Below are 72,089 nucleotides of genomic sequence, written 5' to 3' on the forward strand. Positions count from 1 at the left end.
ACGCCACTGCTATCAAGCTGACACTGATTGATGTTTCACCAGGATGGCTGCATCTAGTTTTAAAGACTGAAAAATAAAAGAAATGTAAACAATTGCATATACTCAAATAAAAAAATATTTTATGATTCAAGAGATGCACAGAGCTTCTGCCTGTATTATATTTGTTACTTCCATCAGCATAAAGACTGAAAAAATTGCATCACAGTTTTTCTAGAATGCCAACAATACTCACATGACCTGCTGCAAGGCATAACTGTGTAAACTATTTCCTACTGAGAAAAACTCAAAAATCGCAGTTAACATAGTTTTGCAATTAAAAATATGTACATTCTGAGTGCAGGGACAGAGATAGTACAATCCAACATATCTTTGCTTACTTCAATAATATTCTTGCTGTGCCGCTTCAACTCTCAACAGCCATTTTGAATTGGCACCGGGACCGTCAGCATTGCAAGGAGAACAGGATGCAGGGCAGCGCTCCAGGCAGGAAAGAGGGGGCTCTTTCCTGCCCCAAAGAGGTCACTAGACCATCAGGGCAGTAGAGTAAGTAAGGGGAGGGGAGGCTAGGATAGGACACCATTAGGCCCGCCCGGTAGCCTGCCCGTTTGCCCGGAAATCCGGACAAACGGGCTGGCTGGCAAAACCCGCCCTGTTGCCCAGCCATGTCCTCAAAAAGAGGACGTGTCTGGGTAAAACCAGACATATGGTAACCCTACCCCCCCCCCCCCCCCCCCCGGCTAACCTTGTTGAGTCTTAGTGGCCTAATGGGATCTTAAGGGCAGGAGCAATGCCCACTCATTCCTGCCTGTTGTGGTTTCTGTAACAAAATGGCTACCGCAACCTCTAGTGGCAGTCTCATGGTACGTACTAGTACCTCAAGGCTGGCTGCTAAAGTCTGTGGCAGCCATTTTGTTAAGGGAGCCACAATGGGCAAGAGCAAGTGGTCATCACTCCTTAGATCATCAAGACTCAACAACGGAGGCTTAGGGGGCCTATGGGAGTTGGAGGGGGTACTCAGTCGGTCCTTCCTGACATTGGAGGTGGAAGGGAGAGGGGATCAGCATTGTGAGGAAAGGAGGAATTGAAGGAACAGAGAGCACCTGCATCCCTTATGTGGGTCCCGGCAGATATTCAGCAGGGGCTTGTGTAAGTGTCTTATGCGGGTCCCAGTGAATATCAGCTATCTGTCCCCCGGCTGGAAGGTTCTCAGTACTGCTTTTTGGCTATAGGCTTGGCTTGATACGCTTGAGTTTTTTCCAAGCAGAGCTTGGCTGCCTCACTGGCTTTCTTCAGCCTCTCCTGCATGGTGAGTACATATTCGACCAAGTTCCTTCCTGAGCTGGGTTCCTTTTCCAAGTTTCCCGAACCCCATCCAGGATTCCCCTAGGTCTCTGTCCATATAACAGTTCAAATGGAGAGAATCCTGTTGAACTCTCGGGCACATCCCGGATAGTAAATAACACATACAGGAGCTTCCTATCTTTGGCCACAAACTTCTTCAACATTTGTTTGAGAGTCTTATTGAAGCATTCCACCAGGCCATCTGATGTTGGATGATAAATAGATAACCTTAAGCAGGGCACACATTTGCTTCATGACCCTGGACACAAAGATAGTGCCTGCTTGGTCAGTTAGTATTTCAGTAAGAATCCCCATCCGGGAAAAGACTTCCCACAGAGCATTGGCCACCTTAGTAATTTTCATATTACTCATGGCAATGACCTCTGGGCGGTGAGTGGCAAAGTCCAAAATAACCAGGATATACTTGTTGCCACGGTTGGTACATTCTAGGGGTCCCATGAAGTCCATCACCACTCTTTCAAATGGGGTATTGACAATGGGAATGGGCACAAGAGGGGTAGGTGGCACCCTCGCAGGACTACTCAGCTGGAAAGTCAGGCAGGACTGACAAAAGAGCTCAACTTGTTGAATACACCTGGCCAGAAAAAAACAAGTCAAAATCCGTTCCTGGGTTTTCTCCTCCTCCAAGTGAATTTCTAACAGGTGAGTGACTGTGGACTAATTGCATGACCTCATATGGTAAGATTGAGGGACTAACAGTTGCTCTACCTCTTCCTCTTGCAGGGTTCCCCTGGCCATCCTTTACAAGTCATTCTTTATTATGAAATATGGGACCTTAGAAATATGCCCACAGGGTTCCCATCTACTGTAACAACCTTAACCTGTGCTGCTCGAAGGGACTCATCCTCTGACTGTGCCCTTTTAAAATTCCCTGTAGTTCCTTTACTACTCCATTCAGGTAGACTGTCTAAAGGGTCTGGGATGCCTGGGCTATCATCTTCCCCCAGCTCTAGTTTTTCATCTACTGCTCCTAAATTCAGAGAGCAATACAGTCTCTCTAATTGCCACTGAGGGTGGGGCTTAGGCAGTTTTGGGGTTTTGATATACAAGTTAGGGTCTTCTAGCAGGAAGATCTCAGGGAAAGACTCCTCCTTCTTCTTTGGGCCAGCAGCCAGCTGGGCCCAGATTGCTCTATAATTTGGAAAATCCTGGCCCAGGACTACTGGGTAAGGTAGCCAAGGCAAGACAGCAACTTCTAGGTGAACTTGCCCCACAGGTGTTTTAAAGGATATTTGAGCTGTAGGATATTGCCTCTGGTCACCATGTATGCATGCCAAGATCACAGTCTGTTCACAATTCAACTGCAGTCTGGTGAGTATTTCTCTCCGGACAAGGGTCTTCACACTGCCAGAGTCCACCAGTGCCTGATATGGGCGTCCTTCCAACTCAACTTGTAACACACATTTCTGGCTCTCAGGATGGAAGACCTCCACATCCATGGCATCTTCAGCTAGATCCTGGCTATATGACCTCTTCCTCCACACTGGAAACAAGTAGGGGAGTAAGGATCCCACAACCAGGCTAAAGGGCCATGGTGCATTCATGGGTATGAGGGCTTCTATCACTTTGGCCCCTTTGTTGGAGACCCTGGACTGGAGGGTGGTTTCTGATCCCTTGGGTTATCCATTTCAGCCTTTTCTTTTTTCCTCCCAGGCCTCCCAACCAGCTTCCTCTCTTTGTAGATTTACAACTCTGGTTGTGCTTGATAGAAGGCTCCAGCTGCCTCTAGAGCACTCTCTAGGGTCAATTTAGGGTGCTGCCTGACCCATTGTTTCATAAGCGAGGGTAATCCTTTGAGGAACTGTTCCAGGAGGATAACTCTCGTGATATCCGGGCCCGTCTTGCCTTTCAGTTGCAGCCATCTCCTTGCTACTTCCTTGAGTTGGTACAAGAAACTCTGGGGTTCTTTAACTTGCAGAGACCCCTTCCAGAAATGTTGCCGTTATACCTCTTGAATGCAGCCTGCCCTCTCCAAAACAGCAGACTTTACTTCTGCATAGGTGACTGTTGTACTGGAATTGATATCTTGAAATGCAGTTTGACTGCTACCGGTCAGTAACGGTCCATGACACCTCTGGCCAATCAGCAAGGCAGGTGGTCCTTTCAAAGTTGATCAAGAAATAGTCCGAGTCATCCTCCGGTATCATCCTTGGTAAAACTGGCACCTGAATGTGTAACCTAGAAGTCTGTAAAACTTGTGTCACTTGGCTCAAGGAGCTCTGCTGGGTGGCTTGCAAGTGCTCTCATTGCCTTTATACTACTTGTTGCAGCTGCTTTTGGCCCTCCACTAAGGCCTGGCGTAGCCTGTCCATGCTTTTGCTGTAGTTTTAGTGCTCAGAAGCGCATAGTGCACAAGTAAACAAAAATAAAACCTGCCTGTCCGGCATTAGCTATGCTTCCCCCCCCCCCCTCCCCCAACTAGAGCAGGGCTAACCCCTTTTGCCAAATATTCTAGCATGGTATCTGTAATAGGCCCAGAGACCTGGAGTTCCAGAGTCCTGTCTTCCTCTGGCAGGATAAGCTCCAGATCCCACCACTGCTACAATATGAGATACTGTGAGCGAGCTGAGCTCAGGGCCCGGATAAAGTGACCACGCAGCAGATTAGAGTGAGCAAAATTAACATTTATTAAAGGTGTTGGGAATGGGCTCCTGTTGAGTTCACAGGGGAAGGAGAAATCCAATGTAAAACTTAGTCTTTGAACAGAAGAATGTTCTCTGTGGCCTGCCCCTGCAGGACCACTGCATGCACTACAGTCTTTTGTTAAAGATATACTTCCTCTTAGCTCTGAGCTGGCTTCCCAGAGTTATCAGTACAGTTCTTAACATTTCACCAGCCAGCCTGCCTCAGGCTGGATCCAACATGCAAAGCTACAAGGTCCAAGTTAAATTTGGCCTACCTGGCTGTTGTGGTTCCACTTCATAGGTATGTAGTGAAAGTGTATGCAGTAGCAGGGGCGTATCTGCGTGGGGCCTCAGGGGCCTGGGCCCCCGCAGATTTCGCCCTGGACCCCCCTACCGCTGCCAACCCTCCCCCTCCGTTGCTCGCCTACCTTCGCTGGCGGGGGACCCCAACCCCCGCCAGCCGAGGTCCGCGTCCTCCTGCCGCTGCCGGCTGCCTTTGGTCCTTTCATTTGTCCATTGAAGCTAGCGCCGACGAAAGTTTCTTTTGAGTCTGACGTCGCTGCACGTTGTACGTGCAGGACGTCAGGCTCAGAAAATGTTTCTGAGTCTGACGTCCTGCACGTACAACGTGCAGCGACGTCAGAGTCAAAAGAAACTTTCGTCGGCGCCAGCTTCAATGGACAAATGAATGGACCAAAGGCAGCCGGCAGCGGCAGGAGGACGCGGACCTCGGCTGGCGGGGGTTGGGGTCCCCCGCCAGCGAAGGTAGGCAAGCAACGGAGGGGGAGGGTTGGAAATGGTAGCAGCTGGGGGGAGGGGGATCGGCAATGGCAGCGGCGGCGGCGGCGGCGGCGGCGGCGGCGGGGGGGGGGGGGCTATAATGTGCCCCCTCACTCTGGCCCTGGCCCCCCCTACCGCCGCAGTTCAGATACGCCCCTGTGCAGTAGTCTTCACTCCTTCCCTCTGGGTCTTCTTAACCCCACTCTGGTCCTGCATTTTATAGTTCTTGGTTTTGGTTCCACCCCTCCCATCTTACCTCTTCCCTGAGTGGGACTAAGGGTTTTAAGATGGTTTGCAGTACCTGAGAAATCCTTCTGAAGGGCAAGGAGCAGTGTTCTGTATACCACCTCACACAGTATTTGAAAAGGTTCAAAGAAAAGCAACCAAAATGATAAAGGGGGATGGAATTCCTTTCATTTAAGGAAAGGCTAAAGAGGTTAGGGCTCTTCAGCTTGGAAATGAGATGACTGAGGGGGGGATTTGATTGAGCTCTACAAAATCCTGAGTGGTATAGAATGGGTAAAAGTGAATCGATTTTTTACTCTTTCAAAAAGTAGAAAGACCAGGGGACACTCAATGAAATTACATGGAAATACTTTAAAAGCAAATAGGAGGAAATATTTTGTCATTCAAAGAATAGTTAAGCTCTGGAATTCATTGCTGGAGGATGTGGTAACAGCGGTTAGCGTATCTGGGTTTAGAAAAGGTTTGGACAAGTTCTTGGAGGAAAGGTCCATAGTCTGTTATTGAGATGGACATGGGGGAAGCCACTGCTTGCTCTGAGATTGGTAGCATGGAATATTGCTACTAATTGGGTTTCTGACAGGTACTTGTGACCTGGATTGGCCACTGTTGGAAGCCACTGTTGGTCTAAACCAGTAAGGCTTTTCATATGTTCTTATGGCTTTTAAAAACTTACATGGGATGACCCCACTCTAAATGAACCACTTCATCTCCCTCTATGTCCCAAAAAGAAACTTATGTTCTCAGAATCCGAACTACCTCAAACAACCTTACATACACAACTATCATCTAAGTAAAACTACAAAAGAAAAAACCTAGGGAAGCAATCCCCAGTATTATTGAGTTCCCTCCCAATATAAATATTACATTTAAAACCTGGCTGTTCAACTAAGCATTCCGACAGGGCTAAAATATCTACAAAAGAATTATATTCTCCAACTAAGATGAACCAAACACTCTAATTGGAAAAAAAAGCAATGTTAGTAGCTATGGGTAGATTATTTTACTGTATGTAATTCTCGACTAAATATTTATCTGTGAAGATTGATTTTTGTAATCCTCTTTGAGCTTCAAGGTGTAGGCAGAATATAAGTACTGAATAAAATGAAATTTAAATTAAATTAAGCTTACTCTCTTCTTTAAAATCAGACAATTCACAACCATTCCTCTTGAGTCGTAAAAACCGGGAAATAGGCAAATGATCTTTTAAATGCCTATAATGAGAATTCATGTAGTTTAACACTCAGTAATTTTTCTACAAATAGTAATAATAAGCTTAGGGAACTGTAACAAAACCAAACTACATGGAAAAATGTATTGCTAAATGACAAGAATTCATTCAACCCAAAGACTTTTTTCAGAGCTGTCCTACAATATAAAAGCATCATTGATGAAATGTACTGACACTTTCATTTGAGTGGATAAAGGAGAATGTTTGAACCAGGGGCGTATCTGCGTGGGGCCTCAGGGGCCTGGGCCCCCGCAGATTTTGCCCTGGCCCCCCCTACCGCCATCAACCCTCCCCCGCTGCCGTTCTTACTTTTGCTGGCGGGGGACCCCAACCCCCGCCAGCCGAGGTCTGCTTCCACCTGCCGCTGCCTTCAAAACTTCTTCTTCAGCCGGCGGGGGACCCCAAACCCCCGCCAGCCGCCCCGCGCTGTTTAAAATTCATCTTCGGCCTCCGTGGCCGTGCTGCTGGGATAGGCGGCGCTGTTGAAATCCACTTCGGAGTCTGACGTCGTTGTACGTTGTACGTGCTGCGACGTCAGACTCCGAAGTGGATTTCAACAGCGCCGCCTATCCCAGCAGCACGGCCACGGAGGCCGAAGATGAATTTTAAACAGCGCGGGGCGGCTGGCGGGGGTTTGGGGTCCCCCGCCGGCTGAAGAAGAAGTTTTGAAGGCAGCGGCAGGTGGAAGCAGACCTCGGCTGGCGGGGGTTGGGGTCCCCCGCCAGCAAAAGTAAGAACGGCAGCGGGGGAGGGTTGGCGGCGGGAGGGGGGTGGAGAGACTAAGTTATTGGTGGCGGTGGGGGCTCGGCGGCGGCGGCGGCGGCGGCGGGGGGGGGGCGGGGGGGGCGCTAAAATGTGCCCCCTCCCTCTGGCTCTGGCCCCCCCTACCGCCGGAGTCCAGATACGCCCCTGGTATAAGCTGGTGTATTTATGTAAAAGAGTAGTTCTTGGAAGGGGAATGTGAATCCCTGATCTAAATGTGTTAAAGGTGTGAATGGACAAGTGAGAAAATTGTATTTAATGCTTGGGTGGGTTTAGACAGGAGACACCTAATTATGAATGTTATTTCTGGGAAAGCTAGATAGGGAAGATAAACTCACATTCAAGGAGAGGGTGTTATCTACTTATGTGTAGCTAGGCTTAGGGTCTCTTTTTGAGTTTTAAAAGTTAGGGAGTAGTAAGAAGAAAGAAGTTGTCCATACCTACCTGTGAAAAGTCTTCACTGAAGATCTGTCACTACAAGGTGTCCATCGTTCAAGAGAGCCCTAGGAAGAGTGAAAAACAGCTAAATGACTGAGATATTTCCTGAAAGATGTAAGGGAAAGAATGTAAAGAAAGGTGGAAAGATAGATGAGAGAGAAATATAAAGAGACAGTAAGAGAAAACTTACTTGATGCGGAATTCTTAGGTGTCCTGTTATGTGGATGATTGTGTTCAATTCTGGTCGCCGCATCTCAAGAAAGATATAGTAGAATTGGAAAAGGTGCAGCGAAGGGCGACTAAAATGATAGCGGGGATGGGACGACTTCCCTATGAAGAAAGACTAAGGAGGCTAGGGCTATTCAGCTTGGAGAAGAGACGGCTGAGGGGAGACATGATAGAGGTATATAAAATAATGAGTGGAGTGGAACAGGTGGATGTGAAGTGTCTGTTCACGCTTTCCAAAAATACTAGGACTAGGGGGCATGCGATTAAACTACAGTGTAGTAAATTTAAAACAAATCGGAGAAAATTTTTCTTCACCCAACGTGTAATTAAACTCTGGAATTCATTGCCGGAAAATGTGGTGAAGGCGGTTAGCTTAGCAGAGTTTAAAAAGGGGTTGGACGGTTTCCTGAAGGACAAGTCCATAAACCGCTACTAAACGGACTTGGAAAAATCCAAAATTCCAGGAATAACATGTATAGAATGTTTGTACGTTTGGGAAGCTTGCCAGGTGCCCTTGGCCTGGATTGGCCGCTGTCGTAGACAAGATGCTGGGCTCGATGGACCCTTGGTCTTTTCCCAGTATGGCATTACTTATGTACTTATGTACTGATCTTTCCCATTTTGCCTATTTCTCCTAACCTTTTGCTTTTGCAATCATATTTGTCTGCTCAGAAACATGTCCTAAATCCAGAAAAAACTGTAACTTGTTGGATAGCTTGTTATCATCGTAAACCATCTTTGATTCCTTCTTTATTTGATATGCCCATTTGACCTGCTGACTCCTGTCGTTATTTAGGTGTGGTTTTTTTTGTTTTATTTTTTTTTTTACTCAGAACTATCATTTCATAAACAATTTCTCAGCTGTTGAAATTTGGCTTTCTTTCCCTGCCTTGCCTTCTTCTCTCCGTTGCTTTCTAGGTTCATCAACCCTTCATATGCTTGTTCAGGCTTTTCTTGTCTCACAAATGGTTTATTGTAATTCCATTTCTCCGAGGACAAGCAGGCTGCTTGTTCTCACGACTGGGTGACGTCCGTGGCAGCCCCCACCAACCGGAAGAAGCTTCGCGGGCGGTCCGCACGCGGGGCACGCCCACCGCGCATGCGCGGCCGTCCTCCCGCTCGTGCGTGACCGTTCCTGCCAGTCTTTTCTTTTCCGCGCCTGAGGAGAGTCGTGCCGTCGCCGCTCTCCCTTCGCAGCCCCGGAAAGACCGTCGCGTTTACGCGATTTTGTTTAGTTTGTTTAGTTTTTTGGTTACCGCGTGCCCAGTTTCTTTTCCTTTAAAAAAAAAAAAAAAGAGCACGCGCTCCTTTTCCCTCGTTTCTAGCGAGGGCGTCGCGTTGCGGCCTTGTGGCCGCGCGATCGATTTATTTTTTCGAGGTGTGATTTCCGCCACCATCGACGACTTTAACTTCGCCGACGCGATTTTTCCGTCGATGTCCTCGAAGGTCCCGAGTGGATTTAAGAAGTGTGGTCGGTGCGGCCGGCCGATCTCGCAGACCGACACCCACGCTTGGTGCCTCCAGTGCCTCGGGCCGGAGCACAATATCAAGTCGTGTTCCTTGTGTCTCAGTCTCCGGAAACGGACTCAGGTTGCGAGGCAAGTTCTGCGGGACCGTCTTTTTGGAACTTGCGCCGGCCCCTCGACGTCGACTTCGACGGCATCGGTATCGACGCCCGGTCCTTCGGTATCGACGCCCGGTCCTTCGGTACCGGTATCGATGCCCGAAAAATCGGCATCGATGGCATCGACCCCAGGAGAACAGGTCCCGTCGGCCCGCCGGTCCTCCGGTGAGGGTAGAGGTGAGAGACCGCGTGGGCAGTCGGCCCCGGTCACTCCTTCAGCCCGTGGCCCTCGGGACCAAACCCTGTCTGACCCGGTTCCTCGGGACCGAGGGGGATCGACCTCCTCCTCCTCCATACCACCCGGCACCGGTGACGGGCACCGTAAGAAGTTTAAGAAGCACCGTCACCGGTCGCCCTCGACGCATCCGGCTCTCGGTACCGGAGAGGAGTCGATGCCAAAGCGTCCGCGTCGAGAGGAGAGGTCCCCCTCGATGGTGGAGGTACCGCCACGTCAGGGTCCTGGCACTTCGGTGCAGTCTCCTGGACCTGAGCAGCTTCCGGCACCGATGCCTCTACCGGCCCCCACGTCTTTCCCGACAGCGGGCCTGGACGAGTGCCTCCGAGCCATCCTTCCGGGGATCCTGGAAGGGCTGATGTGCCAGGCTGTGCCGGCGCCGATGACTGTGGCGCCGGCGAGCTCTAGCCCGGTGCCGAGGCCGTCGACGCCGCCGCCGCTTGCGGCGCCGGTCTCGACCGCCACGCAGGTGGAGTCCCCGTCGACGTCGATGGAGGGAGCTTCGTCCCCGCCGGCGCAGGAGTCCACCGCTCGACGACACCGAGGCCTTGGTGCCTCGACGTCGAGCCGGGCCCGGTTCCGGACTCAGCTACATGAGCTCATGTCCGATACCGAGGAAGAGGCCTCGTGGGGGGAAGAGGAGGACCCCAGATATTTCTCCTCAGAGGAGTCTGCGGGTCTCCCCTCGGACCCCACGCCTTCACCAGAGAGAAAGCTCTCGCCCCCTGAGAGTCTCTCTTTTGCCTCCTTTTTGCGGGATATGTCTATTTGCATTCCCTTTCCCGTGGTCTCTGTGGATAAGCCGAGGGCTGAGATGCTCGAGGTCCTCGACTATCCATCACCACCTAGAGAGTCCACCACGGTACCGCTGCACAATGTCCTCAAGGAGACACTGCTTCAGAACTGGTTGCGACCATTAACTAATCCCACCATCCCCAAGAAAGCAGAGTCCCAGTACAGGATCCACTCGGACCCAGAGTTAATGCGGCCACAATTGCCCCATGACTCGGCGGTCGTGGATTCTGCTCTCAAGAGGGCACGGAGTTCGAGGGATACCGCCTCGGCGCCCCCGGGGCGGGAGTCTCGCACTCTGGACTCGTTTGGGAGGAAGGCCTACCAATCCTCCATGCTCGTGACCCGCATCCAGTCATACCAGCTCTATACGAGCATCCACATGCGGAACAATGTGAAGCAACTGGCGGATCTGGTCGATAAGCTCCCGCCGGAGCAGTCCAGGCCTTATCAGGAGGTGGTCAGGCAGCTGAAGGCGTGCAGAAAGTTCCTATCCAGGGGTATCTATGACACCTGTGACGTGGCTTCTCGTGCTGCGGCCCAAGGTATAGTGATGCGCAGACTCTCATGGCTGCGTGCCTCTGACCTGGACAACCGCACCCAGCAGAGACTGGCCGACGTCCCTTGCCGGGGGGATAACATTTTTGGTGAGAAGGTCGAGCAGCTGGTGGACCAACTGCATCAGCGGGAAACCACCCTCGACAAGCTCTCCCACCGGGCGCCTTTAGCATCCACCTCAACAGGTGGACGTTTTTCCCGGGCCCGGCAGGCTGCGCCCTATTCCTTTGCAAGGCGTAGGTACACCCAGCTGGCCCGAAGGCCTCGCCAGGCACAGGGACAGCCCCAGCGCGCTCGTTCTCGTCAACAGCGTGCGCCTAAGCAGCCCCCTGCGCCTCCACAGCAAAAGCCGGGGACGGGCTTTTGACTGGATCCACGGGAACATAGCCACCCTCAAAGTGTCCGTACCGGACGATCTGCCGGTCGGAGGGAGGTTAAAATTTTTTCACCAAAGGTGGCCTCTCATAACCTCCGACCAGTGGGTTCTCCAAATAGTGCGGTGCGGATACGCCCTGAATTTGGCCTCCCTGCCACCAAATTGTCCTCCGGGAGCTCAATCCTTCAGCTCCCATCACAAGCAGGTACTTGCAGAGGACCTCTCCGCCCTTCTCAGCGCCAATGCGGTCGAGCCCGTACCACCCGGGCAGGAAGGGCAGGGATTCTATTCCAGGTACTTCCTTGTGGAAAAGAAAACAGGGGGGATGCGTCCCATCCTAGACCTGAGAGGCCTGAACAAATTCCTGGTCAAAGAAAAGTTCAGGATGCTTTCCTTGGGCACCCTTCTGCCAATGATTCAGAAAAACGATTGGCTATGTTCCCTGGATTTAAAGGATGCATACACTCACATCCCGATACTGCCAGCTCACAGACAGTATCTCAGATTCCACCTTGGCGCACGGCACTTTCAGTATTGTGTGCTGCCCTTTGGGCTCGCCTCTGCCCCACGAGTGTTTACAAAGTGCCTCGTGGTGGTGGCGGCGTACCTACGCAAGCTGGGAGTGCACGTGTTCCCATATCTCGACGATTGGCTGGTCAAGAGCACCTCGGAGGCAGGAGCCCTCCGGTCCATGCAGTGCACTACTCAACTCCTGGAGCTGCTGGGGTTTGTGATAAATTACCCAAAGTCCCATCTCCAGCCAACCCAGTCTCTGGAATTCATAGGAGCTCTGCTGAATACCCAGACGGCTCAGGCCTTCCTTCCCGAAGCGAGGGCCAACAACCTCTTGTCCCTGGCTTCGCAGACCAGAGCGTCTCAGCAGGTCACAGCTCGGCAGATGTTGAGACTTCTGGGTCATATGGCCTCCACAGTCCATGTGACTCCCATGGCTCGTCTTCACATGAGATCTGCTCAATGGACCCTAGCTTCCCAGTGGGTTCAAGCCACCGGGAATCTAGAAGATGTCATCCGCCTCTCCACCAGTTGCCGCACTTCACTGCTCTGGTGGACCATCCGGACCAATTTGACCCTGGGACGTCCATTCCAAATTCCGCAGCCCACGAAAGTGCTGACGACGGATGCATCTCGCCTGGGGTGGGGAGCTCATGTCGATGGGCTTCACACCCAGGGTCTGTGGTCCCTCCAGGAAAAGGATCTGCAGATCAACCTCCTGGAGCTCCGAGCGATCTGGAACGCACTGAAGGCTTTCAGAGACCGGCTGTCCTACCAAATTATCCAAATTCGGACAGACAATCAGGTTGCAATGTATTACACCAACAAGCAGGGGGGCACCGGATCTCGCCCCTTATGTCAGGAAGCCGTCGGCATGTGGCGGTGGGCTTGCCAGTCCGGCATGCTCCTCCAAGCCACATACCTGGCAGGTGTAAACAACAGTCTGGCCGACAGACTGAGCAGAGTCATGCAACCGCACGAGTGGTCGCTTCATTCCAGAGTGGTACGCAAGATCTTCCGAGAGTGGGGCACCCCCTCGGTGGACCTTTTCGCCTCTCAGACGAACCACAAGCTGCCTCTGTTCTGTTCCAGACTACAGGCCCACGGCAGACTGGCGTCGGATGCCTTTCTCCTCCATTGGGGGACCGGCCTCCTGTATGCTTATCCTCCCATACCTTTGGTGGGGAAGACCTTACTGAAGCTCAAGCAAGACCACGGCACCATGATTCTGATAGCGCCCTTTTGGCCCCGTCAGATCTGGTTCCCTCTTCTTCTGGAGTTGTCCTCAGAAGAACCGTGGAGATTGGAGTGTTTTCCGACTCTCATCTCGCAGAACGACGGAGCGTTGCTGCACCCCAACCTTCAGTCCCTGGCTCTCACGGCCTGGATGTTGAGGGCGTAGACTTCACTGCGTTGGGTCTGTCGGAGGGTGTCTCCCGTGTCTTGCTTGCCTCTAGGAAGGATTCCACTAAGAAAAGTTACTTTTTCAAGTGGAGGAGGTTTGTCGTTTGGTGTGAGAGCAAGGCCCTAGAACCTCGTTCTTGCCCTGCACAGAACCTGCTTGAATACCTTCTGCACTTATCGGAGTCTGGCCTCAAGACCAACTCAGTAAGGAATCACCTTAGTGCGATTAGTGCCTACCATTATCGTGTGGAAGGTAAAGCCATCTCTGGAGAGCCTTTAGTCGTTCGATTCATGAGAGGCTTGATTTTGTCAAAGCCCCCTATCAAGCCTCCTGCAGTGTCATGGGATCTCAACGTCGTCCTCACCCAGCTGATGAGACCTCCTTTTGAGCCACTGAATACCTGCCATCTGAAGTACTTGACCTGGAAGGTCATTTTCTTGGTGGCAGTTACTTCAGCTCGTAGGGACCAGTGAACTTCAAGCCCTAGTAGCTCATGCTTCATATACCAAATTTCATCACAACAGAGTAGTGCTCCGCACCCACCCAAAGTTCCTGCCGAAGGTGGTGTCGGAGTTCCATCTTAACCAGTCAATTGTCTTGCCAACATTCTTCCCCAGGCCGCATACCCGCCCTGCTGAACGTCAGTTGCACACATTGGACTGCAAGAGAGCATTGGCCTTCTACTTGGAGCGGACACAGCCCCACAGACAGTCCGCCCAATTGTTTGTTTCTTTCGACACTAACAGGCTAGGGGTCGCTGTCGGGAAACGCACCATCTCCAATTGGCTAGCAGATTGCATTTCCTTCACTTATGCCCAGGCTGGGCTGGCTCTTGAGGGTCATGTCACGGCTCATAGTGTTAGAGCCATGGCAGCGTCAGTGGCCCACCTGAAGTCAGCCACTATTGAAGAAATTTGCAAAGCTGCGACGTGGTCATCTGTCCACACATTCACATCACATTACTGCCTCCAGCAGGATACCCGACGCGACAGTCGGTTCGGGCAGTCGGTGCTGCAGAATCTGTTTGGGGTGTAAACCCAACTCCACCCTCCAGGACCCGAATTTATTCTGGTCAGGCTGCACTCTCAGTTAGTTGTTCTTCGTAGGTCAATTTCTGTTATACCCTCGCCGTTGCGAGGTTCAATTGACCTGGGTTCTTGTTTTGAGTGAGCCTGAGAGCTAGGGATACCCCAGTCGTGAGAACAAGCAGCCTGCTTGTCCTCGGAGAAAGTGAATGATACATACCTGTAGCAGGTGTTCTCCGAGGACAGCAGGCTGATTGTTCTCACCTACCCTCCCTCCTCCCCTTTGGAGTTGCGTTTTCATGTTGTTTCTTGCTTGTCATTCAACTGGCGGGAACGGTCACGCACGAGCGGGAGGACGGCCGCGCATGCGCGGTGGGCGTGCCCCACGTGCGGACCGCCCGCGAAGCTTCTTCCGGTTGGTGGGGGCTGCCGCGGACGTCACCCAGTCGTGAGAACAATCAGCCTGCTGTCCTCGGAGAACACCTGCTATAGGTATGTATCATTCACTTTATGCAGGCATCACTAAACATCAGCTACATCATCTTTAGTCTCTCCAAAACACTGCAGCTGGTTTCCTTTGTTGGGCTTGTAAATCTGGTTGTGTTTCTCCATTGCTCTTTAATGTTATATCTCGCATGAAAAGCTTACCATTTGGGCAAACCTTCCTATCATCTTTGGTTATCCCATATACTCTCAATCATCTGTTTCAATCACTTGATGCATAAGCAAGTATGATCAATAAACAATAAATTTCACATTTAGGTGCACAAATTTATGCCAGGCATATACTTGGCATAAGTGTGCACCTATATGTAAAAGTAGGTATACCAAAGCTGTTTTTTGCTAGCATTCCATAAGAACATTTACATGCATGTTTAGAAATACTAGCATGTGTGTATATATGTGTGCTATTGTGTAAATACATGCATATCTTGCATAGCATGTACTTGACAGGTGGGTGTATTCATGGACACATTCTGGGTGAGTCATGGGTGGGGCTTTTGCATTCATGTATACCTTATAGAATACTATAAGATACACAGGTAATTCAAGCATTTATGCTCCCGCATTTACACCAGCTCTGTGGCTGGTATAAGTGGCCAGACCTAAAAACCATGCACGTTTACACTAGTATTCTATAAAGGAAAGTAGGCACCTACTTTCCTATATAGAATAGGCTCCTACCATGTGCCCCCTGGCAGATCTGCAGACAGACAGAGCTGGGTCTGGGGAAAGGCTGCCACAGCTGCCGCCACCACCACCTCAGAACGCAGACAACAATGCCCTCCTCACTTGTTATTCAGCTATCGCTGCCACCCCTCACTCGCTCACTTGATCAAGCCACCTCTACCTCCCTTTGTCAGTGTGTCTGCTCCTCTCTGGCCTCAAAGGGGGGGGGGGGGGGGGTCTGGTGCTGGGGTCTGTCTCTCTCTCCTGTTTCTGTGTGCCAGGAGCAGGTTATTGCATTAATGCAATCACTCAGGTTGTGATAGGAGCAGTGAGAGTGTTTATTTTCTCAGAATCTGCCTTTGCTAATCCAGCAGCGGAAGCAGTGGCCCGTCTCATCTCTCTTGGCAAAGTTACATATGCCCTCCAAATATCTAGCTTTCCCAACCTTGAATCTGCTCATGACAGGCTTACACCGTCAGGCAGTATGGACTCTTGTAATTAGAAAGGAACCCAGTATGTAGTAGATATAATAAGATAGTTTATTACAATCTTACCAATGGTAATACAGGTAGGTTAAGCATTCACATAATGGAACCGCATATCATGGCACGTCCTCTCTCTCTAGCCTTCTGGAGTCTCCCTTCTCTGTTCGTCTTCTCCTCTCATCTCCTTCTTCTTCTCGTCTCGTCTCGTCTGAACTAATACTCCTCAAACTGCTGCTTATATACAATTTTGGCCCTATTCATTTCAATGGACCCCAGCTGTCTCAACTGGGCTCCTAGTCCTTATCAGTTGATCAGAATGACTTCACATATTCCCAAACCTTCCTGTAGCCCCCCCTTTGGATGGTCCCATCTGGGGTGCAGCTGACCCAGCACTATCTCTACGTAACCATAGCAACTCTTGCTTATGACGTCTTGCAGGTGCCAATCTCAGGATTGTTTATAGAGTAGATTGCCCCCACCCTTGCCAGTTCAGCACTTGCCACAGTGAAATGTAACTGTGTCAAAGGTGATCTCTGATTTTAAGAAGCCTAGCTCTTATTATGAGCCATTGGCCTGTATTTTACTGAGAGCAAGGGCTAGCATAACTCTTCAAGAGACAGACCCTGGTGCCAGGCCCCCCTTGGAAGCTGGGCCTGGGGAATTTTTCCCCCCACTGCCCCCTCTTGGCGGCTCTGTTATAGAAGTTCCCTTACATTAAACCTAGTTTTAAAAGACAACATTTGCACCTATGTGCTTTTATAAGATAGCCTACTCAAAAGCTCCCACACAAATTACATCTGCTCTGAGACAGGTGTAAATCAGTGCATAAGTGTGCCTTTAGGAACTTGCGCTTATGCATACATAAGTTCCAATCCCACTCTCAAGCTACCTATTCTCTGGTCCTGTGAGTGCTTAGGTGTGTATTGTGTAGGCACTATCCCCTCGATTCGACATATGGTACCCAAAATTGGGCATCAATACGTGGGCGTCGATCCAATTAGTGCCAATAATTGGTACCTAATTGGCACTAATTTGGATTTGCATGTGCATCTTGCATGTGCTCCCAAATCCTATCGTGCGCAACCCAAAATGGGGCGTGACCATGGGAGATACATGGGCAGGACAGGGGCACCCCTAAAATTTGCATGCAGTGTTATAGAATACTGGGGATGTGTGGCCAAATTGGGAATTACACCTGATTTCAGCAGGCATAGGATTAGGCACCAAAATTGGCACTTAATGATATTCTATAATGAGCGCTCATCTGTGAGTGTCCATTATAGAATAGCATTCAGCACCGATTTTTTGTGTCAATTTTTGAGCTTCAGTTGCTGAATTTTGCCCTATAAGGGCAATTTATTTTTTTTATTTATAAGCATTTCTATTTTTATACAAGACATTGCATTACTTGAACAGAAAAGATTGGTTATCTTAGAAAATTAAGCTAAGGAAAAAAGGGAGAAAGGAAAGAATAAACTCTATTATCTCTAACCAATCTCAAGTCCACGATAAGAGTCCAAGATTCCTAAACAGTGGAGATTTAGGAAATTTTTTAAACACATTTGTAATCAGACGTGAACCAATTCCTTATTACATTAACTAGAGCTTTTTGATGTTATGAAAGCTGCAAGCCGAGAGGGTTCGTAATAAACATATTTAAAAGATTGGTATTTAACCACACATTTGTAGGGGTATCTTAGGAAAAAAGTAGTTCCCATCTGAAGCACTTCAGTTTTCATGTGGAGGAATTGTTGCCGTCTTTTCTGGGTATCTCTTGATATGTCCGTGAATATTTGAATTTTTAGACCTTTAAAGGTCTTTCCTTTATTTTTAAAGAGCATCTTCATTATCCAGTTTTTATCAGGAGCCAACGCCACTGTAGCCAACAAAGTGGCTGCTGTGACTTGTTCTGTATCTGAAGATTCTAGAAGTGCAGATACATCTAATGACTGATTTACTTGAGTTTGTTGGTTTCTATCTTTTTTAACAGGAAGGTAATACACTTGTGTGAAGGGAGGGATACTCTCTTTCGGAACCTCCAGTATTTCTTTAATATAATTCTTTAACATTTCACAAAGGGAAACAGCAAATTGTTGAGGAAAATTCAAAAATCGCAAGTTATTACTTCTTGAGTATTTTTCAAGAAATTCTGTTTTCCTCCTCAGATTAGTTAAATCTTTCAGCATATTACTTTGAAGCAATTGCGTATGCTGGAGGTTTTTCTCTTGTGATTGAACATTTAAGGTCAAAGATTTTAAACCTTCTTCTGTTTCTTTAGTTTTTACTTCCAAAACAGTCATATCTTGACTTATTTTCTGTACCTGAGGACATAATGTTTTGCCCAGGTCAGCTATCAAGCACCATAAATTATCCAAAGTGACTTCTGAGGGTTTAACAAAAGAAACTGAAAATTGAGTGTTTGTTACCTCCGAACGCTGTGTAGGAAATTCTCCCAAAGTAGTTGTACTTGTACTTGAATTTTCTATGTCCCCCAATGCTGTAATCGCCGTTTCAGATCTCATTTGAGGAGTTTGAAATCCTAAACTCCCCTCTGCTCCACGTAGATCACATTCTGCCTCTTGTCGCGCTAGCCCTGGCGTTCCTTCCATATGCCGGGCTAGGGACACCGCCATCAGGGATAAGGGCAATTTATAAATTGTGAATTCTATATATGGTGCAAAAAAAATCAGTGTCGAAAAAGTGCTATTCTATAAACTGTGCTTAAAGTTAGGTGCTGTTTATAGAATAGCACTTATGCCAGGGAATCACAGCAAACTTTGGCGTGGCTATTTGCACCAACTGAAACATGGTACAATTGTACGCACCTAAATTATGCACGTATCTCCTTCTTTCTGCAAAAATGTGCATAAATATTAGGAACACCTCCATTCTGTCCATGACTCTCCCATTTCCACACCTAAATTTAAGCACTTATATTTCAATTAAATCTAATTAGTGGCAATAATTGGTTGTTAACAAGCCAATTATTGGCACTAATTAGCTCGCTATTCAATTAAATTACGCATGCAAATTGGGCACATGCCCAAATTTGTGCATGCAATTTTTAGGTACTTCTATAGAATTGTGTTTGTAAGATATAGAATAATAGCACTTCCACATGTGATTGGTGCCACTAATCAGCAATTATCCGCATAAGTGCTGGGCACTATGCTATAACATATGCACTAACATCACAGCATGTAAGTGTGAGAGGGGCACAAACATGGGCAGAGTAAGGGCGTGTCTCTGAGATACACATGTAACTTACAGAATACTATAAGTTACACGCATTTCAGGTCACATTTATGCCCCACAGTTACAACTGCCATTGACTTGGCATAATTGTGGACGCTTAACTTTAGGTGTGCCAATGCTGACTTATGCTAGGATTCTATAACAGAATCTTGGTGCCAAGAAGCCGTTATAGAATCGCATGTGTCACACCGTCCTACCTTAGCGACGTGGCTTGACACTGCCGGCTCCCTCTCCGTGGCACATTTTTCTCCAGCCCTTTTTTTCTTCTGCGCTAGGACATGCACACTTCCAGGTCGCAGCTCCAGATGCTGGGAGCATCAGGGCGGTGGCCCGATGTCAGACGCACTCTTCGCTTCATCATTGGCCCTCACAATTCAAGCAGGGCCTCGGCAACAGGTCTTGTTTGCAGTCTCTCTGCCAGTTTTCTCTGCCTATTCACTTGGACTCTGCCTGACCTGACCCACTGACTTTGTCTGGATAGCCTGCCTTAACTACTGTCTGGATACTGACTTCGCTTGGATATCTGCCTGCCTTGACCCTTGCCTGGATACTGACCGCCTGGATAGCTGCCTGCCTTGACCCTTGCCTGGATTTTGACTTCGCCTGATTGTTTGCCGGAGTTGACTTCTGCCCAGCTTGGGACCTCGCTCTACTCTGTCAGCCCAATGTTCGACTGCCCTTCAGAAGACCTCAAGTCCTGCTGACCACCCGAACCTGAGGGCTCAAATCTCAGGGAATGGCGCTCCAGGTGAAGACCCTAGGGCATTGTCAGCTGCCAATCACCAGTTCCTGGTGTCAGCACAAGGGCTTACTTCTATCAGAGCTATTAGAGTGCGACAGCATGGCATTGGGGCACCTAAATCTTGGTGTCAGTTTATAGTATTGCCACCTATGTTTACTGAATACTTTCTTTTATAGGTGTATATTCTGGATCAATTTTCTAAGTGCATGAATGCATCAGATACTACATGCTCAAAATAATTTATAAAATTACCTCCCTTACAGCTATTTGGTGAATTTCTGAAAACTAGGAAATAGGGTAGGTAATCCATTGTGACTGTTCTTGTTCTGTACCATGCTTTCTTACTGAGTTGTGTATGAACAGCATCTGTACATGCCAGATGGGTTGCTCCAACATGGACAGTCTTGTAGATGTAAGGATCACTGGATTCTACAAGCAATGGTAATGTGATAGCTAGCTTCAATGCTGCAAAATGCTGCTCCTTCATGAGAGAGCAGCATCCTTCCCTGTGCTAGATTCTTACATTATCTGGATATTAGAACTAAAAATATCTCACAGATAGATTGCACTAAGGTATTCTTCCCACATCCTTTACATGTACCTTCAAATGCACATGCTTCCTGTTTCTATTATGTTTGATGCATATGGTACAAGATACCCAATGAGATCTCTTTAAGATGGAAGATTAAAAATAAATAATTGGGTGACGGTACTGTGGCTAGAAAGGTTTCTTCAGTTTGGTCTGAGGTGACTTTTGATTGAAAATTAAGAACCTCTTTTCTAATATTACAGCTGAAGAAAGTGATTATTGGTGAACAAATAATCAACAAAAAGTGGAGCCTGCAAAATCCTTATCTTTCCAAAGGTAATTGAGCAGTTTTCTTTTGCTTTATATTTGCACAGGATAGCAGAATTGTGAGTCTAACTCTGTGGACATCCACAAAAACAAGTTGAATACTTTTGAGAATATCACTAACATCTCGAGATTGGAACTCCAGCCATGGTTATGGGCACTTTTGAAGAATAATTTATTTGTATATTTGGGAGTAACTTACATTGCTTGCTTTCCTACCTTTGTTTTTGTTCTGCTTCTTGATGTGGCTTTTTTCAGCTTTCTGTCCTCCTTCTTTCCTTTCCTTCTGTTGCTTGATTCTTCTGTCATCTTGCTGATTCTCTCTCTCAGCTGATTACTCTTGATACTTAGAATTGTCATTTGCCATTCTTTGGGGCAGGTTACAAACTTATATTAACCCCTATTTTTCTTTATCAGTAATTGGGTGCGTTGTAACAGTCTGATTTCTAAAAGTATAAAGGGTCATGGATTGATATACCTCCTTTCTGTGGTACAACCAAAATGGTTTCTTTATATGTTATATGCAAGTACTTTGTCCCTAAGGGGCTCACAATCCGTTTTTGTACCTGCGCAGATGTGTTCACATGCAGTTTTTGTGGTCAGACCTGTGTTGCAATTCTAGTATTGTTAGCACAGAACCAGGTATGCATACCTATGGTGTGCTTTCTCAGGTTAGCACACAAGTTTTGCGCAGGTTCTATTTGCATACAATTTGTTTACTGCATCAGCAAGCAAATATTTAGTGTTAAGCTTATTACACTTAGGAACCCATGCATACAGCTCTAATGCAAGCTTACTGCATCAACCCCTCAGACAAAAAGAATATATTTTATTTATTTAGCAAATATCCTTCTGCCCGATATTCAAAAGGGTTTAATCCCGCTAAGTGACTCGGCATCTGATATTCAGTGGCACTTAACAAATAAGAGCCGCTGAATATCGTCACTATCCAGCTATCTCCTAACTGGTAAGGTTAGAGGCGGTCTGGGAGTGGAGCATGGATGGAGTACCTACTTAGCCACTTAGTGGCAATTTTTAGTCCACTAACCAGGTAATTAACCACATAAAGTTAGGACAGCAAAAAGGCTGTCTTAATTTTATATGCTAAAGTTAGCCAGGCACCGGTCTGAATAGCTGCTGGTGCCTGGTTAACTTCCAGGTGACCGCTGATACTCAGATATTTAATACTGGTAGTCTCGCGTGCCCCGTCATTGAATATCAGATTTCACACCAGCCCACGGCTGTAAGCAGCTCACACACCGCTTCCCACTGCAAGCTGAATAACAGGCAGCTTGTGTGAAAAAGTACATGTACCTTTTATATACTGATAGCATCTCTTAGAGCTTAGATCACTCTCTCACATCGCCTTTGGGGAATTTGGGCCCATTTGTTCATAAAGAGCTATTTTTAACTCTGTGCCATTTGAAGGTTTCTTATATGAATAGCTCACTTCATGTTTTGCCACAATATTTCCATAGGGTTTAGGTGAGGACTTTATTTAATTTCAGTTATCTTCAATGAACATTTATAGCCTGCCTTTACTAAATCACCTTGGGCTCAAGGCAGATAACAATATGTAACCCAGGTTTCACCTGGTTCTAGCTCCGGACCCGGGTACACATAAACACTCATGGCTCACCCAGGCCATTCTCACCACACTCACATCTGCAATCAGTCTCCAGTCAAGCTGGGATGGGCAAATGGTCCAGAATAGCAATCCGGGGGTTTGGGAGACACTTTTATACTCTCAGTTCTACTCAGCTGTTCAGTTCAGGAACCACACTGCATTCCGGAGCTTAACTTTTATTGAACTTCTGCAATTGGCAGATAGCAACTTGCATTAATTCTCACCATAGTCATTTGAATAACTCATATAATTTAAGTTCAGACTTTTGTTTCTTTGTGGGGAACACCTTTACCACTGTATTTCCTGGGGAATATTTACAAGGCTATTTACATATAACAAGTGCTCCTGTCCATGCCTATCCCAGAGACTTCAGATCCCCAAAGGCTGTACTCCTCACTGGTTTTCAGATTCAGACCTCTTGTGGTCTGACCTCCCTGCAGAATGGTCCTTTGCTTTGGCACCACTCTAATCCTGGGATGGGCACTCTTTGGCTCCACTCCCACACTCCCAGACTGGGTTTCTCCTCTACCCACACCTGTAGAGCTCTCCTCAATACAGTTGCCACTTTGCCATTGGTCTGTCTCTCTTAAAATGGGACTCTTCTTCTCCTTCAGGTCAATGGCAGGGGACTATCAAGTAGCTTAAACCTACAGGCAACCAAAGACACCTCAGGCAACCAAAGTCCATGTGCTTTCACATGCAATTACTCTTATTAACTCCTAACTCCACAGATAATTCCTTTCATTTCTATACGGATAACATTCTACTGCTTTTCCCAACAAATCCATATAATCCTTCACTGGGTGCTTTGCAGAACTGTCTTGATTTAGTTTCCAATTGGTTAATTGAACATAAACTGGCACTTAATAAACAAAAGACTGTAGACTGTTGGTTTAGTGGCAGTGTGAATATTTCCATTTCGACTTTTGAATCTGTTCAGTACATCTGTTTCACCAGTTGAGTCATTTTACTATCTAAGGGTTATTTTAGATTCACATTTGACCTTTTCTCCTCATGTTTCCTACTTATCAAAAGGCTACTTCTTTATACTTCATCAATTACACTCTATACATCGTTATTTTGACCAGAATACCTTTCCCTCTTTAGTTCTCTCTCTTTTGGTATCAAGGCTGGACTACTGTAATATTATCCATCTTGGCTGCACACGGCTAATTTAAAGAAACTCCAATCAATTCAAAACACCGCTATTAAACTAACCTGCCATGTAAAGGAATTTGATCGTGTTACCCCTCTTTTACAAAAATTTCACTGGCTTCTCTTGGCTCAGTGAATTACCATATAAACTCCTTATATTTTTAGGGCTTTTAGACTTGGTCTTCATGATTACTTAGCCTCTCTAACTATTCCCTATTCTCTAGCTCGTCTGTTGTGCTCTGTTTTTGGACAGAAAACAGAGGATAGGGTTAAATGGTCATTTCTCTCAATGGAGGAGGGTGAACAGTGAAGTGCCACAGGGATCAGTACTGGGACCAGTGCTATTTAACATATTTATAAATGATATGGAAATCAGAATGACAAGTAAGGTGATTAAATTTGCAGATGACATAAAACTATTCAAGGTTGTTAAAACATGTGCGGACTGTGAAATATTGCAGGAAGGCCTTAGGAAATTGGAAGACTGGGCATCCAAATGACAGATGTCATTAAATGTTAACAAATGCAAGGTGATCCACATTAGAAAGAAAAATCCGAATCATAGTTACCTGATGCTAGGGTCCACCTTGGGGGTCAGCACTCAAGAAAAGATTTAGGTATCATCTCTATATATAAAAGGCAGCACCAACATTCTAATGATGCCTCCAGCCGGAAGTGTGAAGCTGCAGAGATATCCGGTTTCCCCATGAGTGTCTGCCCCGCCCTCGCTCTCTCTGTAACACAGTGAAGGAAAACACAGCACAGCACGAAATCGCTCTCTTTGTAACAGTGAAGGACTGGAGGAGGGAGGGGAGAGAGGGCAGACACCTTCACTCTCTCTGTAACACAAACAAAGCACAGCAGGAAACCTAACACTGAAGGACTGGGGGGGGGGGGGACAGCGAGCAGAGGGGACGGAGAGCAGAGGGGAAGGGAGAACGGGCAGAAGGCAGGGACACACACACTCCCACATGCACACTCTGAAGAAAACCTTGCTAGCCCCCGTTTCATTTGCATCAGAAACGGGGCTTTTTTACTAGTTGTAGATAATACGCTAAAATCTTCTGCTCAGTTTGTGGCGGTGGCTAAAGAAGCAAACAGGATGCTAGAAATTATTAGGAAAGGGATGGTGAATAAGACCAAAAATACTATAATGCCTCTGTATCGCTCCATGGTGTAACCGCACCTTGAGTATTGCGTTCACTTCTGGTCACCATATCTCAAAAAAGATATAGCGGAATTAGAAAAGGTTCAAAGAAGAGCGACCAAAATGATAAAGGGGATGGAACTCCTCTTGTATGAGGAAAGGGTAAAGAAGTTAGGACTCATCAGTTTGGAAAAGAGACGGATGAAGGGAGATATGATTGAGGTCTACAAAATTCTGAGTGGTGTAGAATGAATAGAAGTAAATCATGTTTTACTCATTACAAAAGTACAAAGACTAGGGGACACTCAAGGAAGTTACATGGAAATACTTTTAAAACAAATAGGAAGAAATATTTTTTCACTCGACGAATAGTTAAGCTCTGGAACTCTTTGCCAGAGGATGTGATAACAATGGTTAGTGTATCTGGGTTTAAAAAAGGTTTGGACAAGTTCCTGGAGGAAAAGTCCATAGTCTGCTATAGAGACAGACATGGGGAAGCAACTGCTTGCCCTGGGATTTACTACTACTACTACTATTTAACATTTCTAGAGCGCTACAAAGTGTACGCAGCGCTGTACAAACACAGAAGAAAGACAGTCCCTGCTCAAAGAGCTTACAATCTAATAGACAAAAAGTAAAGCATTTAAATTTAAAATATTTAAGCAGTCAAGCACAAGAGAACAGTCACAGAAGGACAGAAGATGTTGAAGGGTGGTCAGTGTGATTAGGTGTAACTCTGGTTGGAGTAGTGGGAGAAGGTGATAGAAGAATAGAAATGGGTGAGGTAAAGTAATGAGTGGGTTGATAGGGAGGTTATATAAGACATGTCACTCTAGGGGTGGGTGGGTAGAGGGGTAGGGTGGGTGGAAGCAGGAGAAGGTATTCTCTGCAGCCTATCTGTGAGATGGAAAATGCTCTCTGAAGCTGCTGCTATAAGTTGTTAGTTTTCTCTCCCTGAAAGAGATCCAAGCCACACCCACGAAGTTCAAACTGTCAGTGGGGACGGTGAGGGGAGGAAATGGCAGTGCTTGATGAAAAAGAGAGCTCAGTTTGATAGGAGATATACTATAGGATGTCATTCTGAGGCCAGGCTAAGTCTAAAGCAGGAGAAGGTATTCTCTGCAGCCTATCTGTGAGATGGAAAATGCTCTCTGAAGCTGCTGCTATAAGTTGTTAGTTTTCTCCCCCTGAAAGAGATCCAAGCCACACCCACGAAGCATGGAATGTTGCCATGGTTTGAGTTTCTGCCAGGTACTTGTGACCTGGCTTGGCCACTGTTGGAAACAGGATGCTGGGCTAGATGAACCATTGGTCTGACCCAGTATGACTACTCTCAGGGGTGGATTGACCTTTCGGGCTCTGCCTGGATGCCCATCGCACACTACAGCCCTCCTCAGTTCTACCTTTAAAGGCGCACTGCGGGGGACATGTTCTTTCCTGCCCATTGTGCTGCCGCTATTCCCCCTGCCTGGCACCACTGTTATTTAAAAATGGCGGCCGAGACTGTTGAGACCCGCGAGACTATCATGGGAAGTCTCGGCTGCCATTTTAAAAACATGGCGGCGCTAGTAGGCAGGGGAATAGTGGTAGCACAGCGGGCAGGAAAGAACATACTCCCCCCCCCCCCCTCAGAGACCACTAGAGCACCAGGGCCCCTCAGGTAGGAAAGGGGCAGCGGAGGCATTGGCTGCTGCGGTAGGGGGGGCAGCAGTGCGGCGGTAGGAGGGTGTGAGGCAGCGGCCAGGCAGGGGGCCAGACCACTCTCTGTTCACCCCTGGCTACTCTTATGTTCTTCAAGATTGCAATAAAAACCCAGCTTTTCAATCAGGCCTATAATATGACTACTTGAGTTTTGTGAGCACTCATATGGGTTATCATTTCCTCCCTATCGTTCCTGCTTCTTCTTCCCCTCCCTACTCTTTTCCTTTTCTCCCAACTTGTTTGCCCTCTCATAGATAGAATGTTTGCTGAGCTCCCTTTGCTCATATAGAATAAATGCTTGAGTACCTTTCCTATTTTACACTGGAGTTCTTTTCTACTCTTTTGATTTTACTGTATTATTGTACACTGCTCAGGTCTGCCAGATAGTATGGGCGATATAATAATTTTTAATAAACATAAACTCTACAAAACATGGGCACTATCTTTCTGCATTTTATTCTATAAACACTCCCCCTGGGCTGGGCTTCCTCCCACCCTGGGACCTCCCAGCAGTGGCGTTCCTAGGGGGGCTGATACCCGGGGTAGATCGCCGATGTGCCCCGCCCCCCGGGTGCAGCACCCCATCCAGATGCAGTGCAAACCCCCCCGGTGAAAGGACCCCCCCCCCGCGAAGGAACCCCCCGCCTGGGTGCACGCCGCTGGGGGGGTGCTGCGCACGCCTGTCCGTCGTTCGTGCCATGCTCCCTCTGCCCCAGAACAGGAAGTAACCTGTTCCGGGGCAGAGGGAGCATGGAATGACCGACGGACAGGTGTGCGCGGCACCCCCCCCAGTGGCTTGCACCCAGGGCGGACTGCCCCCCCCCTAGGAACGCCACTGCCTCCCAGTCACTCCCTTCAGTGACTCTTTACAGGGTTTACTCTTCTAGTAATCCCCAACCTAACAGGGGATTACAAATATAATTTATTACAATAAGTAAAACATGTTATATAATACCTCAGATTAGTAAAAGCAGAAACTCAATTAAAATATACTATACATATTGGTGCTTATTTTAGAAGCTCTATTCATGTTTTTTTATGTCTGAAAACCAGCATTTAGATGCCCATATTGCATAGATATCCAAATGTCAATTTTATAAAGCCATATGTATGTCCATATGGAAAGAGGGCAAGGCCTGGGTGTGTTTGGGGATGAACTTGGGTGGACTTAAAGCATAGATGTTCATCCCTCATTGCAGAAGGGGAAGGAACATCAATGTCTAAAAAGGTAGATGTCTGGATTTAGACCTGGAACGTGCAGGAGACCCTTGTTGGAACGGTCAGCAACTGTTTGCACTTACCCTGTGTTATCTGTAAAATTTAACACAGAGTAAGTGCAAAGCCTGTGTGATACATGCAGAGAATGTGCCCAGCATCTGCCAGATTGCATTTAATGTGAACAAGTGCAAAGTGATTCATGTAGGAAAGAGGAGCCTAAACTATAGCCATACGATGCAATTAGGAGTCACCGCCCAGGAAAATGATCTAGGTGTCATATTTCATGGGAGACAGTGGGGATGGACTAAGTGGGCTCATTGTGCTGCACTGGCCCACAGAAATAGCATGGCACCAGCAAGAAGTGGTGGCAGGAGAGATAGGTAGAGTTTAGAAGGGGCAAGGTGTACACTGGCTCCAAACTATATGTTTCTTGGTTTGTTTTCCCTCTTGGCTCTGCTACTGAACCCTGGCTTTCTTTCATGTTCCTAGTACTACTTTGCTGATCAACTCCTGACCAACTCAGGACTAGCTTTTGGAATTTGCGATCTATGTGGCTGTGCAGGATACCATGATTAAGGGGGTATTGCTATAGTGGTATCCCACTCTCACATCCTTCTAAATTATGAGAGTAATTCTATAACAGGGTGCCTAAAATAAGAGGGTAAGCCTATTCTGTAAAGAAAAGTAGGCATCTACTTTTCTAAACAGAATACAAGTGCAATTGGCAGAAAATATGCCTACATTTAAGGCATTATTACTTACACCAGAACATGTGCAAATTATTGAATACTATAATTTATGTGTGTATTTGCATACTCCACCCATGCACATGCATACTGGGAAAGTACACGCCTTCAAAACACGGTTCTTACTTTTCTGCTAGTTGATGATCTAAAATGTGCGCTGAGTTGAGCACCCCCAATCATTATTTAAAAGTTGGATCCAAGGCACAAACCATTAAGAAACTCCAGACTACCCAGAACACCGCAGCTAGATTGATATTCGGAAAGGCGAAATATGAAAGTGCCAGACCCCTTAGAGAAAAATTGCATTGGCTCCCACTAAAGGATCGAGTCGCATTCAAAATTTGCACTTTGGTTCATAAAATCATTTATGGAAATGCCCCATCTTACATGTCTGACCTAATAGATTTACCAGAGAGAAACAACAAAAGTTCATCACGTACCTTCTTAAACCTCCATTATCCCAACTGCAGAGGACTTAAATACAAATCTATACATACATCTAGCTTCTCATACATCTTGACTCCATCGCCGGCTATCACCACTCGTCCAAGCTTAAACACACCACCGCCCAGGACCAGACGGCAAGCTAAGTGTTAAATTTTTTACCATAAATTGTTCCAGCCGTCCTTTCGGTCTTTCCCTGCGTGTACCGCTCAGCCCTCCTGTTCCAACCCACCTAACCCAGCTTGTTCCAGAGTGATTCAGAGTGTTTCATCCCTGCTGCCTAGCTCTTGTTCCAGTCCTGTTCCAGTCCACCTGATCCAGCAGATCCAGCTCACTCCAGCCCTGCCGCCCAGCTCGCCCAGCCGCAGTCCGTCGGATCCAGCTTCTCCCTGTTTGTTCCACCTACCTGCTCCTGCCTCTCCCTGCCTGTTCCAGCTAACTGCTCCAGTCCCTGCTTGCTCCAGCTACCTGCTCCAGTCTGAACAGCTCCAGCTCACTCCAGTCCTGCCGCCCAGCTCACCCAGCCGCAGTCCATCGGATCCAGCTTCTCCTTGTATGTTCCGGCTACCTGTTCCAGCTTACTGCAGAGGAGAGCTTGTTCTAGCTTGTTCCAGCTACCTGCTCCAGCTTACCGCAGTCCGTCGAATCCAGCTTCTCCCTGATTGTTCCAGCCGCTGTCCGCCGGATCCAGCTTCTCCCTGCTTACCAGCCATCTACTCCAGCTTGTTCCAGCTTGTTCCAGCCCGCCTACTACCTGCTCCAGCTTACTGCAGTCCGTCGGATCCAGATTCTCCCTGCTTGTTCCAGCCGTAGTCCGTCAGATCCAGCTTCTCCCTATTTGTTCCAGCCATCTGCTCCAGCATGTTCCAGCCCGCCTGACCCAGCTCATCCAGCTCGTCCCAGTCTATCTGCACCAGCCTGTTCCAGTCCGCCTGTTCCAGCCCGCCTGACCCAGCTTATCCTGCTCGTCCCAGTCCATCTGCACCAGCCTGTTCCAGTCCGCCTGATCCAGCTCCTCCCTGTTGTGCCTGACATCTACTCCAGCTTCCTCCAGCCCGCCTGATCCAGCTTATTCCATCCCGCCTGCTCAGCTTCCCCCTATTGCTCCAGTCCTCTGCTTCAGCAGTACCAGCCCGCCTGATCCAACTTGTTCCTGTCCACCTGATCCAGCCTCTCCCTGCTGTTCCAGCTGCTCCTGCTACCCGCTCCGGTTTGTTCCAGCCTGTTCCAGCTCGTTCCTGCTACCTACTCCAGCCTGTTCCAGCTACCTGCTCCGGCCTGTCCCTGCCTGTCGGATCCAGCTTATCCCTGCCTGCCCCAATCATCTGTTTCACTGACTCAAGTCGCTACCAAAATCCTACTCACTTTATTAACTGCTGCTTGACAATCTGCAATATTGCTAGCATTTAGGCTTAGCTGCATCTCAGCTGCATCTCACTGTTACCCATTTTAATCATTGATTGATCTGCTTTAATGCTAATGTTTAAAACCTCAAGCTGTTACCTCGACTTCTGATGCATATTGAATACCTATTTTAACTATTGACTGCATTCCTCTACTCTATCTCAACCGCTGACTGAATTCCTCTAGACACTCTCACTCCCTATGCCTTAGCTGTTGCCTGCTGTCCCAGTCCTAGCCTTCCTGCCTTCCTCCTCTACTCCCATCACGTTAGCCACTTCATATTTATCCGCATCCACCTTAGCCCCACATATGGCCCCTATACACATTCTCTTCATCGCCCTGTCCCTTCCTAACATCTTCCCCCCTCCCCCTCCACTGTCTACCTCAGGAACTCATTCCCCACCCTCGTCCCCTCCCGTCCTACTCATCACTCCCCTACCCTACCTCCCCCCACCACCTCCCCAGCTCTCATGCCCCCCTCATCATTCCTAGCTTTCAACCTTCTACACTTCCTCCCCATCATTAACCCATCCCCATTCCTACTTAACACATCCCGTCTTCGTCTTCTTCGTCGACCGTCCTCCCCCACCCTCCTCCGCACTCTCTTACTCCTTCTCCTTTCCGCAGGGTCCCCCTCACCTCTCCTCTCCATATCCATGCAACCGATCCCAGAATGCCTCCAATCTCATCCCTATCCCCATTCTCCCCCCCGCTTCCCTCCCCTTCTCGTGTGCCCTATGGAATGCCCACTCAGTATGCAACAAACTCCCCTTCACCCACGATTTATTCATCTCCCGTTCCCTTCAACTGCTCGCTTTAACTGAAACTTGGATAACCCCTAGCGACACTGCCACTATCGCAGCCCTATGCCATGGAGGATATCTTTTCTCCCACACTCCCCGCCCAGATGCACGCGGTGGAGGCATTGGGTTTCTTTTCTCACCCTCCTGTAGTTTCCAACCCCTCCCCCTGCCACAGTCTCACTGCTTCTCATCCTTCGAAACTCATGCCATCCGGCTATTCTACCCGACACCACTCAGAGTTGCAGTCATCTACCGCCCCCCTGATAAGCCCCTCTCTTCATTCCTTACTGACTTCGAAGCTTGGCTCTCCGTCTTTCTTGATCCCTCATCTCCATCCCTCATACTTGGTGATTTTAATATTCACGTTGACAATCCATCCAATTCCTACGCTTCTAAATTCCTCACTCTGACATCCTCCTTTAACCTCCAACTATGCTGTACCACCCCTACTCACCGTAATGGCCATTGTCTCGACCTCGTTCTCTTCTCTTCCTGCTCACTTTCCAACTTCGGCACCTCAGTCCTTCCAATCTCAGATCATCACCTAATCACCCTCACACTTCACCACCCCCCCCCCCTCAACCTCGCCCAACTGTAACCACTGCCTTCAGGAATCTCCAAGCCGTCGACCCCCCCACCCTATCTTCTCACATCTCCAATCTCTTCCCTTCCATCTTATCTTCTGAATCCGTCGACAAGGCTGTCTCTACTTACAATGAAATTCTCTCCACAGCTCTGGATACCCTAGCACCATCTGTCTCTCACCCCACTAAGCGCATTAATCCTCAGCCCTGGTTAACCCCTTGCATCCGTTACCTTCGCTCCTGCACCCGTTCCACGGAACGACTCTGGAGGAAATCTCGCACCCTGTCAGACTTCACCCATTACAAATTCATGCTTTCCTCCTTCCAGTCCTCCTTATTTCTTGCCAAACAGGAATATTACTCTCAATTAACCAATTCTCTTGGCTCCAACCCTCGTCGCCTCTTTGCCACCCTCAACTCCCTACTTAAAGTGCCCTCCGCCCCCACCCCCCCTTCACTCTCTCCTCAAACACCAGCTGATTACTTCCGCGATACAGTGCAGAAGATAAACCTTGAATTCACTTCCAAGCCTTCTCCTCCCTGTGACTTCTTAACCCACTCCCTCAACCAACCTAACCTGGCCTCCTTCTCCTCCTTCCCTGAGATCACCGAAGAGGACACTGCTCACCTTCTTTCTTCCTCTAAGTGCACCACCTGTTCCTCTGATCCGATTCCCACCAATCTGCTTACCAACATCTCTCCTACAGTTATCCCCTCAATCTGTCACATCCTCAACCTCTCTCTCTCCACTGCTACTGTCCCTGACACCTTCAAGCACGCTGTAGTCACACCACTTCTCAAAAAACCTTCACTTGACCCCATCTGTCCCTCCAACTACCGCCCCATCTCTCTTCTACCCTTCCTCTCCAAAATACTTGAACGCGCTGTCCACAGCAGCTGCCTTGATTTCCTCTCCTCTCAGGCCGCCCTCGATCCGCTTCAATCCGGGTTTCGCCCACTACACTCGACAAACACCACTCTCCAAAGTCTGCAACGACCTGTTCCTTGCCAAATCCAAAGGTCACTATTCCATCCTCATCCTCCTCGACCTATCGGCCGCCTTTGACACCGTCAATCACAATTTACTTCTTGACACACTGTCCTCATTCGGGTTCCAGGGCTCCGTCCTCTCCTGGTTCTCGTCGTACCTTTCCCAACGCACCTTCAGAGTATTTTCTAACGGCACTTCTTCCACCCCCAGCCCGCTCTCTGTTGGGGTTCCTCAAGGATCTGTCCTTGGACCACTTCTTTTCTCGATCTACACCTCTTCCCTGGGCTCGCTGATCTCATCACATGGTTTCCAGTACCATCTCTATGCTGATGACACCCAGCTTTATCTCTCCACTCCCGACATCACAGTCGAAACCCAGGCCAAAGTTTCGGCCTGCCTCTCAGACATCGCTGCCTGGATGTCCAACCGGCATCTGAAACTGAACATGGCAAAGACTGAGCTCCTTGTTTTTCCTCCCTGTCTCTTCAGCCCGCAATCTCGGAGTCATCTTCGACTCCTCCCTTTCCTTTTCTGCCCATATCAAGCAGACAGCTAAGACCTGTCGCTTCTTCCTCTATAATATTAGCAAAATTCGCCCTTTCCTCTCTGAACAGACCACCCGAACCCTCGTCCACTCGCTCGTTACCTCTCGCCTTGACTACTGCAACCTTCTTCTCGCTGGCCTCCCGCTCAGCCATCTATCCCCCCTTCAATCTGTCCAAAATTCCGCCGCACGTCTTATCTACCGCGTGAACCGATACTCTCACATCACCCCTCTCCTCAAGTTGCTTCACTGGCTCCCAATCCGCTACCGTATACAGTTCAAGCTTCTCCTATTGACCTTCAAGTGCACTCAATCTGCAGCCCCCACTACCTCTCTGCCCTCCTCTCCCACTCGTAACCTCCGCTCTCAGGACAAATCACTCCTATCTGTACCCTTCTCTACCACCGCTAACTCCAGACTCCGCCCCTTCTGCCTCGCATCACCTTATGCCTGGAACAGACTTCCCGAGCCCATACGCCATGCGCCCTCCCTGCCCATCTTCAAGTCCTTACTCAAAGCCCATCTCTTCTCCCTTGCCTTTGGCGCCTAACCACCTTCCCCATTCATGTTACCTACACTGACTACATAGTTTGTAACCTTTAGATTGTAAGCTCTCCTGAGCAGGGACTGTCCTTCCCCCATGTGAAACTTGTACAGCGCTGCGTAACCCTGGCAGCGCTATAGAAATGCTAAGTAGTAGTAGTTGTAGCTGGGTCCCCCTTCCAGGACCCAGCCAGGCTCAACCCTGCTTAGCTTCCTTCTTCACCCGACTGTTGCCTTGCTCCACACCACCTTGGCCTGTGCTGGGAACTCAGCGCCAGACCCCCTGAGAGCTTACAGGACTTCCTCCTCTCTCTATTTTTTCCACAGAGGCTCAATCAAGGCAAAACGTTTATAGAAAAAAACTTTATTTTCTTGCTTCCATTAAGCATAGACACAAAAGAAAAACACCTTACTCCCAGGTTGTTAAGGTTTGCTGCCAAAGTCTCATTCAGGGTTTAAACAGTCCATGTAACTTCACTCCTTTTAACCAAAATTATTTCTCTTGGGAACAGAGCATATCCAGAAAGGAAACCCAGCAGCTCTGTCTTGTGTAGCCCCAGCACTTTCCAGTATCAAACAGTTTATACAGCTTTTCCTGCTTCATCTAACAGCACAGATAAACAGCACTTCTCCCACCTTGTTCATGCTGGGGTTTGAATTGTACTCAGCTCCTGTCTCTTCCTGAGGCCAGCACCTGTCCCCTCTTTAGCAGAGACCTCCCCCAGTTCCTCAGCCTCTCTCCTCCAGTCTTCCACCACTGTCTCCAAGGAGCTGCCAGCCACTCCCTCACAATACCTTTCCTCATTTGGGCCAAAGCCCCAATCTCCATCGGCTCCTCCCATAGTCCTTCAGCAACCTCCATTTTAACCTCATCCCCAGCTTCCTCCGCCCCCAACCTCCCCAGCTGGCCCTCATTACTTTCCTCAGAAACCATTTCCCAATCTGCTATCTCCTCCCCTAACTCCTGCACAGCCGGGTGGGGAAGAGAGGGATTTTGGGAATGGTAGTTCCTCCCCTTCTTCCTTAACCCTGCTAGCCTTTCAGCCTCCGGTAGTCCGGCTTTCTGAATGCCGGAGTGGTGAGTATGAAATCTGCCCTGCTGGGGTTCCCCTGCTCTCTGCACCCCCTTTCCTCGTGACTTCCGTGATCCCTTCTCACCTGCCTGCTCACATACCCCCGTTCTCAACTGATTGCTAGGGACGCTTATCTCTTCACTAGCAATCCGTGATAATACATTGGCATTAGTCAATAGCCGCCCTGCCCGGTGCTCTGCCCGGAAACGATAGGGCTGCAGGGCCAGGTACCAACGAGTGAGACGGGCATTGTTGTTCTTCATATGGCCCAACCATTTGAGAGGAGCATGGTCGGTCACCAATGTAAACGATCGGCCATCCAGGTAGAAATGACAGGCCTGTACAGCCCACTTGATGGCCAAACATTCCCTCTCAATGGTCGAATACCTCGTCTCATGTGGCAACAACTTGCGACTCAGGTACAGGAGGGGATGTTCCTGCCCCTCATGTAGCTGAGACAACACCGCCCCTAAACCAACCCCAGAGGCGTCTACCTGAAGCACAAAGGGTTTATCAAAATCTACTGCCCTAAGTACTGGCTCCTGACATAATATCAATCTCAATCTATCAAAGGCCCCTTGACTTTCCCCATCCCATTGAAGCGTGTTAGGGCTCTTACTCTTCAGCTTATCGGTCAAAGGGGCCGCTACGGAGGCAAAATGGGGAATAAACCTACGATAGTAGCCAACTATTCCCAAAAACCTCCTTAACCCTGTTTTATTCCTTGGCCGGGGAAAATCCCTAATACTCGCCACTTTGTCGCACAAGGGGTTAATCTGTCCATTCCCCACCATGTACCCCAGATACTTTACTCGCTGCTGACCAAAATGACATTTGTGGGGGTTTAAGGTTAGCCCTGCCTGTCGGAACTTGTCCAGTATCTCCCTGAGTCTTACCACATGGGTGGCCCAGTCTTCACTATGGATGACCACGTCATCCAGGTATGCTGCCGCATACTCTTGATGGGGGCGTAAGATCCTATCCAACAACTGCTGGCAGGACGCAGCCGCCGAGTGCAGCCCAAACGGCATCCTTTTAAACTGGTACAGCCCTACCGGAGTAGCAAAGGCAGTTTTCGGTCGGGCCTCCTCGGTCAGGGGTATCTGCCAATAGCCCTTGGTCAAGTCCAGGGTGGACAGATACCTGTAAGTTCCCAATCGATCCAGTAACTCCTCAATGCGAGGCATTGGATAAGCATCCGGGGTCGATATGGCATTGACCTGGCGAAAGTCAATGCAGAACCGCTAGGTACCATCCGCTTTTGGCACGAGCACCACCGGGCTAGACCAGGGACTGAATGACTCCTCAATCACCCCAAAGGCAACCATCTCTTTAACCTGCCGAACTACCTCCTGCCGTTTGGGGGGTGAGAGACGATAAGGCCGCTGCTTCACTACTTTCCCTGGCTCTTGAGTTATGAGGGAAGTCTCCCCGGGACAAGATGTCAACACATCCCGAAACTCGTATAGGAGCTTCTGAAGCTCCTGGCGCTGGGACTCATTTAGGCCAGGATCTATCTGGGGTTCACCGCTCTGCAAAAGCTCCGTGATCTGGGGTCCCAGATCCTCCTCCTCTTCCACGACCCCCTGACTCCATAACCCCTTCCTCTCCTGCCAGGGTTTTAGGACATTCACATGATATGTTTGTATTCGGCCTTGCTCATGCTTCCCGGCATAGGTGGTGGGCCCCAACTGTTTCTCTATCGTCACTGGCCCTTTCCACTGGCTTGTGAATTTGTGCGGTGAGTCGGATACCAATACCAGCACTTTTTCCCCCACCTGAAATGTTCTATTAGCACTCTTTCTATCGCAATAGGTCTTTTGGGCAGCCTGGCTTTTGGCTAGTTGCTGCTGAGCCCTGTCCTGCACCCTCCTTAATCGCTCTTTTAGCGCCACCAAATACCTATTGACATCCTTATCTTGCTCAGTTGGCAGAACCCACTGCTCTTTCAGGATATCCAGCACCCCCCTTGGTACCCTCCCATACATCAGCTCAAACGGGGACACCTTCAGAGAGGCTTGCACACTCTCCTGACACACATATAAAACAAAGGGAAGGAGCAAATCCCACTGCTCATGACAGGTCCCTAGCCCCTTTCTCAACAACATTTTCAGGGTCTTATTAAAGCGTTCTACCAACCCATTAGTCTGGGGGTGATATGCAGCTGTGCGAAGGTGCTGGATCCCAAAGGCCTCCCAGACCTGTTTCAGAGTTTGCGATAGAAAATTGGTCCCTCGGTCAGTAAGTACCTCCCTGGGGAACCCCACCTCAAAAAAGATTCGTATCAAATGAGAGGCTATGACTTTTGCTGAGGTGTTCCGGAGGGGAATTGCCCAGGGAAATCTAGTGGCCATGTCTACAATCACCAATATATATGAGAAACCCCGCTTGCTTTTGATAATGGGACCAATCATATCCATGGCCACCCGGGTCATGGGGGTGGCTATCCGGGGTAGCGGAGATAAAAGTGCCCGGGCTGGCACCTTCTCTGACACCTTCTGGCACTGCCCACAAGCAGCACAGAACCGTTCAATACCCTTGTACACCCCAGGCCAATAGAATCGGAGCAGCACCTGAGTAAGCGTCCCTTGGACCCCCTTATGCCCTCCCAATGGGTGGTCATGAGCTAGCCGCATAACCAACTCTCTGAATCCTCGGGGCACCACCAACTGCTTCCGGGTCCCCTCATCTCCCTGAGCGCGCGTTATACGAAACAATAGCCCCTGGTCTATAATAAACCGCGGGAAAACCTGATCTCCCTCCTGGCCCGCCCACTCCCAGGCATATCGTAATCTGTCATCCGTTTCCTGCTCCTTGTGGAAGTAAGGAAACCTTTCCATCACCTCAGTCGGGCTCCCAAAAATCCTGGACTGGCACAAAAACATCTTTCAGCAAAGTGAGCTGTTTTGATATAAAAGGAACTGTTTTGTTACAAGAAAATAATGAAGTTTGTATATCTGCCTGATGCAGCATTCCAGTAAAGTTTTACATTTGTTTCATAAAACTTGGAGTGGAGAATTTCTTGAAGTGCGAGTTAAGTTAATTTATTCATAGACTGGTAAAAGAAAAAAAATAGGTTAAAGTGTGACTTACAACCCTATGGCCTACCGGAATCAAGCCTGGCCCTGGCCTGCACCCAGCTCAGCGAAAATAAACTTTTGTTTGTGGCCCTGGTTTGGGTACTGACCCGAAGAGCTAGCTGGTGCCCAGAACTTTGTGGTGAGACCAGGGTTACGTAGCATGGGGCTTGTTAAGGATGTTGGGCCACATGGCTTTGACAGTTTATGTAACTCTTTTGCCACATCTTAGAATGAGGCAAACCCAATGGACCATGAGTATTCAGTAGATTCAGGCCACTCAAAACCTTCAAGACATAGTCTGTATCACCAAACATCTAAGGGAATCTCTGTCCTGGTGGATGGATCAATTCAAGCTGATTAATGGTATACTCTTCCACATTCCAGTAGTACAAATTGTCCTCACCACATATGTGTCTTCGGAAACCCATGTAGCCAGTGGCGTAGCTAGGGTAGTTTGACACCCGGGGCCGGTCATTTTTTAACCCCCCCCCCCCCCCCCCCCACCCCCAAAATCCAGTACTAGGCATACTGAGAATACAAAACACTCAGGACCTATAGAGCAATTCCACCATACCATAAGCAGTAATTTGTACGAATCACACAAGGAAAAGGAAAGCATCTTAAACACTACAGTGAGCACTAGAACATCAATTCACCTATTGTAAAATGAAAACAGACAGATTAGTACAGATCGTCGATCCTGCACAGTCAATGCCAACCGAAAGCCATGTCTTTTTCACAAATACAGATACACCCTAATCCACTATAGAATAAGTAATCATAAACTTTCTATTTAGACAAAAATTAAACTGAACCCCCGATGCCAGACTCTGCATATAATGCAACACCACAGAAACAGAAAATGTCCTCTAGTACTGTGCAAAATATAAAGACAGCAGATGTAAATTTGAAAAAACTAACAAATACCAATCACCACTTTACAAATTAACAAATAGAAATAAAACAAATAATATCATTTTATTGGACTAATACATTTAGCTTTCAGAGGCCAAAACCTCCTTCCTCAGGTCAATTCAGTATAGTACTGTTACAGTGTCCTATCCCGACCTGAGGAAGGGGGTTTTGTTCTCCGAAAGTAAAATGTATTAAAATTAGTCCAATAAAAAGATTACCTTATTTACATGTTCTATTATAAACATTTATTAACACAGCTACTATACTACTTTATCCTAAAGCAAAAAAATAAAAATATATATTTACAGTTCGTTGTCTCTGGTTTCTGCTTTCCTCATCTTTTCACTGTCTTCCTTCTATCCAGCATCTGTCTTCGCTCTCTCTCTGCCATCCAGTGTCTGCCCTCTCTCTCTGCCCCTTCCATCCACTGTCTGCCCTCTCTCCCTTCCATCCACTTCTGCCCCTTCCATGCACCATCTGCCCCAGTCTGCCATCTCTCTCTCCCCCTTCCATCAACATCTGCCCTCTATCTCTGCCCCTTCCATCCACCATTTGCCCCAGTCTGCCCTCTTTCTCTCTCCCCTTCCACCTACCATCTGCCCTTTCTCTCTGCCCCTTCATAGTAACATAGTAACACTTCAATCCGTCTGCCCTCCCTCTACCATCCATCCAGGGTCTGCCCTCCCTCACGCTCCCCCCTTCTATCCCCTCTCTCTCTGCCCCCTCTTTTCAACCCCCAGTTCCAGCCCCCTTATTCCACCTACCCCTAGTTCCAGCCCCAGCCCACATCTCCCACCTGCCCCCCTTTTCAGCCCCACTATCCCACCAGTCCCCAGCCCTTTTCTCCCATCAGTCCCGAGCTTCAGCCCCCAGCCACTTCTCCCTGTCCTCTTTTCAGCCCCTAGTTTCAACCCCAGCCCTTTTCTCTCACCAGTCCCGAGCTTCAGCCCCAGCCAGTTCTCCATGTCCCCTTTAAAGCCCCTAGTCCCCACAGTTTCAGCCCCCTTCATCCACCACATGCCTTGCATCCCCCCTTTTCAGCCCCAGATCCATTCTCCCACCTGCCCCAGGCATGGACCCATTTTCCCTCCTGCCCCCTTGTCAGACCCCAGTTCCAGCTTCAGACCCCTTCTCCCATCTGAGCACTCCCCTCCCCCTCCCCTTCTCCCCTCTCTGAGCACCCATCTGAGCTCCCCCACCCCTCCCCAATCCCCTTCTCCCCTCCTTGATGCTCTCCCACCCTCCCTAATCCCCTTCAAGCACCCCTCTGAGCTCCCCCACCCTTCCCCAATCCCCTTCTCCCCTCTCTGAGCTCCCCCACCCTCCCTAATCCCCTTTAAGCACCCCTCTGAGCTCCCCCACCCTTCCCCAATTCCCTTCTCCCCTCTCTGAGCTCCCCCACCCTCCCTAATCCCCTTTAAGCACCCCTCTGAGCTCCCCCACCCCTCCCCAATCCCCTTCTCCCCTCTAAGTCCCCCCCGACCTGGCAGCTGAGATCCGTTCTCCTGCTGCTCTTACCCTGTCCTGCCTTAAAAAAAATTTTTTCGAAGCGCCGGAGAGTGGCAGGCAGCGTGCCTCGCGTCTGCCCTGCTAGTAAAGAAGATCTCGTCGACGTCGTCGTCCTTCCCACACTGAGTCCCGCCCACCCTCACGGTAATAGGAAGTTGCCTCAGAGGGGGGCGGGACTCAATGTGGGAAGAGCGATGACGTCAGCGAGATCTTCTTTACTAGCAGGGCAGACGCGAGGCGCGCTGCCTGCCACTCTCCGGTGCTTCGAAAATTTTTTTTTAAAGGCGGAACAGCGGGAGCCGTGCACCCCCCCCCACCCGATGACACCCGGGGCGGACCGCCCCCACCGGGCCCCGCCCTTGCTACACCACTGCATGTAGCTGTTTCATACTCAGGGCTTATGGTGTCTCTAGGACAAACTTCACCAGATAAATTATCCTGAAGTTAAGGGAAATATGAAATGCTCTAAAGAGAAGGTAATTCCAGTCCTAGAGAGCCACAGGGAGGTCAGGTTTTCAGGATATCCACAATGAATATGCAAGAGATAGATCTGTATGCACTGCCTCCTTGGTATGCAAATTTATCTCATGCATATCCTGAAAACCTGACCTGGACGGGGCTCTCAAGGACTGGAATTACCTACCCCTGTTCTAAAGGCTTTCAAAGATCAGTTGGCCAACAAAATAATTCATCCATATAATCAAGTTGTTATGCATTACATCAACAAGAAGGGAGAAATGGGATCCTACTTCCTGTGTTGGGAATCTGTCAAAATGTGGAACTGGGCCATCTCTCATGGGATGGCTCTGAGTCACCTATCAGGCAGGGAATGGGATTGTCCTGGCAGACAAACTGAATTGAGTATTCCAGCTAAACAAATGGTCTATGACCTCAGAAGTAGATCAGATGATCTTTTCTGAATGGGGCACACCTACATTGGATATTTTTGCCTTCCCTCAGATCAGAAAGGTACCTCAATTCTGCTTCAGTCTTGGCTGCCTTTCACCTAGATTGGAGGGGGGGGGGGGGGGGGACTTTCTTTTGTACACGTATCCTCCAATTCTCTTAACATTGAAGACTCTTATGAAACTTAGGCAGGATTGCAGAACCATGATTTTCATAACCCCTATTAGCCAAGGCAAGTAAGGTTCCCTCTTCTTTTGGAATTTTCCACAAGAAGATCTGTCAAACTGGGATATTTCTCAAAATTAATAATGTAGGCTTAGGAAACATGTCACGGCTCTTGCCATGACTCGCACCCCAGATCACCTTCCGACACTGTGGGGGCACTGGGCTGGGTCCTGCGCTGCTCTCCGGAGCTCCTCCGGTTGTCAGCTCTGTGTGACATCACCTCTCAAGGGCATGCACATGTTGAAGATTTTCCCATAAAGGGGCAGCATACTGCAGTTCCAGCAATGCCTGCAGAGACCCACTTTCAGCCTTGCAGGTACTTAAGGGCGATACCTGCTCTTTAGTGCTTTCGCAATGAGGAATCCAGCCCTAGCCTTGCCTCCTGCTTTGTTTGGTCCCTGCTTTGCCTAGATGTTTCTGCCTTGTTCCTGTGCCCATTCCAGCCTTATCTTGCCTTATTCCCAGACCTAGGAGCTTCCCTGCCTTGGAGCCTAGGACCCTGCCTTGCCTAGTTCCTGCCAAGTTCCAGTCCTGCCTTGTTTTTGAGTTCCTGCCAAATTCCAGCCCTGCCTTGTTTCTGAAATCCTGCTAAGCTCCAGCCCTGCCTTGTATTCGAGTTCCTGCCAAGCTGCAGTCCTACTTTGTCTCCAAGTTCCTGCTGTGCCTTGGACTCTTGTTCTTGCCTTGCCAAGTCTTGTTTTGTCTAGATCTTGCCTTGCTTCTTGCTCCCTTGGCTTCACTGTCTGGCCCTTTGTCTTTTCTAGTCTTATCTCTAGTCCTGTCCAGATCTAGTCTTTGCCCTGCCTGGCTTTGCCTTGTCTGGACCCAGCTTTAACCTAGTTTCCATATCTTACCTTGATCTGCCTAGGTTCCAGTTCTAGTTCCAAAGCCCTGCTTCCTTGTTTGGATCTGGTTCCTGTCTTGTTTGTCCCTGCGTTGTCCAGCTGTGTCTTGCCTAGTCTAGCCTTGCCTTGCCCAGTCTTGCCTAGCCTAGCTTTGTCTAGTCTTGCCTTGCTCAATCTAGTACTGTTCAGCCTTGTCCAGCCTTGCCTAGTCTTGCTTTGCTCAGACTAACCCATTCCTGTCTAGTCTTGCATTGCCTTGCCCAGTCCTGCCTTGGTTCTTGCGCTGACTCCTGCCTTGTGCCAGCCCAGGGGACTTGTCTGTCGCAGCTCCAGATGCAGTTCAAGGGCTCACCACCCTGTGTCCATGACAGAACACCATTGCTTTACAACATTAAGTCCCTTTCCCTCACAACTTGGATGTTGGCAGAGGCCAGCTTTTACAGCAGCTTAATAACTACCCCCTAAGTAAAAGATGTGAGTTGGGTGAAGGGGAGTAGGGGCTGGCTTAAGTTTGACAATTTATGAAATCATCTTCCCAAAGTGGCAGAAATACAAAAAAAGATAATCTAGACTTCGAAGACTGGATGGACCCCCTGGACTATATGTGATGTTGTTTACTTACATTACTACAATATGTAACTCCAGGTTTATCAAATGAAGCCCAAACTTGAGAGTCATAGGACTCTCAAACAAGAGTCTTTTATAAATAAATCAAAATAGCTGTGCAAGTTTTAAATAAATTTAGGATCTGGCTTTAGAGTTCATTTCTGGAGTCATCTATTGGAAAGCATGTTTGCTATGTCTCGGTGTTTTCCATTCCCTGTAAAATGGGATTTTATAGCTACTATATGTATGGTGGTCTGTTCTGATCTTTAGCAGTTTGAAGTTTCACCAGTGTAGCAACCACTTCAGATTACATATACCCTGAGATTCTATACAGTTGGATCAAAATTGGGCGTGGATACCACATCGGCACCCAAAATAGTTAATGGGCTCAAATGATTTAATTATTGAAGCCAACAAGCACTTAATTGGCACTAATTATGATTTGGGTGCTAATCTGACTACACACTGTTCTGTAACAATGGGCGCCTAAATTGAATCAGGCACAACTCAAAAGGGGGCATGTCCATAAAAGGGGTATGGGTGGGTCAGGGCATCGCAAAAGATGCACGAAGTGTTACAGAATACTGGGGATCTGCGCCCAGTTTATGCACCAGGATTTTTACCAGGGTTCAACTGGTGTAAGTCCTTGTGCCCAACACTGAGTGCTGAATTTGGCACTCACTGCTATTCTATAAAGAGTGCTCATCCCAGAGCATTGAGCATCAAATTTTATCGGCACCATTTATAGTCCATAGTGGGTCATGCGCATCACATTGCTGAAGAAATGATGTCTGGATGTTAAATCAAGCATACACATGCACCATTTACTGTCTGGCATTTTACAGTATATGGCATAACATCTTCTTTCATGATGGAACTCAACAGTTTTTAAAATCATATTTCTTTAACAGGCCTGTAGATAAAGGTTTAATATGAATTACAGTTTAGCTTGAGGAACAGTATCTATTGATTTGTGTGAGCAGCTTCATGTAAATGTTTGTGTTTATTGTATTGTTTGGTTCCATATTTGGTTTTATGATCATTTTAATCAATTTTTTGCTGTCTTATTTATATCGTGTGTACTTTTGTAACCACATAGAATTTTTATGATTTCCTGTTTATAAGCATAATAAATGAGATGAAACGAAATGTGCCTGAGAAACATCCAGCTCTGATGATGGGAGGGCACATATTAATACTTTTGCATTTGTCAAAACTAATTAAAATGCATCAAATATATCTAATAAAAAAGCATCCTCAAAGAATCACTTTCTAACCTCTGGAAAGAATATTGCTAGCAGCACATTATCTCTGACCCTTGGATATATTGTACAACTCTTCTGAAATGGATTGTCTGCTTTTTTTATAGGTATTAAAAATGGAATTCACTTCTTCAATGAGCCCCTTGAACATCACCGAGTATGACTATAGTTATGACATTGAGAGTGACCTATGTGAGAAGAGTCATTCCTTTGAGATATTTCAGTTCCAATTCCTTCCAGTGCTCTTCAGCTTGCTCTTTCTGTTTGGACTGCTGGGAAATGTTCTGGTCATCTGGGTCCTGATAACCTGCCAGAAACTGAAGGGCATAACTGACGTGTATCTCCTGAACCTTGCTAGCTCAGACCTGCTCTTTGTTTTCTCCCTTCCATTTTTGGCTCATTATGCTACAGACGAGTGGATTTTCGGCAATGTGATGTGCAAAATATGCTCGGGTATTTATTACACTGGTTTCTTCAGCAGTATTTTTTTTATAACCCTCATGAGTATTGACAGGTATTTGGCTGTTGTTCATGCTGTGGCTGCCCTAAGTGTTAGAACAGCCATGCGAGCTACAATTATAAGCATTGTCCTCTGGTTAGTCGCCATTTTCATATCCATACCAAACTTCTTGTTTTATCAAACATATAAGGAAGGTCATTTTATGATGTGTGGTATCAACTATCCAGAAAATACTGATAACCAGTGGAAGCTTTTTACCCAGTTTGAGGTTAACATCGTGGGTTTCTTGGTTCCTCTCAGCATCATCATTTACTGCTACTCTCACATCATTACAAGCCTGCAAAGATGCAAAAACAAACAGAAGACAAAAGCTGTCAAGTTGGTGGTTCTTGTTGTCCTTGTGTTTTTTCTCTTTTGGACCCCCTTCAACATTGTAGTTTTCTTATATTCTCTCCAAGACCTTCATATCCTGGAGGACTGTGAGATAAGAAACCAGTTAGATCTGGCCATTCAGGTGACAACGACTATATCCTTCATTCATTGCTGTTTGAACCCAATCATCTATGCTTTTGCAGGAGAAAAGTTTAAGTCACATGTTAAAGAACTATTTTACAGAAATATGGGATGTGTTCCACTGTGCAAGAAATGTGGTATCATTCAAGGTCCCGCTGTTGATCACAAGTCCTCTATTCACACTCAGTCCACAAATTCCTGAAGTGATACAATTATTTCCTAAACGCTTTCCTCCCCCAATCTATCAATATAATCTGGCATCAAAAATGTTAATCTCTTTAAACTTGATTTTGAAAAAAGTCAGGTCTATCTGAAGCTGTAAATACTGGGGGGTTGCTGTCAATTTCATATACAATGAAGCATCAGTTTTGCAAAAATGTTCATGCATGCTGGTTTTGCCAGGAACTTTGCATGCTCACCTCTGAGGCATGTGATTGTCAAATCCATGATGGTGTTGTGGAGTGTCATCCCCTCCATCCCTGTGCAGTCCAAAATATCATGTGATATAATATTCACAAGTGTAGCCAATCAAATGTATAAATGCCACTATGTACATGTGTACAGTAAATGCTATAAAGAGTGCACTAACATTTAGGAATACTGGATATATGCATGTATATGTGCACATATGCACATAAATGCCAATAATCCTGCCCCTTGCAAAAACATATCAGCAGAGACCTGTTGCCTTCCATGCCCCATGCAAGCTTACCATAAAATTCCAGGGGTTAGTAGGGAACTAAAGCAATTCCTACTCACCCCTGCCGTGCTGGCATCATCTTGGAAAATAGCCCCAGCTGACCCCAGGCACCTTGTTCCATGTGCAGTACAAAGAAGTACCTGGAATTGGCCAGCATTAGTCTTCAAGTTGATATTGACAGGGCAGGAATGAGCAGAGGTCACCCTTGTCCTCTAGAGACCCCAGGAATTAAAAGATAATGTTGGGAGAGAAGGGGACACAAGGGACTAAGGACCTTATTCTATAGAGGTTATGCTCCTAAATTTACACTCATAAATGTAGGAGCATAATATTTGCTCCTAAATGTATGCTAAATCTATGAGCATAATAGGCCCTTAGGGGCATTAATTTAGAAGCATAGATTACACTCATAATTTAGAAGTGTAAATTTAAGAGCGTAAATTTAGGAGCACAACCTTTATAGAATAAGGCCCTAAGTGGATAGTTTTACCAGGAGATAAGACTTCCAAATAATCAATACAAAACTATCCATGCAGTTTTGCTTTGATTATTGGTACAGACCCTTTCAATGCAACCTACCCAATGGTTTATAACAAAGTGGGTAGTTTATTTGCCCCTTAACTCTGTATCACAAACCCACACACAGCACATTGCATATGGGGCATTTGGAAGGCAATTTTATACCTGAGTGCTATTCATAATTGGGCATCTGGACAGCGCCTGGTAGGAGCCTGTTCTATAAAGGAATGTAGTCCCCTACTTTCCTTTATAGAATACTAGTGTAATCGCTTAAATACATACTTAAAAGTTAGGCACCAGCAAGAGCTTGAAGTGTTAACACCTAAATACCATAGATACACATGTAACTTACGGTATTCTATAACTACCTGATCCTTGACGAAACTCCACCCATATGCCCCCCTTGCAAATACAAGCTTTGTAAATTGGGCGTATTTGCTTCATTTACCAAAGCCTTGCAGGTCAAAAAACAAAAGCAGTTTTCAAATTCCAGCCATATGGACTACACTTACAATTCAATTAAGAAAGATTATGGCATTTTTTTGGCTTTTAGGAGATTATTAAAAACTTTTCTTTTTAAGAAATGTTATAATATCTCAGTGAGTAAGTTAACATTTTGATAATTTTGAAATTGTATTCTGGATTACTTGCTCTTTATGCTATCACTAATTTTTCTGGAAACTTTGTTATTTAGCGATTGTCTTTAACAGTCAAATTGCTATTCCCAGGGATTGCCTGTTCTGTCTTTTTGCTACCTGCACAGAACTCTTTAAGGTAGTTGAAGAATATAAGAAGCTATGTAATGTAATGTAATGAATTGCACTTACGCAGATTTTTGGCAGTTACACATGTTATATGTACACGTGCACTTAAGTACCATTATTCTAAACATTTACATGTCTATGTTATAGAATTACCCCCCCCCCCCCCCCATATTGACATCCACAGTGCTTACAGTAGGGATAATAGCTGGAAACACGGCAAGAATGTACTATTGTAAGCTAAAAATATGCCTCATTGGATAAATCACATTGTTATTAATCAATTTCTTTGCAAAGCAATAAGTATCTCTGTATACATTTGTTACTGTCAGGAATCTGTTGATCTCATCTTCATCTTGCCTGATCCAGGGCCACAAAAATTTCTTATTCTACATTTTAGAGATTCCATGGTGTGATGCCAGTGATGAAACAAGAAAGAAGTTTGGTGAGAAAATGTGATGGCATGAGTTACATGAAGCTTAAGACCCTACGCTATGAATATTGGTCCCTATTGCTTAACGATGACTGCATAACTAAACTGTTTGGTATAAAGTAGTCACAACAACAAAATAAACACATTTTATATATTCTTTATTGAGATGACTATCAAGGACTAATTCTTTATAAATGTGAAGGTGTGAAAGCCTTTATACCATAACCAATTTATTAATACAGCATACTTCAATCTGGATTTAGTTTTATTGCTCATCTTTTCCAAATTCAAGCTCAAGGTGAGTAACATATTCAGGTACATCAGTATTTTCCCTGTCCAAACTAGTTATATGTAAGGCAATGGAGGGTGAAGTGATTTGCCCAAGATCACAAAGGTGTCAGTGAAGGAATCAGGATCTGAAACTGGGCTTCCCTGGTTCAATCCTTCTTAACCTAACAAAAGCTAGATTGCACACTCAAACCTTTCCAAATGAATACTTTGGGAACCCTCCCAGAGGAAAATTACACATTAGACAAGTAACTACTCTGCACCATCCTCCTAATTCTATACACTTGGGTGCACAATTTTGTAACTAGTGTGCAAAATTGAACACATAAGTTATAGAATAGCCCCTAATTTAAGTAGACAATTAATTGGCTGTAACTGCCAATGATGACCCTTAAGTGGTGTTAATTGGCATTAATTGGCACCAATTTGCACATAATGCACTGTGCTATTCTATAAACGTAGTGCCTAGGTTCTATAGTGCATGCCTGCACAGGAGGCATTACCAGGGAAGGGGCATAGGCGGGTCGAGCATATCAGGCCCTTACGCACTAATTTTTTATAGAATACGGTCAGGTACGTGTGCAACTGGCAGTATTTAGGTGCAGGAATTTATACCAACCTTTGACATGGCGTAAATGCTCACACCTAAAGTCAGGCGTTCAAATACCAACTTACACTAGTATCTACCACAGATTTAGCAACTATCTTTGCCATTATAGAATACTTGCTTAGCACTCAATTTTTTTGTGTCTAACTTATGGCACCCTTTCTTGAATCTACCTCTATGTGTGGAGAAAGAGAAGATCCTCAAATGCCAACAGATGCAATCAAAGTCCAAGAAAATATAACAGACCCAGATATTATTCCATGTGTATAAAGTGTCCCTGGCCTTCTTAAAAAGAATTTCCAAAAACATTTTGACTGTACACATTGCACCTTATGAACTCCAGAAGGAAGCTCTCGAAAATTGCAGGTGTTGAGGCGAGCATTAGCAGTGAGTCTAGGAGACTGAGATAACCTCCAGCATACTCTGGCATAGGAGGGAGGTTCATTTTTGTTATAGAATACACAAAAGCAGCGAAGGGTGACAAAAATGATAGCGGGGATGGGACGACTTCCCTATGAAGAAAGACTAAGGAGGCTAGGGCTTTTCAGCTTGGAGAAGAGACGGCTGAGGGGAGACATGATAGAGGTATGTAAAATAATGAGTGGAGTGGAACAGGTGGATGTGAAGCGCCTGTTCATGCTTTCCAAAAATACTAGGACTAGGGGGCATGCGATGAAACTACAGTGTAGTAAATTTAAAACAAATAGGAGAAAATATTTCTTCACCTATTGCATAATTAAACTCTGGAATTCATTGCCGGAGAATGTAGTGAAGGCAGTTAGCTTGGCAGAGTTTAAAAAGGGGTTGGACGGTTTCCTAAAGGACAAGTCCATAGACTGCTACTAAATGGACTTGGGAAAAATCCACAATTTCGGGAATAACTTGTGTAAAATGTTTGTACGTTTGGGTAGCTTGCCAGGTGCCCTTGACCTGGATTGGCCGCTGTCGGAGACAGGATGCTGGGCTCGTTGGACCTTTGGTCTTTTCCCAGTATGGCACTACTTATGTACTTATCTGGAATCATTCCCCTGTGTAGATAAATATGAATAACTGAGCCTCCCATTAAAGAAAAAAATATGAATGAATACATAAATAAATAAACTCCAGCCATTCAAATTCCCTCCAATGTTTTGGTTTTATTCAACTCTGATGAAGGGTGGAACATCAAAGAAATTTAAAGGACCATTGCCCATATCATAAGTTGCTGTTGATGGGAGCAGACATATTGTCCCTCTTTTACCAATCTTTTCCATTTTTTTTGGACAGATGGCCCTTAAAAGGTATATCTGGTATCTTGAAGTGAGACCATACTGTGAGATGAAGAGGACTTATCATGAATGCACATGTCATGGACCTGATTAATAAAATCTAAACAGTTGTAGCCAGATATTCAAAAGCACTTACTGGCATATGTTGATTTTTAGAATGTTTCAGGAAACCACACCCAGCTACATGTATAGGCTAAATTGTTTCTCCTGTTTTAATAAAAAATTTCCCCTCATAATTCTAGTATCTTGACTTTTCCAAATTCTAGAGGTAGTAGGTCCACAAAAATCTTTTCCTCTTTATTTTCTTACCAGGCAGCAGAAATGAAGATACATACCTGTAGCAGGTATTCTCCAAGGACAGCAGGCTGATTGTTCTCACGAATGGGTGACGTCCACGGCAGCCCCCGAGATCGGAAATCTACCTAGCAACAAAAGTTTGCTAGAGCCTTTGATCGTGCGGAGGCGCGCGCACCGCGCATGCGCGACCATCAGCTTCCCGCCCGTCGCGCGAGAGTCTTGTCAGTTTGATAACAAAACCAAGAAGGAAAGACAACTCCAAAGGGGAGGCGGGCGGGTATGTGAGAACAATCAGCCTGCTGTCCTCAGAGAATACCTGCTACAGGTATGTATCTTCATTTTCTCCGAGGACAAGCATGCTGCTTGTTCTCACGAATGGGGTATCCCTAGCCCCCAGGCTCACTCAAAACAACAAAGAAGGTTAATTGGGCCTTGCAACAGCGAGGACATAACAAGGATTGACCTACAAAGAAAACATCTAACTGAGAGTGCAGCCTGGAATAGAACAAAATTGGGCCTAGGGGGGTGGAGTTGGATTCTAAACCCCAAACAGATTCTGCAGCACCGACTGCTCAAACCAACTGTCGCGTCGGGTATCCTGCTGAAGGCAGTAGTGAGATGTGAATGTGTGGACTGAAGACCACGTTGCAGCCTTGCAAATCTCTTCTATAGTGGCTGACTTCAAGTGGGCCACTGACGTTGCCATGGCTCGAACACTATGAGCCGTGACATGACCCTTAAGAGTCAGCCCAGCTTGGGCGTAAGTGAAGGAAATGCAATCTGCTAGCCAATTTGAAATGGTGCGTTTCCCGACAGCAACTCCTCTTCTGTTGGGGTCGAAAGAAGTCCATCTGAAGGGGTCCGCTCCACATAGAAGGCCAATGCTCTCTTGAAGTACAATGTATGCAACTGACGTTCAGCAGGGCGGGTGTGAGGATGGGGAAAAATGTTGGCAAGACAATTGACTGGTTCAGATGGAACTCTGACACCACCTTTGGCAAGAACTTAGGGTGAGTGCAGAGGACTACTCTGTTATGATGAAATTTAGTATAAGGAGCATGGGCTACCAAGGCTTGAAGCTCACTGACTCTACGAGCTGAAGTAACAGCTACCAAGAAAATGACCTTCCAGGTCAAATACTTCAGATGGCAGGAATTCAGTGGCTCAAAAGGAGGCTTCATCAGCTGGGTGAGAATGAAGTTGAGATCCCATGACACTGGCGGAGATCTGACAGGGGGCTTTGACAAAAGCAAACCTCTCATGAAACGAACAACTAAAGGCTGTCCAGAGATAGGCTTACCCTCTATATGTTGATGATAAGCACTAATTGCACTAAGGTGAACCCTTACGGAGTTAGTCTTTAGACCAGACTCGGACAAATGTAGAAGGTATTCAAGCAGGGTCTGTGTAGGACAAGAGCGAGGATCTAGGGACTTGCTGTCACACCAGACGGCAAACATCCTCCACTTGAATAACTCCTCTTAGTGGAATCTTTCCTGGAAGCAAGCAAGACTCGGGAGGCACCCTCAGAAAGACCCAAGGAGGCGAACTGTACGCCCTCAACATCTAGGCCGTGAGAGCCAGAGACCGAAGGTTGGGATGCAGAAGCGCCCCCTCTTTCTGAGTAATGAGGGTTAGAAAACACTCCAATCTCCACGGTTCTTCGGAGGACAACTCCAGAAAAAGAGGGAACCAGATCTGACACGGCCAGAAAGGAGCTATCAGAATCATGGTCCCGTGGTCTTGCTTGAGTTTCAGCAAAGTCTTCCCCACCAGAGGAATGGGAGGATATGCGTACAACAGGCCCTTCCCCCAATGAAGGAGAAAGACATCTGATGCTAGTCTGTCGAGGGCCTGAAGTCTGGAACAGAACTGAGGTACCTTGTGATTGATTTGAGTGGCAGAAAGATCCACCGAGGGGGTGCCCCACTCTCGGAAGATCTTGTGAACAACCCTGCAGTTGAGCGACCACTTGTGAGGTTGCATTATCCTGCTCAACCTGTCGGCCAGACTGTTATTTACGCCTGCCAGATACGTGGCTTGAAGAAGCATGCCGTGAGTGTGAGCCCATAGCCACATCTGGATGGCTTCCTGACACTGGGGGTGAGATCCGGTGCCCCCCTGCTTGTTGACATAATACATGGCAACCTGGTTGTCTGTCTGAATTTGAATAATTTGATTGGACAGCCAATCTCTGAAAACCCTTAGAGCGTTTCACATCGCTTGCAACTCCAGGAGATTGATCTGAAGACCTGATTCCTGGAGGGACCAAGCTCCTTGAGTGTGAAGCCCTTATACATGGGCTGCCCACCCCAGGAAAGATGCATCCGTAGTCAGCACTTTTTGTGGCTGAGGAATTTGGAAGGGACGTCCCAAAGTCAAATTGGATCGCATTGTCCACCACTGAAGGGAATTAAGAAATTCAGTGGGTAGTTGGATTGCATCCTCTAGAAACCACTGGGAAGCTAGGGTCCATTGAGCTGATCGCATGTGAAGACGAGCCATGGGAATCACATGGACTGTGTAGGCCATATGGAGGGGCATAATCAAACATCGCTGGCCAAATAGATCGCCAGTGATCTATGTTGGCGGCGGCGCTACAACTGGCCGGAACCGTATTATCAAAAAAAATGGCCGGCCATCTTTTTGTTTGATAATACGGTTTAGCCCAGCTAAATGCCTTGGATGTCGCCGGGTTTCAGATGGCCGGTTTTGTTTTTCAGCGATAATGGAAAAAAATGCCGGCCATCTCCAACCCGGCGACATCCAAGGCATTTGGTTGTGGGAGGAGCCAGCATTAGTAGTGCACTGGGCCCCCTCACATGCCAGGACACCAACTGGGCACCCTAGGGGTCAGTGCGGTGGACTTCAGAAAAACCTCCCACATGCATAACTCCCTTACTTTGGGTGCTGAGCCCCCCCAACCCCCCCCCCAAAACCCACTACCCACAAATGTACAACACTACCATAGCTCTTAGGGGTGAAGGGGGCAACTACATGTGGGTACAGTGGGTTTTGGAGGGCTCCCATTACCAGCACAAGTGTTACAGGTAGGGGGGGATGGGCCTGGGTCCGCCTGCCTTAAGTGCACTGCAGTACCCACTAAAAGTGCTCCAGGGACCTGCATACACACAGGCCTCTAGGACTTTTTGCTGCTGTATAACCTTGGCACAGCAGTTCACACCTGAAGACTAATCTCTTTGAAAAAGTCCTTTATTTGAATAAGCACGTTTACTCACAGTTAACTGCAGATCAGAGGTTGTGCCCCACTGGCAAAGAGTCTCCCTGGTACTGAGATTAGCAGTAGGTCAGAGCTGGTAGAATGGTGTACAATGCCCTCTTTCAGCCACATTCAAGGTAAGAACTAGGTTCTCTAATGTGGGTAACACATGAAAGGGATCTAAAACTGCCTTACAAAAATGGCCACTACCTCATGGACTACCGGAAACACAACAGGGCACACTCTGACCCAGTTAGCAGGGGGAAAAGCACCATGGGAGTAGAGCCCACTACCCTACACCCACCACAATGCATTGCTGATGTGACTCTGCAGTGCACCTAACAGAAAAGGTGTCACACTCACCCGAGAGCCAAATCACAACCAGGGAAAGGCTGTCAGAGGATAGAACACATTCTGCTGTCATGGAGGTGGGTACGGCATTTAAGGCTGGCATACAGGCTGGCAGAAAAGGTTTTTATTTTTATTTTTTTAGTATGGGAGGGGGTTGGTGACCACTGGGGGAGTATGGGGAGGTCATCCCCCATTCCCTCCAGTGGTCATCTGGTGAGTTGGGGCACCTTTTTGAAGCTTGGTCGTGAAAATAAAAGGACCAAGTAAACCCGGCGAAATACTGCTTAACGCCGTTTTTTTTTTCCATTATCGGCGAAAGCCGGCTATCTGGTAGCCATGCCCATACCCGCCCATGTCCCGCCTTCGCTTCGCCGCCGACACGCCCCTTTGAACTTTCGCTGGCGAGGCGACGGGAAAGAGGCGATGCTGTCAAAAAAAGCAGTTCGATTATACCGATTTTGACGCTTTTCCGAGATCGCCGGCCATCTCCCGATTTGTGTCGGGAAATGGCTGGCGATCACTTTTGATTATGAGCTGGATGGCCTAGTAGTCTCAACATCTGCCGAGCTGTGACCTGCTAAGACGCTCTGGCCAAGGAAACAAGAGACAGAATGTTGCCCGCTCTCGCATCTGGAAGATAGGCATGAGCCGTCTGTGAATCCAGCAGAGCTCCTATGAATTCTAGTTTCTGAGCTGGAAGAAGATGGGACTTTGGGTAATTTATGGCAAACCCCAGTAGCTCCAGGAGTTGAATAGTGTTTTAATTTCCCCCTCTTGGACCTCTTTCTGACTCCAGATCACACGGGGGACTAAAGATACCTATTTCACATAACAGGCTCTGTCTGATTTCTCCCACCTTCATTGTCACTCAATCACAAGGAGGTCTGTTCTGGGTTTGCATTAGGGGCTGTAATCGAATTATAATTCCCATAACTACTGCTTTCTGTCTTCCTGGATCTAGGTATACTCTGGGCCATTTATGTTCCCAGATAATGCCTAATAAAAATCTGTCTAAGTTTCTCCAGAGACTGAGTGTATGTGATGTGCCTTGTAAGCTAAATGTAAGGTAAAGAGAAGATAGAATAAAGACAGAGATAGGTTTAAATAGATAGATACATTTTATTTCTTACCCAAGGACAAGTCTTCAAGTTGGTACGAATACAGACATCAGACTTTAATCAGGTACAATCAGCAGACAGATTCTGGGTAGAACCGGACAGAGCCCTGCCGTCTGACAGAAGCGTTGGGGAAAATTCCAAAGCTATGGCAATTTGTCCCCTCTTTTATACACAAACCTCTCCATAGAAGTCTATGGTGAGGTACCTAGCTCTCGATTTCTGAGATGATACTTTCCCACACAGTCTTATCAGCATGTTTTGGGAAGCGTTGAGATAACAGTTCCACATCTGTCTGTGTCGCAATACTTTTCACACCATCTTAAGAACTCTGTATAACCTCTGTAGCCTTCTATACAAAACTAATAGACTCCATTTTGTTCATCTGATTTAAAGTGACAGTTGTACCAGTTTGTGTCAGGACTCATTGTTCAGAGCTGCTTTTTACAGATTCTGAAATATTAAATCATGTACTTGTTATTTGGCCTAGTCGGTACTTCTTCATTTATTGTAGGCTTCATAGCTTTGGCCCTCACTATTCCAGTGGTAGATCCAAAGCTAGGCCATATATTAACAATAGTCATCTGCATGGACTGTAGAGCCCCTGCCTCTGAAGTGTTCTTCACCAGCCAATCGTCGAGATAAGGGAACACATGCACTCCCAGTCTGTGTGGCGACACTGCAACTACTGCCAGGCATTTGGTAAACACCCTGGGCACATTCGCGAGCCCAAAGGGCAGCACACAGTACTGAAAGTGCTGTTCCCAGACGGAATCGTAGATACTGCCTGTGAGCTGTATGTATAAGCATCCTTTAAGTCCAAAGAGCATAGGCAGTCGTTTTTCTGAATCATGGGAAGAAGGGTGCCCAGGGAAAGCATCCTGAACTTCTCTTTGACCAGGTATTTGTTCAGGCCCCTTAGGTCTAGGATGGGACGCATACCCCCTATTTTCTTTTGCACAAGGAAGTACCTGGAATAGAATCCCAGCCCTTCTTGCCCTGGTGGAACGAGCTCGACCGCATTGGCGCTTAGAAGGGCGGAGAGTTCCTCTGCAAGTACCTACCTGTGCTGGAAGCTGAAGGACTGAGCTCCTGTTGGGCAATTTGGAGGTGTGGAAGTCAAATTGAGGGAGTATCCTAGCCGGACTATTTGAAGAACCCACCAATCGGAGGTTATGAGAGGCCACCTTTGGTGAAAAAATTTTAACCTCCCCCTGATCAGCACATCATCCGGCACGGACACTTTGATAGCGGCTATGCTCAACTGGAGCCAGTCAAAAGCCCGTCCCTTGCTTTTGCTGGGGAGCTGCAGGGGCCTGTCTGGGCGCGCGCTGTTGATGAGAACGAGCGCGCTGGGGTTGAGCCTGAGAAGGCTGTTGAAAAGGTGGATTGTACCTACACTTATTGTAAGCATAGGGAGCATTCTGCCTTCCCCTGAAAAAACGTCTACCTGATGAGGTAGATGCTAAAGGTGCCCAGTGGGAGAGATTTTCCATAGCGGTTTCCCACTGGTTGAGCTGTTCGACCACTTGCTCGACTTTCTCGCCAAAAATATTATCCCCCCAGCAAGGGACATCCGCCAGCTGCTGCTGGACCCTATTGTCCAGGTCAGAGGCACGCAGCCATGAGAGTATGCACATCACTATACCTTGTGCAGTGGCTCTGGATGCAACATCAAAAGAGTTGTAAGCACCCCTGGACAGGAATTTACGACACGCCTTCAGCTGCCTGACCACCTCCTGAAAAGGCCTGGCGTGCTCCGGAGGGAGCTTTTCCACCAAGTCCGCCAGTTGCTTGACATTATTCTGCATGTGGATGCTCATGTAGAGCTGGTACGACTGAATCTTGGACACGAGCATGGAGGATTGATAGGTTTTCCTCCCAAAAGAGTCCAGAGTTCTAGATTCTTGTCTGGGGGCGCCGAGGCAAAATCTCTAGAACTTTTGGCTTTCTTCAGAGCAGAATCCACAACCATAGAGTCGTGAGGTAACTGCGACTTCATCAACTCAGGCTCCCCATGGATTCGATACTGGGAATCAGCTTTTTTGGGAATGGTGGGATTAGATAGTGGTTTCGTCCAGTTCTTCAGCAATGTCTGCTTAAGGACATTATACAGAGGAATAGTGGATGACTCCTTAGGTGGTGAAGGATAGTCGAGGGCCTTGAACTTCTCGTCCCTGGGCTCATCCTCAGATACCACTGGGAAGGAATAGCCACAGACATTTCCCGCACAAAGGAGGAAAAAGAAAGGCTCTCCGGGGGGGAAAGTTTCCTTTCAGGCGAAGGAGTGGGATCAGAAGGAAGACCATAAGACTCCTCAGAAGAGAAATATCTGGGATCCTCCTCTTCTCCCTCGATGCCTCGGAACTCCAGGTACCGTGGGTAGAAGGAGATCGATGCTGATGCTTCTTATCCTTCGCTCGATGCACAGCATTGGTACTCCTCAGTACCGATGAGGAGGACGTGGAATCCACACACCTCCTCGGGGTCGTGTCCGAAAGTGACCAGCAGGAGCCTTCGAGACAGGTGGAGACCCACTCGACGGCTCACTGCTCCCAGCGTGCAGTGGTCTCTGGACAGGTATTACCTGCTCTCCCAATGTCGATGCCATCTCCGGTGCCGATGTCAACGTCAACGCCGAAGTGCCGGACAAGGCTCCAAACAGACGTTCCCGCTGAGCCCGTCTCGATGCCTGTGTCCGCTTTTTAAGGCTAAGACACAACTTACATGCGTCTGGGCGATGATTGGGCCCAAGGCACTGGATACACCACGAATGAGAATTGGTACCTGAGATTGCCCGGTTGCACCGACCGCACTTCTTGAAGCCGCTGGGAATCCTCGATGTCATGGACGGAAAAATAGCGGCGGCAAAGTCAAAATTTGCGAGGGTGCCAAGAAAAAACGCGAACGCGCAGCCCAAAAGGGACCGTGACGCAGCAAAAGACAACTTAATAGGTCCAACTTTAAAAAGTAAGGGGACTACCAGAAATGTTTTCTTTTTTTTTTTAACTTTTCCAACAGAAAACTAAGAGGAAAAAAGAAAAAAAGCATGAACACTCACGACAAAAAAACGAAGGCTTTTCTCAGGGCACAGAGAAAGACAGCTAACACAATCGCTCTCTACCGCTGAAAAAGAAAAACTGACGGGATTCTCGCGCGACGGACAGGAAGCTGATGGCCGCACATGCGCGGTGCGCGCGCCCGCACGCGATCGAAGGCTCTAGCAAACTTTTGTTGCTAGGTAGATTTCCGATCTCGGGGGCTGCCATGGACATCACCCATTCGTGAGAACAAGCAACCTGCTTGTCCTCGGAGAATGCTTGGAATTCACTTCCTATTGTTATGAGATTCCTAGAGAGCTATCAAGCCTTTAAGAAGACTATCAAAACCAGATTATTCAAAGAATATGTTTTACATCAGAGCATGTAATTTGGTTTTATGTTTAGGTATGTAATAATTATTGATAATTGTAATTCCTGGACAAGGGGTCTGGCTCTTGCTTTTGTAATCTGCTTTGAACTGGTATAAGTGGAATATAAGCGATAAGTATGTAGTGTATGTAGTGCCTTATGGAATGATAGATTCAGGAACTGACAAAGCAGTTTAAAAATGGTTTGGACAAGTTTCTGGAGGAAAAGTTCATAAACTGATATGTTTACAGTCTGTGTCTCACAAGTGACAAGATGGATTTGGATAGGCTGGAGTAGGCTTTAATGGCAACTGCAGTAGTTGGAATATAAGGACAAAGCCAGGCAGACTCCTATGGTCTATGTCCCAGAAAGACCATGATCAAGTATATAATATCACACTCATTACTGATTTATTCATGAATTGATAATGAACATGACTGTTGGGCAACCTGGATGGACCATTCTGGTCTTTATCTGCCATCACTTAATATGTTACTATGGTAGTCCTTGGAAAAACCATTATTTATCCCTGGCAACAAATAACATAGAATCTTACTACATTTTGGAATTCTCCCAGGCATTTGTGAGCTGGATTGACCATTGTTGGAAATAGTATAATGGACTAGATGGATCTTTGCTCACATGCAGTATGACAATTTTTATATTCTTATTCCCATACAATTAAAAAAAAATTTATTTGTATTTACAAGCTACATAGTAGTTGATCTGGGTAATTTGGAATTATTTATTCTTTAAATAAAACATCCCTGGGATGCTTCATCTTTTATCATAACCTCTCTATCAGGACATCCTAACTTTTGCATTTGGTCAATATTTTTCCAAAATACCTTATGCCCAAGTGACTGCTGGTTTTCCCCTAACAGCTGTTCTATTTCTCTTTTTAAAGGTTTCAAGTTTATTAAGCATTTTCTACCTGCACATTAGATGAGCCATCTGGGTGGCTTACTATCTAAAATTAAACAATAAAGAGTTAGGGTGTAGATTGACAAGACAAGATGGAGAGGAGGTAGGAAATGAACTACAATATACTACTACTACTACTATTTAGCATTTCTATAGCGCTACAAAGCATACGCAGCGCTGCACAAACATAGAAGAAAGACAGTCCCTGCTCAAAGAGCTTACAATCTAATAGACAAAAAATAAATAAAGTAAGCAAACTTCCTGAGCCCCTACGTCTTGCCCCATCCTTGGCCACCTTTAAATCTAGACTGAAAGCCCACCTCTTTAACATTGCTTTTGACTCGTAACCACTTGTAACCACTCGCCTCCACCTACCCTCCTCTCTTCCTTCCCGTTCACATTAATTGATTTGAATTAATGTGAACGGGAAGGAAGAGAGGAGGGTAGGTGGAGGCGAGTGGTTACAAGTGGTTACGAGTCAAAAGCAATGTTAAAGAGGTGGGCTTTCAGTCTAGATTTAAAGGTGGCCAAGGATGGGGCAAGACGTAGGGGCTCAGGAAGTTTATTCCAGGCGTAGGGTGCAGCGAGATAAAAGGCGCGAAGTCTGGAGTTGGCAGTAGTGGAGAAGGGAACAGATAAGAAGGATTTATCCATGGAGCGGAGTGCACGGGAAGGGGTGTAGGGATGGACGAGTGTGGAGAGATACTGGGGAGCAGCAGAGTGAGTACATTTATAGGTTATATATATATATATATATATATATATATATATATATATATATATATATAATATAGATAGGAAAGCAAGGGGGGACGCTGAAACATAAGATATGCATCTGTGCAATCAGAACTCACTACTAAAGCATCCAGAGAGAAGTTACTCAAAGGTGCCTTAAACAAAAAAGACCAGCTTTGAAGATGTCCAAAGAGGATTGCAGCTTTAGTTTGACAGGCAATTTGTTCCAAAGTTCTGGGCCCTGTACAGCAAAATTGGAGTGCCTGTTGGTCTCATAGGCTGTTTTGCTATGGGTTGGTATTACCAGGTGATTCTGTCCTGCCGATCTGAGTGATCTGGATGGCTTGTAAGATGTAAGATATTGGGATATATATACTGGTTCACCACTGGTGTCTTAGGAGTTAATGTCCTATTGGGGATTAAAAACTGGTTAAAAGATAGAAAACAAAGAGTAGGGTTAAATGGTCAATATTCTCAAAGGAGTAGATAGCGGGGTTCCCCTGGGATCTGTGCTGGGACCGCTGTTTTTAACATATTTATAAATGATCTAGAGATGGGAATAACTAGTGAAGTAATTTAAATTTGCCGATGACACAAGGTTATTCAAAGTTGTTAAATCGGAAGAGGGTTGTGAAAAATTACAAGAGGACCTTACGAGACTGGAAAACTGAGCAAGAAAATGGCAGATGACGTTTAATGTGAGCAAGTGCAAAGTGATGCTTGTGGGAAAGAGGAACCCAAACTATAGCTACGTGATGTAAGGTTCCACATTAGGAGTCACCAATCAGGAAAAGGATCTAGGTGTCATTGTTGATGATACGTTGAAACCCTCTGCTCATTATGCAGCACAGCTAAGAAAGCAAATAGAATGTTAGGAATTATTAGGAAAGGAATAGAAAGCAAAAATGAGAATGTTATAATGCTTTTATATCGTTCCATGGTGCAACCACACCTCGAATACTGTATGCAATTCTGGTCACCGCATCTCAAAAAAGATATAGTGGAATTAGAAAAGGTACAGAGAAGGGTGATGAAAATGAGAAAGGGTATGGAACAACTTCCCTTTGAGGAAAGGCTAAAGTGGCTAGGGCTCTTCAGCTTGGAGAAGAGACAGCTGACGGGAAATATGATAGAGGTCTATAAAATAATGAGTGTAATGGAATGGGTGGATGTGAATCACTTGTTTACTTTTTCAAAAATACTAGGACTAGAGGGTACGCAGTGAAGCTATTAAGTAGTACATTTAAAACCTTTTTCTTTTCAGTAGCAGCGAGCGACGTGAAGACACTACTTCAAGTTCTTGGCGGCCTTTTCTCTTCACACAGTGTCCGTCCCGCCTTTACGATGACATATTTCCTGTTTCCGCGAAGGCGGGTCAGACGCTGTGTGAAGACAGGGAAGGGAGAACTTGAAGCTGGCGAACTTGCAGTGCCTTCACGTCGCTCGCTGCTACTGAAAGAAAAAGGACAGGTTCAACACACTCGTGTGCACGCGGGGGGGGGGGGGGGTGGATGGAGAGGACTCGGGCTGTTGGGGAGCTGAGGGAGGGCAGGGAGAATCACTGACCATGGATGGGAGGGGAGGGGGGAATGGAGAGGACTCGGAGGGCTGTTGGGGAGCTGAGGGAGGGCAGGGAGAATCACTGGCCATGGATGGGAGGGGGACGGAGAGGACTTGGAGGGATGTTGGGGAGCTGAGGGAGGGCAGGGAGAATCGCTGACCATGGATGGGAGGGGAGGGGGGAACGGAGAGGACTCGGGGGGCTGTTGGGGAGCTGAGGGAGGGCATGGAGAATCACTGGCCATGGATGGGAGGGGGAACGGAGAGCACTCGGAGGGCTGTTGGGGAGCTGAGGGCAGGGAGAATCGCTGACCATGGATGGGAGGGGAGGGGGGAATGGAGAGGACTCAGAGGGCTGTTGGGGAGGTGAGGGAGGGCAGGGAGAATCGCTGACCATGGATGGGAGGGGAGGGGGGAACGGAGAGGATTTGGAGGGCTGTTGGGGAGCTGAGGGAGGGCAGGGAGAATCACTGGCCATGGATGGGAGGGGGAACGGAGAGGACTCGGAGGGCTGTTGGGGAGCTGAGGGAGGGCAGGGAGAATCGCTGACCATGGATGAGAGGGGAGGGGGGAACGGAGAGGACTCGGAGGGCTGTTGGGGAGCTGAGGGAGGGCAGGGAGAATCACTGGCCATGGAGGGGAGGGGGAACGGAGAGGACTCGGAAGGCTGTTGGGGAGCTGAGGGAGGCCAGGGAGAATCACTGGCCATGGATGGGAGGGGAGGGGGAACGGAGAGGACTCGGAGGGCTGTTGGGGAGCTGAGGGAGGGCAGGGAGAATCGCTGGCCATCACGGCAGGGGGAGGGAGAGAGAGAGAACAGATCGCTGGACATGAAGAGGAGGGCGGGGGTGGGGAGAGAACAGATCGCTGGAGGGGAGGGGAGACAGGAAATTGCTGGACATCAGGACATAGATGGATGGATGGAGGGGAGAGCATAGGCGCCCGGTATCGGAGGCTTGGGGAGGGTAAGCCTCCCCAGCTGAAGATCGGATCCTGATGACGACGACGACGCTCGTCCCAACTGCCCGCCCTCTTTCCCCCAAGATCCGTTTCCTTTTTTTTTCTTTTAAATTTACTTCCAGTCCAGCAGTGCAGCGACAGACAGCGTCAGTGAAAGCGCTCCCAGTAAAAGCGCTTCGCTCAGTGCCCCGCCTTCTTCTGACGTCATGACGTCATGATGTCAGAAGAAGGCGGGGCACTGAGCGAAGAGAAGCGCTTTTACTGGGAGCGCTTTCACTGACGCTGTCTGTCGCTGCGCTGCCGGACTGGAGGTAAATTTAAAAGAAAAAAAAAGTAAAGGGATCTTGGGGAGAGAAGAGGGTGGGCAGTTGGGGCAGGGGAGAGAGTGAGATGGATGGGATGGCAGGGCTCAGGGAAAGAGGGGAATTGCTGAATATGGGTAAATGGAGGGGGGCAGGGGAGAGTGGAGCATGGATGGGATGGCAGGGCTCAGGGAAAGAGGGGAATTGCTGAATATGGGTGACTGGAGGGGGGCAGGGGAGAGGGGAGCATGGATGGACATGGATGGGAGGACTGGGCCCAGGGAGAGAGGAGAAATTGCTGGACATAGAGGGGAGGGGAGGGAAGAGAGAGGAAGGAGATGAGATGAGGGAAAAGGAAAAGAGGAGAAAAACTGCACATGGATGGAGAAAATAGGCAGAAGCTGGATCCACTGGACAGTCAAGTCTGCGGAGGACCCAGCTTTTACTTACAGATGTAGGACAAGAAACGAAGAAGAAAGGCGGAAAGTAAAGAAATAAATGGAAAGGAAGCCCTGGAAATGGAGTTAAGAGGACAGATAGCAGCAGAATCAGATACTGGGCCAGCATGATCAGAAAAACAAAGTCACCAGACAACAAAGGTAGAAAAGATAATTTTATTTTCATTATAGTGTTTGGAATATGTCCACTTTGAGAATCAGGTGCTCAACATTAAAAGTTTATATTTATTTACTTATTTATGGCATTTTATCCCACATTAAACATGAATTAGGGTGTTTTGTGGCTCTACATGAGAATTGTGATATTATGATCCCTTGTTTCATATTGTTGACGGTCTGCATTTTCCGTATGGGTGGTATATTGGTGTATTAAGTTCTGCCCAGTGTAATATTTATGGTACAGTAAGGTTCTGAGTGTGTTTTTGCACAAAGTTGTGCATAGTGTTTTGCAATTGAGCGATTGTGGTTAGTATATGCTTTGAGCAACCACTTTATTCTTTGACATATGATACATATCTAATATCTAAATTTAATAAAAGGTATTAATTGTGACTTTTATTTTTATTTTTTTTCTGTGTGTTATCAGACAATTATGGATTTAAGCTCTGCCCCTGGCCCCACCCGCTACCCCGCCCCCTTTAGCCTCCCCAAACAGTTGGGCCACCGACCGCCTATGGGGGAGAGAGGAAATTGCTGGGCATGGATGAGGAGAGGGGAGAGCAGGGGGAGAGAACATAAGGACACAGGAGGATGATGGACATGGTGAGTGAAAAAATATCAAATAGAAAGAAGACACTGCATAAAACAGAAGACACTGGGACCAAAGCGAATAGAAAAACTAAATGATCAGACAACAAAGGTAGAAAACATTTTTTAATTCAGAATTTATTAATTGGAATATGTCAGCTTTTGGAAATGTGCATCTGTGATATTTTGCATGTAAGTTTCAATTTTTCTAGTATTGCTGCATGCTGAGTCTGACTTCTTGAGGTAACTTTCCAGTTCAGAAATTTGCCTTCATATTACTATTACTACTACTACTACTATTTAACATTTCTAGAGCGCTACACTGTTGTGTCATGTGTTTTTCATGTGTGATCAAGGTGCAGTATTCTGCTAGCGTGTAGTATTTGCAGCCTTTTTTGTTTTTTGTTTCACTAGGTTGTGTACTGGTGTTTTAGAGCCCGGTGTAATTGTAGTGCTGCCTTTCCACGCATATGGTTGTAGCTCGTCCTGTCCTTGGAATTAGTGCTGTTATGGTTTGGTAAGGTTATGAATGTGTTTTTGCACAAGTTTGTGTATAGTGTTTTGCAGTGGAGAGATTGTGTGTTGGCCTTACTGAGGTGGCACCAAAACATCAGAAATGGTGTAGAGCCTAAATCATGACACACTACCTCTTGAAGGATCTATATATGGTCGTTAATAAAAGGAGCTCATTGTGAACACTATCCACCCTAAAAAGGTGTTTAGTGGCTCTACATGAGAATTGTGATATGATCCCTTGTTTCATATTGTTGACGGTCTGCATTTTCCGTATCGGTATATTGGTGTATTAGGGTCTGCCCAGTGTAATATTTATGATACAGTAAGGTTCTGAGTGTGTTTTTGCACAAATTTGTGCATAGTGTTTTGCAGTTGAGCGATTGTGGTTAGTATATGCTTTGAGCAACCACTTTATTCTTTGACATATGACACATATCTAATATCTAAAATTCTTTGACATTTGATACATATCTAATATCTAAATTTAATTAAAGGTATTAATTGTCAATGGGGTGGAGCTAGGGAGAGGTGCCAGACCGGGGACTGGAGGCGGGGAAGAGAGAAAAGTGGTGGACCAATTGGTATTAATTGCCTTTGGAGAAAGTCTTCAGCTAACAGAGCTTGAGGATCTTCATTAGCTAAAGTATTTATATTTTGAGGTGGAGGTATGGCGGGGCAGAGATAATTTTGTGCCCACCCACTTTAGGCTCAGGCCCACCCAAAATTGGCTGTCTGGCTACGCCACTGCTAAGCCAGGTCTCAGTTAGACATCAAATCTCAAGGTCTGATGAATCATAAATTAACTGACCTATCCGCCGCTTTTGACACTGTCAATCACAACTTACTTCTTGCCACACTGTCCACATTTGGGTTCCAGGGCACTGTCCTCTCCTGGTTCTCCTATTACCTTTCCCACCTTACTTTCAGAGTACATTCTCATGGTTCTTCCTCCACCCCCATCCCGCTCTCTGTTGGAGTTCCTCAGGGATCTGTCCTTGGACCCCTTCTCTTCTCAATCTACACCTCTTCCCTGGGCTCCCTGATCTCATCTCATGGATTCCAATATCATCTTTATGCTGACGACACCCAGCTTTATCTCTCCACACCAGACATCACTGCAGAAACCCAGGCCAAAGTATTGGCCTGTTTATCCGACATTGCTGCCTGGATGTCCAACCGCCACCTGAAACTGAACATGGCCACAGTGGCATAGCTAGGGTAGTTGACACCCGGGGCCGGTCATTTTTTAACACCCCCCCCCCCCCCAATCCAGTACTAGGCATACCGAGAATACAAAACACTCAGGACCTATAGAGCAATTCTACCATACCATAAGCAGTCATTTCTACGAGTCACACAAGGAAAAGGAAAGCACACAAGGAAAAGTGAGCACTAGAATATCAATTCACCTATTGTAAAATGAAACCAGACAGAATAGTACAGATCGTCAATCCTGCACAGTCAATGCTAATTGAAAGCCATGTCTTTTTCACAAACACAAATACACCCTAATCCACTATAAAATAAGTAATCATAAACTTTCTATTTAGACAAAAATTAAACTGAACCCCCGATGCCAGACTCTGCATACAATGCAACACCACAGAAACAGAAAATGTCACCTAGAACTGTGCAAAATATAAAGACAGCAGATGAAAATTTGAAAAAACTAACAAATACCAATCACCACTTTACAAATTAACAAATAGAAATAGAACAAATACAGAAAATAAAATAATTCCATTTTATTGGACTAATACATTTAGCTTCCAGAGGCCAAAATCTCCTTCCTCAGGTCAATACAGTATAGTGCTGTTACAGTATCCTATCCTGACCTGAGGAAGGAGGTTTTGTTCTCTGAAAGTTAAGTCAAAATGTATTAAAATTAGTCCAATAAAAAAGATTACCTTATTTACATGTTCTATTTATAAACATTTATTAACACAGCTACAATACTATATCCTAAAGCAAAATAATAAAAATTTATATTTACAGTTTATTGTCTCTGGTTTCTGCTTTCTTCATCTTCTTTTCACTGTCTTCCTTCCATCCAGCATCTGTCTTCGCTCTCTCTCTCTGCCATCCAGTGTCTGCCCTCTCTAATGTCCCTTCCACCCACTGTCTGCCCTCTATCTCCCTTCTATCCACATCTGCCCTCTATTTCTGCTCCTTCCATCCACCATCTGCCCCAGTCTGCCATTTCTCTCTCTCCTCCTTCCATCAACATCTGCCCTCTCTCTCTCTCTCACCCTCCCTTCCATCCACATCTGCCCTCTATCTCTGCACCTTCCATCCACCATTTGCCCCAGTCTGCCCTCTTTCTCTCTCCCCTTCCACCTACCATCTGCCCTTTCTCTCTGCCCGTTCAATCCATCTGCCCTCCCTCTCCCATCCATCTAGGGTCTGCCCTCCCTCACACACCCCCTTCCATCCAGGGTCTGTCCCCACCCTCCCCAATCCCCTTCTCCCCTCTGGGCACCCATCTGGGCTCCCCCACCCTCCCCAATCCCCTTCTCCCATCTGGGCACCCCTCTGGGCTCCACCACCCTCCCTAATCCCCTTCTCCCCTCTGGGCACCCATCTGGGCTCCCCCACCCTCCCCAATCCCCTTCTCTCCTCTGAGCACCCATCTGGGCTCCCCCACCCTCCCCAATCCCCTTCTCCCCTCTGAGCACCCATCTGGGCTCCCCCACCCTCCCTAATCCCCTTCTCCCCTCTGGGCACCCATCTGGGCTCCCCCACCCTCCCCAATCCCCTTCTCCCCTCTGGGCACCCATCTGGGCTCCCCCACCCTCCCCAATCCCCTTCTTCCCTCTGGGCACCCATCTGGGCTCCCTCCCCCACCCTCCCCAATCCCCTTCTCCCATCTGAGTCCCCCCTCCCACCCAACCCGACCCGACCCGACACACCTACCAGCTCCGTTCTCCTGCTCCCACCCTGTCCTGCCTTAAAAAATGTTTTTTCGAAGCGCCGGAGTGGCAGGCAGCGCCTCGCGTCTGCCCTGCTAGTAAAAATCTCCTCGATGTCATTCGGGCCTTCCCACATTGAGTCCCGCCCGTCCTCGCGGTAATAGGAAATTACCTCAGAGGAGGGCGGGACTCAATGTGGGAAGGCCCGAATGACATCGAGGAGATTTTTACTAGCAGGGCAGATGCGAGGCGCTGCCTGCCACTCCGGTGCTTCGAAAAATTTTTTTTTAAGGCAGGACAGGGTGGGAGCAGCAGGAGCGGAGCACCCCCCACTCGCTGACACCCGGGGCGGACTGCCCCCACCGCCCTGCCCTTGCTACGCCACTGCATGGCCAAGACCGAGCTTATTGTCTTCCCACTCAAACCCACTTCTCCTCTCCTTCCACTCTCTATTTCAGTTGATAACACTCCCATCGTCCCTGTCTCATCTGCCCGCAACCTCAGAGTCATCTTTGACTCCTCCCTCTCCTTCTCTGCGCATATCCAGCAAATAGCCAAGACCTGTCGCTTCTTCCTCTATAACATTAGCAAAATTCGCCCTTTCGTCTCTGAGCACACCACCCGTACTCTCATTCACTCTCTCATTACCTCTCGCCTCGACTACTGCAACCTACTCCTCACTGGCCTCCCAAGTAGCCATCTATCCCCCCTTCAGTCCGTTCAGAACTCGGCTGCACGTCTTATCTTCCGCCTCGACCGATATACTCATATCACCCCTCTCCTCAAGTCACTTCACTGGCTTCTGATCAGGTACCGCATACAGTTCAAGCTTCTCCTACTAACCTACAAATGCACTCGTTCTGCAGCCCCTCCTTACCTCTCTACCCTCATCTCCCCTTATGCTCCTACCCGTAACCTCTGCTCTCAAGACAAATCCCTCCTTTCAGTACCCTTCTCCACCACCGCCAACTCCAGGCTCCGCCCTTTCTGCCTCGCCTCACCCCATGCTTGGAATAAGCTCCCTGAGCCCATACGCCAGGCCCCCTCCCTGCCCATCTTCAAATCCTTACTCAAAGCCCACCTCTTCAATGTCGTCTTCGGCACCTAACCACTATACCTCTACGTAGGAAATCTAGACTGCCCCAACTTGACATTTCATCCTTTAGATTGTAAGCTCTTTTGAGCAGTGTCTGTCCTTCTATGTTAAACTGTACAGCGCTGTGTAACCCTAGTAGCACTCTAGAAATGTTAAGTAGTAGTAGTAGTTTTCTGAAGTGACTCACAGTTTAGACTTGTTAAAGGTTTTATTTTGGAAAAGAACTGCCCTTTTCTTGTAAGTTAGAACCGCTATTTTCTCACAACCCTTTAAAGCATTGCTGAGTCCGCTTCACACAGGAAATTATGTGCTTCCTAAAACTTATGTATACATTTTACTTCTGAATATGCAGTTAGGACAGCTGACTTTTTTTTTTCAAAAGACCTGAAGATCTGCAGAATTGATTCCATCACATAAGGAGCACTGCTAATCTGTGAGTATCCCATTTGTGTTTTTTTTTAATATACTTTTATAGTATAGGGAAAAGAAAATGCAGAATTTCATGATATTAGTGTTTTATTCCCTCGATACAAAGCTTTGTGGCTTTGAACCACAGCTTTGTTGGGTGTCTTGTGATCTTATTTTTAAGTGCTTTTCTTTCTTTTAGTCAGTTTGTGGTTAGAATTGGGAAATGTGTTTGCTTTTCATGTATTTGTACTATTTTCAAAAAGATTTCTTAATACAAATAACTTTTGGGGGGATAGAGAGAAGCTGATTTTTCTGGTTAATGATAATATGCTATCACTGAATACATTGTTTCACAGCCCTTATAAGTTAACTATTTTTGATAATCTGGAAAACTGTTTTGTATAATATATATATTTTTTTCTCATGCCATTTTTGGTTTGAAGGTATAAAAAATAGTTTCAGCATTAGGCAACTTCTATGGTAATACAAGCTAAAGGTATCTTGAAAGGCATTGCAGTGACTGAGTTTTGATGCCCTCATAGTCTGTGTGATGTTATAGTCTTCTTGGCCACCTGTTCCATATTTATCCCAATGGATAACCAACAGTACACTCCATTTCGTCCCAATTAGTGCCAGTATTCAGACAGAAGTAGTAAAGGATGGAAATACATTGCTTTAGATACAACCATCAAACAACAACAAAGATGAATAAAAATAACATTAAATAGTCTAGTAGAAAATGAACTAGATTTGTTGATGTTAAATGAGGGAGCAGCATTATATTGAGCATGAGTAAAATGCAAAGATATTGCTTTACAGGCTGCAACCAAGCTTACTAAAATGGAAACTGATTTTTTTTTTCAAGTCTTTCGTCTTAAGAAAGTACTCTTTAGATACACGGATGGTAGTTTTAGATGCTATTTACGTGGCTAAAAAGTACTTTGATTATGAAAAATGAGTTTTTATAAAATTGTGCACCATATATCCATTTAGAAAGTGTGTGTGTGAACCGTTATTCCATGCATACCCTTACCCATATGAGTTTTCAAAACTATATCAACATTTTCAGCAGGACAATGCTTTAACTTAGCAAATCCTGCAAAGTCCACAGAGTAAAAAAGTATGAAAAATGTGAGGGCAACTTTCACCAGTGCAGACACTTATAAAAATACCAGAGAGCAGTTTTCAAAGGGCTTTCTTCAGGAAAATTGCTATTTACCCATGGGAAAATCCCACTTTTAAAATTGCCCTGGTTCCTTGGTGGGAAAATGAGCAGCATGAGGCCAGAAGTTCAAACAGGGGATTTCTTTTCAAAAGCTCTATGCCTGATTTCCCCCTTGGGTTTTGTTATGTTGTTTTGAGTATTTCACCTGCAAAGTACCATTACTTATCATTTTCATAGTGTATAGGGCATACACAGCACTATAAAGTGTGCTTTGAACCTGCAACTTTAGGGCCTCTGCTTTGGTGCACAGGCAGCTACTCTAACCATTAGGCCAACATTTCTCAATATGTGGATCATGACACACTAGTGTGTCGTGAAACACAGCAAGGTGTGTAGCAGGCCAATAGCATACTTTTTTTTTTCTGGGCAGCAGCAGTAGGACCACTGAACAGTGAACCAGCAATGACAGAGCTGCAAATCTTCCTGCCACAGTGCTCCCTGGGCCAAATCATAGTAACATAGTAAAAGAGTAGATGAAAGAAGATAAAGACCTGTACAGTCCATCCAAGTCTGCCCAACAAGATAAACTCATAGCATAAGGCATCTCTACCTTCTAATCTGTCTTACCCCGGTGTGACATTACTCACCGCTGCTCTTTCTCTTTTACTTTACCTCGCTTTGCCTTTTCCCCATTATACTTCTAGGACATTAATTCTTTGACCCCTGACATGCTGTGTTTTTATGTAGATTGTTGTAAGCCACATTGGGCCTGCCCATGGGTGGGAAATTGTGGGATATAAATGCTGTAAATAAATAAATAAATATGTGTACCTGATCTTGATTTGTCCTTGCCATTTTTAGGCGTCAGAAAACAAGGCAGGTGGTCCACCAAATCCAACGTGGAAGATAAAACAAAAAGGCAGACCTTGTAAAACAATACAGTCTTTACTGATGAATTAAAAGCTCCCAGAGGTTCAACATGGCCATGTTGGGCTTTTTATGTTGAACCTCTGCCATTTTCAGGGCATAGACTGTAGAAGTCTGCCTAGCACTGACCTTGTTCTAAAACTTCTGAAGTTGTCATTGAAACCCCTGAAAAGCCCCAGTCCAGCCCATCCAAATCAGTTGAGCCACAATCAGAGCACAGACTGTAGAAGCCTGCCTAGTACTGGCTTTGCTTCCCAATTAGTGGTGTTGCCATCTAATCACCACTAAGCTTCTTTGGATCCATTCCTTCTAAACAGAATTCCTTTGTGTTTATCCTATACATTTTTGAATTCCGTTACCATTTTCATCTCCACCACCTTCCACGGGAGGGCATTCCAGATGAAAAAGTACTTCCTGCCATTATTCCTGAGTCAGCCCCCCTTCAACCTCAATTCATGACCTCTAATTCTACCACCTTCCCATCTCTGGAAAAGGTTTGATTGTAGATTAATACCTTTCAAATATCTGAATGTCTGTATCATATCACCCCTGGTTCTCCTTTCCTCCAGGGTCAGGCCATCAAGTCTCTTATACGTTTCGCTATGCAAACCTCATACCATTTTCGGCGCTTTTCTCTGAGTCACTTTAAGTCAATTTACATCCTTAGCAAGATACGGCCTCCAAAACTGAACACTATACTCCAACTGGGGCATCACTAATGACTTGTACAGGGGCATCAACACCTCCTTTCTTCTGCTGGTTATACCCCTCTCTATGCAGCCTAGCCTGCTTCTGACCATGGCCACCACCTTCCCACATTGTTTTGTCACTTTGAGATCCTCAGACACCATCACCCCAAGGTCTGTCTCCTGAGCTGAACTTTATCAATCTTTCTCCTCCTTTTTTATTTATTTATTGAATTTTTAAATACAATTTCAAAGAGAACTTTGCCAAGAAATATGCAAAATCTTTTAAGGAAACCAATACTTATGGGAATAATTCCCTTACACTTCAATCATTAAATGCAGTAGTCCTCAAGGTGGAGGAGACTGATACACATATCCTTTAAAGAAGACAAGGATAAAATAAAAAGAAATTCTATCATAAAACTAAAGGATAGTGTTTAAGAGACTACAATTACATCTATAATTAAAGTCCAATAGAAATAAAGAATCCCTATGGTCAATTAGGATTTCTTGCATCAATAAATGACCAAAGTTGTAATGGCGCAAAAAAAAAAAATGATATGTCTTATTCTCTAAGAAGAAACCTTAATTGGAATTTAGCTCCCAAGTCTCTTGTCTCATAGATAGAAATCTCTTCCTTCTTTCCTGTGTCACTCTAGAAACATCTGGAAATATTTGGATCTTTTCTCCCATGAATAGAACTGGAATAGACTGTCTTAAATAAC

At 46.8% G+C, this 72,089-nt stretch overlaps 1 protein-coding gene across 2 annotated transcripts; it reads left to right on the top strand.

The window, feature by feature from the left end:
- Nucleotides 1–6,932: 6,932 nt before the first annotated feature.
- On the top strand, nt 6,933–47,580 carry LOC115473976 (C-C chemokine receptor type 8-like). 2 transcript variants are annotated; one of them, XM_030209226.1, is made up of 4 exons: nt 6,933–6,970; nt 20,641–20,713; nt 44,137–45,003; nt 47,383–47,580. In XM_030209226.1, the coding sequence occupies exons 3-4, from the start codon at nt 44,146–44,148 to the stop codon at nt 47,536–47,538; spliced, it is 1,014 nt and encodes a 337-aa protein (XP_030065086.1). In that variant the 5' UTR covers nt 6,933–6,970; nt 20,641–20,713; nt 44,137–44,145; the 3' UTR covers nt 47,539–47,580. The 2 variants fall into 2 exon arrangements, with proteins under 2 accessions (XP_030065086.1, XP_030065078.1); XM_030209218.1 differs by lacking the exon at nt 47,383–47,580 and having other exon boundaries at nt 44,137–47,132.
- The last annotated feature ends 24,509 nt before the right edge of the window (nt 47,581–72,089 follow it).

This window comes from Microcaecilia unicolor, chromosome 1 (assembly GCF_901765095.1).
Source record: "Microcaecilia unicolor chromosome 1, aMicUni1.1, whole genome shotgun sequence".
Taxonomy (NCBI): Eukaryota; Metazoa; Chordata; class Amphibia; order Gymnophiona; family Siphonopidae; genus Microcaecilia; species Microcaecilia unicolor.

Coding starts and splice junctions, on each gene's coding strand:
- LOC115473976 (XM_030209218.1), top strand. CDS start 44,146: ATGGAATTCACTTCTTCAATGAGCCCCTTGAACATCACCGAGTATGAC.